This window comes from Pelmatolapia mariae, linkage group LG2, assembly GCF_036321145.2.
Source record: "Pelmatolapia mariae isolate MD_Pm_ZW linkage group LG2, Pm_UMD_F_2, whole genome shotgun sequence".
Lineage (NCBI taxonomy): Eukaryota > Metazoa > Chordata > Actinopteri > Cichliformes > Cichlidae > Pelmatolapia > Pelmatolapia mariae.
Window position 1 is genome coordinate 14,157,438 of NC_086228.1, and position 72,089 is coordinate 14,229,526.

General features: G+C 39.9%; 1 protein-coding gene across 1 annotated transcript; it reads left to right on the forward strand.

The window, feature by feature from the left end:
• Positions 1 to 10,399: 10,399 nt before the first annotated feature.
• On the forward strand, positions 10,400 to 47,113 carry ankrd50 (ankyrin repeat domain 50). Its single transcript, XM_063493428.1, has 5 exons — positions 10,400 to 10,616; positions 11,906 to 13,019; positions 26,858 to 27,090; positions 41,551 to 45,095; positions 45,385 to 47,113. Exons 2-4 carry the CDS (start codon positions 12,514 to 12,516, stop codon positions 45,090 to 45,092), a joined length of 4,281 nt encoding a protein of 1,426 aa, XP_063349498.1. The 5' UTR covers positions 10,400 to 10,616; positions 11,906 to 12,513; the 3' UTR covers positions 45,093 to 45,095; positions 45,385 to 47,113.
• Positions 47,114 to 72,089: the final 24,976 nt, after the last annotated feature.

The following is a 72,089-nucleotide window of genomic DNA, read 5'->3' on the forward strand; positions in this document are numbered from 1 at the left end:
ATACATTTTGCAGTAATTATTTTATCTAGTTTTTTTTTCTTATAAAAGCATATCCTTCTCATCGTTGTATGGCGTGAATATAAACTGAAGTTAAAAAGCTTTCAACAAAATGTCACAAAAATTTAATGCGAAGAAAAAGAAAGATTTTAAGAGCCAGGATGAGCTTAATAAATGTAAGATGGATGTTTCTGCAATGCAATCTGCAAGCCCTAAAGCATTACAACTGGAAAAGATTCAAAAGATGACATTTTAATTTCGTCCTCTTCTTCTTAGCAGACATACCGCAATTTCCACCTCAAAAAAATACCTAAGTATGCTACCAAGCTACTGGCATATTTATCACCATATCCCTCTGATCTGAGGAACGCTGTGCTGTGAAACACAACATAATTTTCCGCTTTCAAATGTCATGGAGCTCAGTAGCCTTGAAACTGCCATGTGTGCTCCCTCGTTTTCTGAGGGGTCACTCATCTGAATCATGCAGTTTGCCTGTCAGCTGTTTGTGTATAAGCCTGAGGACAGTGAGCATGGAAGACTTGTCCAATCTGACAGAGAAAAAAGAAAAACTATATTCACCCCAAAGAGCTTTGGGCTCTTCTTTTTGTAATGTACCATCTTCACCATGTTTGCAGCAACCAAAGCAAGACACATTCCTCGATGCACTGAAAAAAAGAACATGTTGGATTTACTTAATTCAATAGTGGACAGTGGTTGCACACAATTGTTTTGCTTTGGCAGAAAATTAAACAACTAAGTTAAATCAACACAACTTATTCATATTCAATAAACCTGTGCATTTTATGTCGATAAAACATGATTGAAACATGTTAAGATGAAGTAAGTTGAGCTCTTGGAATATTTTAGTCCTTCACGATTGTGTCATTTTAGTCCAACACTATTCAATAACTTTTACCCCAAAACTACTTGGTCACTTAAATACTACATGTTGTCTACATATTACATAATGTTCAACAAGTCTAGAGTCTGGTTAACATAAAAATTGAATGGATTTACAACAACTTCCATCCTTCTATCTTAATCTGGGTTGCTGGGGGGCTGGGGCATAACCAAGAAGTGATAGGGTAAGAAGCAGGGTACACCCTGGACAGCTCACCAGTCTATCACATAGAGACAAACAACCATTTACACTTATGGGTAATTTAGAATCACCAATTAACCTAACTTTAATAACTGCATGACTTTTAACTGTAGAAGGAAACCAGAGTACTCAGGGGGAACCCACTGCAAACTAGCCAGATTGTGGATTTGAACGCAGGACTTTGTTGCTGTGAGGCCACCAATCCAGGCTTAACGAAGGTAGGAGAGCTATGATTACAAGGCTGCAAAATTTTCTGTACATTTTTGTCCTTGACAGGTAAAACCACAATAAATAGCGATAGCATACACGTGGTGTGTGTGTAGTTGTCTGCCGCTTATAACTCCAGTGATTTTCCTACAGTTTGAAATCTCGTGTGATCGTGTGAATTTCGTGAGTCCAGGCAACTAACTACTCTTACTAGATCCTATCATGTCATCTCAACAAGAACAAATTAAGTTGTTGAATTTCATACAGATCCTACATGATTTAATTACGTTCACGATAGAAACGTGAAATTATTTTGTTCAAATTACAAGTTAGACTTTTGTAAATGTAACAACCACCCAATTTCTTTTTTTCAGTGTGAATCCATTATTTGAAAGCAAGAAAGTAGTCTGATAAAAACCTGTTTTGTGGAGGCTAAAAGCAGCAAAACTAAAAGATAAAAGAGTTATTACATCTTATGCATTTTCTGGAAACAATAAACATCAACAGTATCAGATTTGGTGCTAATGCATAAGCATATTTCCAGTCTGTGTTTGCTGTATCACTCAAGCTGCTAATTATCAACATCATTCAGACCTTACAAACGGATATCCATGTTAAGCTCTTCTGTACTAACGTTACCTGTCGGTGTCAGATTTCTTGTCTATTGTGAGATTATTCAGGGCCTTTCAGGGAAACTCACCTTTTGGATTTAATTCTTGCAAAGTGGATGTAGCAGCACACCTGTGCTGGTGGTTACTATTATTGTAATAACATTACATTTTTCAGTACTGCAGTAATGTTCTGTATTAAAGTCAGTTATTTCATTACAGTCACAGTTATGTTCTTAGTTAAATTACAGTGGTTCTTCAGTTATCGCGACACTGTGCAGATAGCTGTTTGTTTTCACTTTGTGTGCCAGGAAGAGGAAAATGGTGGCTTTGTACATCACTTCTGACGAGTGGAGATATGAACATTATTGATGTTTTTTTGTGCACAGACACACAGGAAGCCTAAAAATGTTTTCCGATTCTGTTCATAATTTTTATGGATAGAATTTCTGGGCGTAGCCAAGTGACGGAGTGGAAGAGTCTAAGTATCTCTGGGTCTTGTTCATGAGTAAGGGGAGAGGGGAGATCAACAGATGGATTGGTGCTGCTGCTGCAGTGATGCCGGACGTTGTGCCAGTCCGTTGTGGTGAAGAGAGAGCTAAACGTAAAACCACAGCTGTCGATTTACTGGTCGATCTATGTCCCTACACTCAGCTATTGTCACGAGTTTTTGGTAGTGAACGAAAGAACGAGATCGCGGGTACAAGCAAAAGAAATGAACTTTCTCCAAAGGGTGGCTGGTTTCTCCCTTATAGATAAGGTGAGGAGTTCGTCCATCCAGGACCAGCTCAGAGTAGAGCTGCTACTGCTCCACATTGCCAGTTGATGAGCCAGTTGATGTTGTTTGGGCATCTCACAAGAATGCCTGCACAGTGCCTCCTGGGTAAGGTGTCCGGGAATGTCTCACCCCCGGACAAGCTGGAGGAGGTGGCTGGGGAGAGGGAGGTCTGGGCTTCTCTGCTTAAGCTGCTGTCTCCATGACACAGCCCTAGATAAACGGAAGGAAAGGGATGGAATAATAATAATAATACCTCAATTGGCCAGGTGGATGAGTTAAACAAGCATCACATTCAGAGTTGTTATGAAGAGGGAAACTATCTATAGAGACCAAACCATTTTGTCACAGGGTTTATATATACTTTTTAATTACGTAGACTTGGTATTTTAACCCTTTCATCCATGAATTATGACAACCTAAATCTGTTTTTTTTTCTTAAGTGTTTTTATTCATCTTTAGCATAAAAAAAAACATTTGAACTTTTAAAACATGTACTTTTCAAAGAGTTTTTTACATGTCCACTTAGGTGGACAGCTGGCTGACCAGTGGGTGGCAGGGTATGGAGGGACACATCAGTGTCCAGTGTAGTGGTTTATGTGCAACACTGACACAAATACAAGAAAACAGCCTTTGAATAGTGTAGATGGTAACAGGCTGATATCAAATGCTGTTTGCTAGATGCTGCATCCGGTAGTTCAAGTGACTGAAATAAACCTCTCAACCCACTTGTGATGTTGGTACAGCATTTTTAATAACATTATTGGACAAATAACACAGGTTACTGTGCAGTTTTTCATTCTGACAACTGCATTTTGAAGAGTATAATTTGGTGTTTTAGCTTGGTGTAGTATTTTGTATCTGTAGCATTTTGCTTAGCGCTAACTATCAGGGACTTTGCTTGTCCCTGCTAGTTAGCGCTAGCAGTTTATCTGATAACTTTGGACTCCACCATCTTTTCCAAAGTTTGGTGTGTTTTGGATGAATTTTCAAGCAAATGAGTGATCTTCTCAAATTAAACAAGATATCAACAGGAATTGGCAAAACAATCCAGTGAAAACATGTTGAAACAACTTTTGAATGTAACACAACCCAGATGTAACACAATGCTGGAGCTTGGTGAAAAACAGAATCTGACATACAATAATTGCAAAAATGCATTTAAAACACATTTCAGTGAATGTATGATGAATTTGTATTTATCCTCCTTAAACAAACAGCCTGCTGAGCTGAGGTCAGTTAGGCAAGTCTATATTCAAAAACAATTCTAAAACCTTTTTACACCCACAGTCTTACACTTAATAGCCCTGTTAGTGTGTATGTATCTTAACTTATTTATTTGTACAAATTTATATTGTACTTCATATTAATTTAAGTCACATTTTTATGTTTTTATCTTTTAAGTTCAGCACATTCAGTTTACATGTAATGAAACCTACTATAGAAATAAAATTGCCACTGAGGACCGATACCAAAGACTGACAAAGGATTCTTTTTTTTTTTGTCAAAGTTGAGGCGAGCTGAGAATAATGCTGTTTCTTTTCTTCTTTTCACTCTTTATCAATAAGCCATTTTAGGGACTCGTATTACCAACAAAAATGGTTTAAGTTAGATTGATTTTTCCCACTGAATTTTCTTGTCTGGTGCTACACAAAGACGTATTGTATAAGAGGAAAGATGAACACTCTTTTATGAATCGAGTGTGTGCCACCACCAATCATTTAAATGAAATATTATTCTATAAATAAATGGACACACTAATTGGCTGCGAATGCTACCAAGGTACATGCCAGGTTTAATCTTTTCTCTTACAGCTTATTATCGCTCAAAGTAACAGAAATTGATCATGCATTCAAATTATTTCAGCACTTTGTGACTCATGTGCACTCACCACACACAAACGCACACACCCCGAATACTCTTGGAGTACCAGCCTTGCCCCATCCTGTGATTGCAAATTAGCGCTTACAGGCCTGTAGCTTAGGGTTCCATGATTGCCAATTATGTTTTACTCAGCCTCTATTCAGAGACTGAGTGGAGTGCTGTTGCATGAGTTATCACGGTCAGCATCCTCATTGTTCATTATTGCCACATTATCATTCTGGGTGGTGAATTATTGATTTTGCTTGTCATTGTGTAGAAATCATGGCCATAAATATTACACAGTATTTGTTCTGCAGGGACGTGTACGGGCATTTTGAGAGGTGGTGGCTGAAATTTTAAAAAGGCCCCCTTGCCCCAGTAGTAATTCTATTGTCCTCATTCTGATGTCAGTCATAATTCAGCAAACAAAATACCCTGCCAGGGCACACACATTTATCTCTCATATGTATGCACACACACATTCGCATTTTCTGCTGTAGTACTGGTGTATTTAAATATTTTCCACTGCAGACATTTTGTAATTGTGATGCTTACATTTTCAGGCACATCTGGTGGAGTTTTTCTCTCTGTTTAACATTGTTTAATATTTAAAGAATCATTAAATAGCCTTTAACCTGCCTGTTCCCTAGTATAGAATCTAATTGTGTGCATTCAGGGCTAGTGAGTGGTTAAACCAAAGAGAGCATTGCTATTTCCATTAGTGAGAACCCATTTGAATTGAACAATCTCCTGTTGTGTACCACATATGAGAAAGGACAGGTTCTGACAATATCTGGACCAGATTCTCCTGACATCCTCCCCCTGACACCATTTCGGTCAAACATGCAAAACACCACAATAACCAGAATTTATAGATAAGCTGTTTCTCCAGAGAGGAAAAGACACAAAACAGAAAATCAACGGACCACTCCAACTCAATTTTCTAAAGCAAAGCCAAGCCAAGCCCCAATCACCAAACATGCGTCATCGTGTTCTTAATAACAAGGTGGAGAATAATTGTGAATATACACAAAAGTGGGAACAATTATGGCAGCTCAAGTTGGTCTGGCCTCCTGAGGACCATGACTTGGACTGGTTGATATTTAGTTGACAGAAAGACAAAAAATAGCTGTAATTATCTGAATCTGGCAGATTGGGGAGTGTGGATAGGAACACAGTGTGAAAAAAAAAAAACTGAATAAACGGCATGCAGCTTTGCAGTTTTCCTAAGGGGAGGAGTGAGCTTGTAACTTGGCTCCTGCTGATACTGGAATGGCAGGCAGATTGGAGAGTACTAGTGTTTTGCACTCTCTTAGAACTACACACATTATCCTGACACTCACTGTGCATAAGAAAATATGTCTAAGCTACTTCAGGACTAAGGTTTACTTTTTAATATCTAAGGTGTGTTACTAAGATGTAACAAATTCTAGTGCCAGGTGACAATTTGCATTCCAAATTTTGACACAAACAAGTCTCCAGCTTTGAGGTACATCCTAAAGTTAGCATGCTAAAATATTCACAGTGACAATGTCCTGTTGATATTTAGTGCATAATGTTAACCATTGTCACTATCTAACATGATATTGTTGGCTTCATCATTCTGTCAAAGTATTAAAGGCTAAGATTGTGCACAATTGGCACCACAACTTTTGTGTTTTTCTCAAGGCATCAAGATGTTCATATACTTTATTCTTCCATACTGTGTTTTTTTTCTTTGTTTTTTCAGACTCTGTCCACTGTCACTCTCAAGCTGAGATGAATCAGATCTTCCAGTACGACATTACAGGAATTGATGTGGAACACGTCCCAGTCAGCCTGGCTTTATTTGCAGCTTTATAATCTACAGGGTGTTTCACAATATCCAGTTTACCTGCTTTTGCTGTACAATATTTTATACAAGAATCCATTGAATATATAAGAGACCTTAAAGAATATGACAAATGTTGCTTTAAAGCACTTTTGGTGCTTCAGTATACATAAATATAAGATATATCTTTGACCTACTTTAGTGTGTGTAATTAACCTTTTTATAATGATGCTAAACTGCTGATTATTGCCATGCAAGAGTTTTGCATGTACACTATAATGCAACCACATGCAGTGTTATTAAAACCGAAGCAGAGATTTACTGAGTGCTGTTTCTTTGTTTTGCTTTGCTTTTTTGGTCCATTAAATGATTTTTCCTTGGAATTAACAACTTAAAAGAAGTGGTGAACAAAAAGACTTAAAAGAAAAAGATAAATGGGCCAGAGTTCAGAAAAAATAGAGCCTTTCTGTTATGCAACAACAAAAAAGGTTTTTACTATGGATTATAGCCGTTGTGCTGAACAATTCTGATGAAATATTTATTTAATTACTGTGTTTGAAGTGACTACCTTTGAATTTTGGACAGTGATGAACAATTTTTTTTTCAAGAAAGTTGTTTATTGATTAATTGGAAAGCATCATTAGTTTCAGCCCTATAATCGCCCAAAGTAAGATGTAAAATGAAAAACCTGAGTCATTTATCTTCCTCCTGTCTTCTTCTTGTTTATTTGCTGAGGGGCAGCATTAGCAGACTGAGTATCATGTAAGGTAGATGAGTGTTTGTGATTACTCTTGAGGGGAGTTCAATATATGGATTTGCTTATCTCCTCTCTGCATCCACAGGGGGCACGTCCATGTTTCCTGCTCTGGGTGGTAACACCAACAACAGGCTATTTGAAAGAACAAAAAACTGAAGCAGCTGGTAGATGTAGAGAAAGTGTTTTGTTTCTCTAAAGATGGGATATTTCCTATGCTTGTCAAGTATTTTTTCCAAAACTGCCTTTATCTGGATGGAATAATCATTTTGTGTAAGAGATAAAGCTATGACAAAGATCATTTTCCAACAATATTCCAATGGATACAGCTAATGTATTTGTGGAACTTTGTGCTTTGTAGTTTTAGAGAACCTTTTCAGAGTTAGGCCTATTAATGTTTTTAGTTATTCTTTAATAGTATACCTTCTAAGATGCTATCCATATGGCATCATGATCTCATCACTCTGTTTGTGTGCAATGTAGTCTGTTGAGATTAATCATTAATTAATCTGATGAATTAATTATTAGTTAATCATTCACTTTTTTGGTTTTTGTTAGGAGAAAGCAATTGTTAAGACATTAAAGCCTTGAACCTGCGAAGCCCACCCGGTGTCACTGTGAGAATACCACAGGTATACTCAGTGGATTCACAATGTCATGCCTCCTGCATTCACTAGTGAGTACAGTATTTCCAGTAGTGACAACAGAATTATTACCTATTTTGCGCATCATTTGAAAACTGTCAAGTGTGAATAATGTCCTGACTTGATTGCCTCAACATGGTTTGGAGTTTCCCGTCATACTGAGTCTACAGTTTTGACATCATCACACCAATCATCAGTCCTCTTCTGCTTATCTGGTTCAGGGTTGCAGGGGCGCTGGAGCCTATGTTAGCTGCCACTGGGCAGTGCATACCTTAGACAGGTTGCCCTATGGCTAATTCACTAGAAGTCAGCCAAAATGCATGTCTTTGGACTGCAGGAGGAAACCAGCATTTCCGGAGAGAAACTGCACAGGAAGAACATGCTAACTCCACATAGGCAGATGGATTTAAACCCAGGAACTTCTTGCTGTGAGGTAACACTGGTAACCACCAGACCACTATGCTCCTGTGCCACCCACATCATCACAATTTGCATAATTAAATTATATTGAAGTGTGGTGCAGTTTAGAGGTTACACCTTTCAAACTTTTTCTATTATTGCATATCCTCAGACTTTTTCGTTTTTTACTTGTTTTGTGTCTGAATCTATATCATGTCTTGTTTTGCCTCCTAGCTCCTGTCTTTTTCTTCCTGTCTGTCTTGAACCCAGCCTTGAGCCTATCCCCAAGCAATCATTTCTGTAATACCTTACCATGAAGAAAAAGGCTGTTATGCGACTATAGAAAATTAGATCTGAAGTGGAACTTCACTTTAGCACAAGACTGAATTATCTTCATTTAAGCACAGTCAGCTTCAGCCGGCAACACACTGTCAGCTATTACAACCTACTGCAGCTACACCTCACAGTAAAAGTCCCTGAAGTAATTCTTCAGGGAGTGATAAATAAGTTGTGAGATCAGCAGCCTCCAGTTAGATCAAAAAGTATCAGTGTGAAAGCCCCGTGTGCATCCCTGCTGGAAGGAAGAAAAAAACTTTTGGGAAACTCATTTCTGCTGCATCTTGATCGCTTACGGATTTCATTTCTAAAGTGGCTTATGTAACAAACAGAATTTCTTTGTGCGGCTTTGGTCGAAACACACACAAATCAGCTGGTGTTGCTCATCAGTGAATTTCTCTTGAATTATAAAACACATGCAGCCATTTAGTTGGTTTGTTCACAAATCAAAAAATCACTCAGAGACTAAAATGGGGAAGGTCTGCACACAGGTGAACTACAATTTAATCATTGGAGAATTCAGTCATTAAATTATTTATTGTGTAGCCCTTTTCCATTTTGTCACATGCAGTGACTGAATATTTTGTCTTTGGTGTGAGCACACTCAGTCTTTTTTCCTGTCATTACTCTGGTGCTGCCAAATTTAGAAGCCTCATCAGAGTCAAAAGGAAGACCTAATTTTAAAGCACGCACCTGCCTTCTGCTCTCTAACAATGACAGCATCTGGTGTGTCATCCATGAAGCAGGAAATACATCACAGTTAATAGCTTTCTAATGAAAGGAAAAACCTGAGATTGATTATATATAGACGGTATAATGTAATTATAAAGACATTCTCATATACTCCCCAGATAAAGACCTTGGAGCCATAATTCAGCCAGGTATAAGGCATCGTTGATTTACTGTGGGTTCTTTCACAGCTCATCTTCTGCTCAACATCAGTGGCTGCACTTCATTCATAAAAAGTGTGCAAATGTTGCAGTGTCCTTAATTCAAAAGCCTTAGGCAGAATCAAAGCAGGGTCATTTTCTCATGTTATTTTTTAAGACAAATGGCTTTTATCACCACAATGAGATGCAAGTAATGAAATATTTTCAGACATCATCATGTGCATGTACAACTTTGCTGCTATCGGTTGCAATGGTGATAGTGTGAGTGAAAAGCAAACTATAAATCTTAGTCATTGTTATGTCATTCATGACAGTTCCTCCATTCCATCTATCTATCTATCTATCTATCAAATTCAGTTATTCTGTTTGTTCAAGTAAGGCGCATATTTTATCTCTTTATAATTCAAACAACCTGGTGATCAACACAGTTAAATAAAAGTACCACAGGCACTCGGTGAGGGCCTTATACAATGTGAGAGAATTTTTTTTAATATTATTACAACACTGATAAAAACAAATAAAAGTAAACACTGAAGTTAGTTAAAAACAGTAACAGACATTGTGTAAGAGATAAGTGCAGATTGCATGAACAAATAAGATATAAACTATAAATCAAAGAAAAACATTGGGATCTTAACCTGACAGGTGTGCTCACCTGAATAAAATGAAAGTGTTCACACCTGTCTAGTATAATTAGCATCTCCACAACAGTAGAACCAGTCGTTGTAATGACATTATTGGACCGGTTTGTACCGTTTGTTTAGGCCCCCGGGCCACATGTTTGACATCCTGGTTTTAAAGCGAAATAACTGTTCCATGAGAAAATAATTCATCTGCAGTTGTTATTCCGCTTTTATATTGAACCACCTGTTTGTACACAATGAATAGCGACCACAGGTTGAAAACTACAAGTCCCAAAAAGCTTTGCGCCACTCATTAGCGTGTGTTCTGCATGCAGTGGGGAGAAATGTAGAGTGTTAGGAGGCGGAGAGTCAGTCTGCTCACTGTGGAGCTGTGTAGGGGCAGCAGGAGGAGCCGACACCGACAGAAAGGAGCGATTCAAAGAAAGACGTGAACGTTGCTCAAATGCACAAAATTGGGCTTTGAATTACGCCGGGAGGAACGGTCGTGTGGTTTATTCGGAGCCTTTGGTTTGGACTGAAAGGGTGTAGACTACGGACACGGCAATCCCCTTTACCCTCCCTAAAACAGCGAGAGGAATCGGAAAGAGGTGAGAGGAAAACCGTTTGGGACTGTGAGACATTTAAAACTAGCGAAGACAGAGAAACGCTCCACAATTGGCTCAATTGAAGTTGAAGGAACAGTTCTGGTGGGCTGCAGGAACATGACCGGCTTCAGTTAGCCTTTATATGATTTTTTTCCTTCTTAATAAATGCAGTTGTTCCCCGGTCTAGTCATTTTTAAAAAGCCCCCATAGGTGTAAATTGTATCCCATTAGAAATGGGTGAGGTTTGTCTGCCGTACAAAAGACTTGCGCTTCCTTTCCAGTCAGCTGAAGTGAATTTATGTCGTTTTCTCTGATGGATGTATTTTTTTGTTTGGTTTTTTTTGGTCGCCTTCCGTCTTAAGACAGCTAAGGTTTGATGTATTGAACACTTATTTGGAAGGCTTTGTGTTGACGGCGGGGAGCGCCTTAGAAAAACAGAAATGTGGAAATGCATAGCAGCCCGTGTAAACCCTTGTTATTTGGCAGTGTTACAAAGTAACCAGCAAGACTACGTGTGCGCGCGCGCACGTGTGCGTGTAAGTCTCTGGGTGTGTGTAAGCGTGTGATTTCTTGGCTGGGGAGACTGGGGAATATTTGCATTTGCTCCAGTATAGAAACAACAGCGATGATAAACAACTAAATAGGAAGATGGTTAAAGTGCAGCTGGTCACCAAAGCGCCAGAATCTTCACGGTGAGAGCTTCAATGGGCCTTTTTGCCCTCTAAAGTTTAATCATTGCTGCAAAACCTTAGAAAAAAGCTGTTATGTTACATTTACGCCCATGTTAACGACCTTTGTACGTGCAGCAAAGGGGGTCCTGTTACTTGGACTTTATTCCCCCCACAGTTCAGGACGGATGTGGACTGTTTGGGATTTAAAGCCACATAGGAAGGAAGAGGGGATCAGTGGATAGACTAGAGAAACTGGACGAACCCCTGCCAAGAATTTAGTTGCAGGGCAGGCAGGCAGTGATGTGGGATGTGGAGGATGAAAGCACCGAAAAACCAGCTTGCCCACCTCTTGTAGCTCACTAAATAGAGTTCACTCTTCTTTGTAGGCTGGAAAATATCTGTAAAAGTACTGTGCATGATGATAAATGGTGTCAAACTGCTTCAGCTTATATGGAGACTCTTTAGGGCAGTAGATGTCTAAATAAATTACGCACTTGTGTTTTCCACTGTCTGCTTCTAGGAGAGTAAAATATGTCTCATCAACTGCCTACTTGACTAATTAGGACATATTGATGATTTTTTTTTTAATTTATGTCTTCTCATTTTGTTTCTGTTTTCCAGGGAAGGAGGCAGGCTTAGTGTGTTATTGGAGAAAGCCATTCAGCACTGGCAGTCTATTCCATGTTAATGTAATGGAAACACCCTTTTGGTCAGTAGCATCTGAAATGCATCAGTGGAAATATATCAGTAACTTCCATGGCTAATTCTATCAAGCAGCGGTGGCTTGAGTTTGCCAGTGGATGCACTCAAGAGCCGAGTGCCCTGCCATGCCCAGCGCCATGCTAAGGCAACACATTCATAATAACAAGGAGCATTTAGTTCAACCAGTGGGGAAGCTATGGAAAAAGTTGGTGGAAAATCTATGGTTTAAACCTCAATTTTAAACTTCCTTTTTTCATTTTGACCTACATTTTCTCTAACGCTCCATAGCTCAGTTGCTTTTCCTGCCATCCACAGCGACTCTGCTTTTTTCTCTACTTTTCACCCAGCTTGCCTTCACTCTCGCTGCTTCTTAAAACCAAGGACAGCTAAAGTGCATCCTTCTTTTGCACCTGACAAAATGGATGTTCGAATTTAAAGCCAGCCTTTGTTGGAGATGAAAATGTGAAGGGGCGTAATGAAGGGAACCTGAAGAGGAGGAATAGGTGGAACAGCAGCACTAGATCAAAATGGCCCAAACCAGTTTGCTGAAAGGGAAGCGCTTTTACTGCCGGGAGTGGGTGTTCCATAAGATCCAGCATTGCCTCCAGGAGAAAACCAACAACCTCAGTGGAGTAATCAGCACTCCCAGTAAACAGCCCCCGTTGGCACCTGGTGGTAGTGCGTCCAACCCTGGCACCCTCACAGCAGGATCTGCAAAGTCGGGTAGCTCCTGGGGTGTGTTGCTGGTGGGAGGGCCAGGGAGTGGGAAAACTGCACTGTGTACAGAGCTGTTATGGCCCACATCAGCCCAGGGAACCCACCGCGGTCTACACCAGCAAAGCCTGGCTTTCCACTTCTGCCGGGCAGATGACTCGGACACGCTGTGCGTAGGCGGTTTCATCCGAGGTCTGGTGGCTCAGATTTGCCGCAGCGGGCTATTGCCAGGATATGAGGAAAAGGTGCGCGATCCGGCTGTGCAGAACACTTTGCAGCCTGGAGAGTGCGAGAGGAACCCCACAGAGGCTTTCAAGAGGTAAAGACACACACACTCACACAGTTAAAGTATGACTGCAAGCAGATGATTTCACAGATTAGCACCTCTTTACAGTGAGACGGATAACTAATCCATGTCGACAGGACCTCATTCTTTGCTTAATCAATTAGTCAGCATCTAAAAGCAAATAGTTGCCGTTTGCAGCTTGCCTAATGTGACTATTATGTGTTTTTGTCAGTTTTTATCTCATTGTTTAATACTGGCTGATTAGACATACACACCACCATCCTGTTTTTCAGTCTCTATCAGTTTTTTCCTGTTGATTCATTAAAAAAAATAAACTGATGCAGTTATATATCTTATTGAAACAGCTACCTATTGCAGCCCTGCACAAAATTACCTGAATTATGATTCCTTTTTGGAAAATATAAATCTGCCTATTAAGTGTTTCTTCATATCTTCTTGCAACTTTAAGTTAAAAAAAAAAAAGAAATGGTAAAAAACGGTGTTTCAGGTAGTAACGGAAATCTAGGAATTTGGTTTGACTAGAAATGTAAAGTGCAGTCAGCCCATCCCCCCCCAAACCTACCCTCTCCACCTCCTGACCCTGATGCACCTCCCCCCGTATATATTTTTTTTTCCCTGCACACACTCATCACATAGCTCCGCCCCAGCAGCCTCTCCAGTTATTTCTTGTCATGGTTTTGTCTGTCCCCCCCCCCCCCAGTGCGACATGCTGGGTGGGACTGTCCCTGCTTGGCTTCGGATTCAGGAAAGGTCAGATATTTTTAAGTTGTAGCTTAGCTCATGAGGTGAGAGACTCATGAGAAAGAAGCTTTGAAGTACCACTGACTCACTGACCTGGGTGAACTGAACTGTGATTGTTAGGTTCACCTGGGTCAGTCCAACACTGTGCAAGATGATGAAGTGCACATGTAAGGCTGAAGTACAGTAGGCTTGTGGGATTCGAGCACCCTGCCCGGACATGTAACACGATCAAGATGGACTGTTATTGCAGACGGGGGCTTTAAACGGAGCTGCGTGTGTGCGTTACTTGCACGACTTGTCTACACAGTATAGGTCAGGCCGTCTATGCAACACAGGCTGGAATGCAGCACTGTACACACACGCTCACGTTTCTCATCTGGCCATCTGGTGATGCTTATTGCACCATCTCAGCATCACACACAAGAAGAAAAGTAGGTCAAATGTTCAGTAAGGTAAATCATTTTTCAATTACTCACCAGAGTCAAGATCCTAACCCACCTTTTGTTTTTCCTTTCTTTTTCTTTTTTTTTTTAAAACCCACTCATTCCTAAGGAAATGCTCGTCTTGTCATCGTCTCGTAATCACGAGGCTTCCACCAATGATTCAGACTTCAGTTTGCCCCTCTGAGGTAAAAGACAGGTTATCATAGGAACATTGAAAAATAGACTGAACCCAACAGGGACAGATTTTTCACTTCAGCTCTGCTCTGTGTCACTCTGAATGTTGAGGGCCTTTTGCGGACACTTGCACTTCACTGAACCCAGCCTCGTGAAGCAAATATTCTGTAACACTCGAGACCTCAGGCTTTAAATCTGCAGACAACAAAGACACAAGGCCTATTATCTCTGCCTGTTGTGTTAGTCAGCCACATAAATAGTTGAGTAATGCCTTATCGCCATCTCAGGTGTAAAAGCTTCCCAGGCACTGTTGTACACAAAAATCTGAACAGATCCCCTGCTGATCGAGATGCTATCTGGATTCAGGAAGTCAAGATTGCATCTGGCAGTGGCATTTAGAAAAGTACAAAACAAAGCAAGACGCGGAACAGTGTTATTCTATGAGTAGTAATTTACATCAGGACTAACGTTTACACAGGGATGCATGTTTTGTTTTGATTCAACTACCTCTGGGTTCACATTTATTGCAATAAAAGTCACACGAGTTTCATTTAGTTAAGGGTCTTGTTTAACACAGGTTTTTTTGAGGAGCTGTTGACCCCCTCCTCCTCCTCCCCTGCCTTCCAGCTGTGATTTTAAACATTACCTAGTGAGTGAGTGCAAGAGGCCCTGCAAAATTCTTTGGCCTAGCCAAAGACAAACAAGTCAGTTTGTTGGTAGTAATCACCAGCGCTGTGTTAATACAATGGGTTTACATGGGTTTACGTCCACTTACTTCCACTCTGATACCACAACTAACCAAAATTTGGACATTTTAATAAATCCCTGCACATTTTTTATGAACCTGAAGTTTCCCCCCATGTTGTAATCCTTAATTTCTGTGTTTTATTGCTGTCAGGTTACAAACAGATGTAGCATGAGCAGTGACTTTAATAATAAGAAGCAAATGTACTATTTAAATGAAGGATATCTTCAAAGTAGAGTTAATTTTTAAGTATGACTAGAACAATCTTGCATTTTAAGATGAGTCTTGTGGACATGATGATTAAATTAACAATAAATGGCAATCAAGTGAATAAATAGAATTAAAGCAAGTTCTTAAATTTTACCTGATTATCTACTGATTCATTGATTGGATACTTATCTGTCGGTCCAGTATCTCTGCTAAAGGACAGATCAGTTCAGTTTTGATGTTTACTAGATGAGATGTCAGCAGTGCATCCGTAAACCTGCGTGTGGAGCACGGAGAGTGCTAATGACAAAAGGTCAGGACTTTGGAGGCATTTCACGCTGGCTCACAACAAGTCGTGTTTATTTCTTTGCAGTTGTTTGTAACTTTACCGATTCAACAGCAAATGGTGATTCGACGATGATGGAAAGGAGCAGTCGATGGAGGTTTTCCTTGTTTCCCTCGCTCTTAACTCCAATTTGCTCAATCGGATGAATTTCCATCTTAACCTGTCTGTCAACTGCTCTGTAAAGTTTGCAAAGGAGCAACTGGTGAAACAGAGAGCAATGAAGGCAATACGGGAAAGGGGCACAGAAAAGCAATAATTCAGAAATTTACATGAGAATTTATGCTTTCAAGTTTCTCAAATCTGGCTTTTTTATTTTTTTATGTTGGATAGACAAAAACATCTGAAATGCTTTTTCTGAATTTTTTTGGCCTAAAATAATAGAAAGAGGAAATAACCCGAAGGTCAGTAAAAAAATAAAAATCTGTGGCCTTAATCGTAACATTAACAAAAAAATCCTTTAATAGATTGTGATCATGACTTTAGTTCTTTTAACCAGACTTTCTATAAAGTCTTTTTTAATTCATGCCTGCATCAAAAGGCAGTTTCACCTTTTAATTTGCCCTTTGTGTGCTTCAAGTCTGCCAGTGCCAGCGTGTGTCTTGTTCAGACAATAAACTTCATAAAATAAACTTTGGTACATTCACTGCTTGCCGTCAGAGCTATCTAAAGGCTTTGACACTTGAGTTGCAGTGTATCATCAAAGATTCGACTTCCAGACAAAGCCGAAGCACATTCCTCTGTCTTTATCGCTTCTTCTGTAGTCTGTCTTAGCGCTATCAAAGGCCACTGCCATGTTTTGACTGGAGTCCTCCCGTTTGAATCAGTTTGTGAATTTTAAACAACCAGTCAGCCTCCTGTCATCCAACATGCGTCACTTTCTCCCTTCAGGACAAAAGAGCTGGCTTCGAATAGGTGGAATTAACTCAGTCGCGTCGGTCAAATGACAGGCAACAGTTGCTTTTTGTGGGTTTTTTTTCCCCTGATGGGACAAAGCAGGCTTTTAGTGTAGGTGTGACTTATATGTGGATCTGTTGTAAGGCTATTCTCCAGTAAGCAGGAGTTAAGTTTGAATTGCAGCTGGACAAGTTTCTATTTTTATAGAAAGGGCACAGACTTCAGAAATGATGAATGACTGTGGCTTTAACTGGTGAAAAAGATTTGAACTTTCTTGGCAATGTTTTATTCCCTCAAGAATTGTCTGTGGAAGAAATTGATGATGCAGTTTTGAGATTTTCCTAAAAGATGGTTAGAAATGTTGATTTTCTGGCAGCTTCATCAGACGGTTCTTTGTAAAAAATTTTGCCTGTTGCTTTGTTCCAAACAACTGTTGATCCTCTGGAAAAATAGTCACATCAGTCAAAGCTAAAGAAAGATTAGATCAGCTGTTCTTACCTCCGGTGAGATCATGAATATTGTTAAACTTTTTTTTTTCCCTAGTCATTTTTCTAGACAGTATTGGCCCAATGGGATTTCCTTTTTAAGCGTCTTGACATGTGACCGATTATGCCAGAGAGACAAATGTAGTGACGTTTGCAAAGGCCTCTGATCTGATTGTTACCTAAACGAGAGAAAGCTTTAAATAATATAAAATTAACGTAAAACTGTGACCTCACCCATATTGGTTGCCTGAGTCTCAAGTAAAACTAACCAAGCGGGAGCTCCGTGGTGTTTTTTTCTCTTTGTGTTGACTTTTTGACTGTTGCACGTTGGGCGGCCGTGCTTATTGGGGTTAAGGGACCTTAAATGAAAGCAGCTCGCTGGCTTTCATGTGGTGCACGGCTGTGGAAAACTCGCTGCAGATTAGGCCCACATTTTAGAAACCAAAAAAAGACTCCCAGTGTGACGCATCAGCTCCAGTAGAGCAGATGAGGAGAAATGGCAGCACTGGTGTGGCTGCACCGATGACTCAGCAATCTAATGCCAACGTCTGTCTCCACACCACCGGCTATGTGTGTACTTTTTGTTAGAGCTTATTTGTTTGTGGATATGTCTGCCTACGTGCTGCATGTGGGCATACAAAACTGATTCATGTAATTGTTACCCTCACACACTCACAGTCAGCATTGCTGCAAGTTTATACTCATTCATGAAGTGAAGCTCCTTTCTCATTGTTCATTTAGTCTACAGAATATTGGATAATTGTGGAAAATGTAAATCATGTTTGTAGAACCCAAGATTAAATCTCCATATGATCTCACAGTCTAAATAAAAGTCTCTAATTTATTAGGACTTGGAACAGAGGAAAGCAGCAAATCCTAGCTTTTTGCAAAGCTAGACTTGCTGAATGTTTGCCTGACATATTACTTAAATGGTTAAAGCCCCTGAAAACTTAGTTGATGAATCAGTTACAATTTGAAACTTTCAAATTAAATACAAGCAAACTTCTAAGACTTTCTAGTGTTTGAATGGTTTAAAGAAAAAGGTTAAAAAAACTGGACTAGTCTTCTGTGGCTCATCCGGATTGTGTGGGTGTGTTTTAATCCCGTTTGATTGATAATGGTCTGGAAACCTAAGCAAACAACCCCACAACTGTCATCACATTTTGCTGCAGAACCTTGATTGGTAGAGATGAATATGAGATCACCTTTTTCCAGCAGAGTCCCACCCACTTGAATTCTAAGGAGCTTGGAAAGAAAAGCGTCTGGACTTCTTTAAGTCTCCTTGAAGACGTTTCACCTCTCATCCGAGAAGCTTCTTCAGTTCTAAGAGTAATTGGTGGAGAGTCCCAGATTTTAAGCCCTATTGGAGTGTCTTCAAGAAACTTAAAGAAGTCCAGATGCTTTTCTTTCCAAGCTCCTTAGCCTACAATGACCTGGATGACTGAGAACCTTCACGGACACACCCACTTGAACCCATCGAAACAACTAAGGACCAAAAACAAAGACAAATTTTGCTCATTGGAGCACTTCTCAGGGGCTTTAATCGAATATTGAGATTATTTTTAGAAAGCAGAAAGCTTCAGCATCACTCTGCTGCCCTTTGTTACCAGAAATCTGTGAATCCAGGTAAAACCTCTGCTTGAAGGTTTACCTGTCAGTGCTGAAATCCTTCCCAGTGTGTGTATTTGTGTGCTTAAGCTGCATGGACCCAGCTGTGGCTCTGTGTACATCTGTGTGTGAGGAGAGCAGGAGCACAGCAGAGTGCTGGATGAGGACAAGAGGGAGGGAGGGGGGCCCAAAAAGGATAAAATTTCAGATTCCTTTGACGGTATTGGATAGCTGGCCAGGAATGCACACCTCGTCTGGGTTGGGAAGAGCTCGGGGGGATTTGGAATAGTTATGGTATGAGGAGGTATGCATGGTAGCCATGAAAGAAGTGTGTTTACACTTTGTCAAATCATTAAACAGCATCATTATATAGATGCATAACGTTGAATGAGGAGATCCCGTTTTATTATAATTTACCAAGAAATTGGTCCATTTTGAACAACTACAATTGGAATTACTTTGGGTAATAAGTTGACTATAATACTCTCACACAGTGAACACACAATGTAGTCATTGTGTGTGATCAGTCTCGTGAGATGCTTTCAAATAAAAAATAAAAGTCATAAGACTCAAAGATTAGATTAACTAAAATTTATCACTTTAGCAATGGTCTATTAAGAAGATTCTTTTCGCACTTGCCTTTGAAAGCTGTAGCTGTTTTTGCATGAAAGCAACTTGGATCTCTTTTTATATGCCTCTCACTTCCCCCTGACCAAGCAGTCTCCAACACACCATTTCTCGGTCAAGGAGAAGGCATTTGTCTGCCGAGGGATTCAGCGCAGAATTGATCGTGCAAATCCATTAAGACGAGATCAGATTCTTGCATTGTCCAGCAGGTTTAAAGAACAGCTGAAGAAAACACTTTTTAAATACTTACAGGGCTTTTCTAAAATGATTTTTGTTACTTTTGTGTTATGTCAGATAATCTGCCTTCGATACAAGGTTTATACACCTGTTTTGATGCCACAGGCTAAAGCGTGGCCTGAAGTGGAGCGTGGCTGAGATGTCAGAGCCCTTTCCCCAAATCCTGGGATACTTAAGATGTCAATATAGAAATTAATTTTTCTACCTATGGCACAAGCAGGTGCAGCTTTTCACGCTGTATGCCCACATTATAGCCTGACATAAACCCCCACCTAATGCAAATGTGGTAAACACTATACAATATTAAAAAAAATAATGCTCTCTCAAATTACTCTAAATAAAAGAAGAAATACACCAGATCAGCTACAGTCTTAGTTGTCATTAAGCTGTCAAAAATGATACTCACATATTTTGTCATACTTTTTCTGTTATTGTTTTATGGTTGTCCATAAACTGCCTTTAAAAATTCATTTTTATAGGGAATCTTTTAAAAAGAAATATATAATTCAATTGAAAAATGAATAAATTAAAATGTAAAGGGTGGTGGTGGTGGATAAAAGTTCATCAAGAAGAGGAGTTGGGCCCTAACTAGGCTTTGTTTTGACTCTAAAGTCTGCCTCGCAAGGGCAGCCGCCGGTCGTTGGCAGTCTGCTTCCACCTGGGGATGTCTGCGGGGGCAGATGAGGCGAAGAGAGAGCCCCAGGCGGCAGTGGACTCAGATGCCTGCTTGAGACATGCTCAGCAGCCAGTGGGTGAATATTAGAGAGCTGATGCAGACAGCCAACTGAAAGTTGGATTGGGTAAGAGACCCTGAACAGTTTGGAGACACTAAGGAACCAATAACCCACCTACAGCTTTAACTGTGAAACCTTGAGAGATTTACGTCCTGTAGATGCATCTTGTTGATCGAAGGCTCTCCGTCATCCTGGCTGAAGCTGCTCTAAGCAGCAAGTGAGTTTAGGGTGGGTTTAAATTTCTCTGGTGTAAAGGAAAGGTGTGCGCTTGATTTGCTGGAAGTGCTTCATAGCAAAATTGAATGCAAGACAGTAATAATTTTATTTGCATTATTCCCACTTCCATAATCATTCAAAGCAGAACTGATACTTAAATTATTTGGTCACCCAGTCCCAGGTCCCCCTGCAGTTCTGGCAGTAGTCATATGTCTGTCTGGTTGTGGATGGAAATATTTGTCAGCAATTGATCCCTTTTATTTCTGATGGTTGGAGCCTTTGTGGATTGGGGTTTTCAGTTAAGATGCTAGTTACCCTTAGATTTAGACAAGGTCACGTTCCACAGTTAGTCCATTCCTCCTCCTGACAAAAATAATGGCTCTCTTCTGAAAGGCTGTTGAACTCTCACCTTTTTCCTTCTGAAAGTAACACTGGAAATTGAATGCTCACTAAGAATTTGTTGGGATGAGTGAATTCGCATGAATGCCAAGGTTTTCTAGCTGAATATTGGATTGTGAGGCGATAAGGTTGTTTGCTTTTCTTGACAGTGGTTTATTTGCTGTGGCTGATGAGTGTAAAATTTCAGTTTCTGTTATTTGATGTGGCATTTTTTCCATTTTAGATAAGTTAGTCCTGAACACATTGGTGATTTGTAAGAAATCTGTTTAATATATTTACAGGATGTAAACACAATCTTAGAGGCTTTAAAGTCAGGTATCTCTATTTAGATTACATGTTTACTGTTTTTTCTAAGAGATAACTCGAATGTCTTTTTGCTGATTAGGCAGCACTAAATGTACCATACTGGTGCACTTAGTACAACATACTGGCGGCTTTGTCAGGCTAGACATGAACAGAGTGGTGTGTTTTAAGCAAAATGTTTGTGTGGGTGTGCTAATGTGGTTCACGATGACATTATTTGAAAAGTCAAAGGATCACCGAAGTTAATAGCAGCCATCTTAGTTGGCTTTTTACTCCAAACGGGAAATGTCAACCTCAAAGTGGTGTTGGAGTAAAAGTGAAGGGATCACCGAAGTCAACAGGTTGTGTCCTTTGGAGACCTGGAATGGCAATCCATCAAGAAGTAATTTAAATACCCAAGTCAGGAGCAAAGTGGTGGGATAAATAATAAATTGTCATAATTTTTTTTATTTAAATTATAAATCTGTTATAATTCAGCCCTGTCCAGGAAACAACATACAGTCCTGCACAGAGTCTTGTGAAAACTAAATATATCCTTACTGATTCTATAGGAATTAAGAGAGGAAGTAGTAGCCTTGTGCTGATAATCAAATGGACTTGATTACTTGATCATCAGCGTGTGTGATGTTGTGCCATTTACAGGTCAGGAGAGTTCAGATGTGTCTTAACACAATGCCACAATCTTCCCAGGAGGGGATGTCCCCAACAAATTTACCTAAAGATTGGACTATGCAGTCCAAAACTTTAGGTAAACCCCAAAAGCATTGGGTCTCACAGACTACAGGCCTCAGTTGGCATATTAAATGTTGAAGTTCATCACGGCACAATTAGAAATTGAGTCAGCAAGGATGGCTTGCTTGTAAAGGTTGTCAAGAGAAGGCCTCTTTTCTCGAAAAACAGCATAGCAGCACAGTTAAGGCTTGGATCTGAACAAACTAATAGACCACTGTGTCCTTTGGAGAGATGAGACCAAAGTGGAGATGTCTGAATTTAAGGCAAAGCACCACTTTAGCAAAAACCAAACACTTATTGGCATAAACTTGTCATACCACCTGTCAAGCATGGTGGCCGAGTGGCGGCGAGATTGTTGATGGGCTTTTATTGCGGAGTTGATCATGAACTGTCTCGTAGCTAAAAAGAACTATGATTAAATGCCTGTGAACCTCAACGGACAGAAGTAATGTTTTAATGAGGAGGGGGCCAGAATTCCTCCACCACGACATAAGAGACTAATAAGTCATTCAGAAAATGAGGAGATTAAGTTATTGATGCGAAATGAGGTTCTACAAGCTATTGAATCGTGGGCCGTATTTACTTCTTACAAGCTCACATAGAGAACGAGAAGTTTGTGCAGAGTAGCTCTGTGTCAGGGGAGATGTTGATAAAATGGTGCCGTTAATCAGAAAAATGTCATGACATGTTTTAAGCTCATATTCCACTTCAACAAAATGCAGTTGTTTGAGTTTAATAGCGTTTTTTTTAACATCACCTAATTCTCCACGCAGTCATTTTGAACAAATGATTATCATGCCCATTTCAGTATTTTTGAAAAGCAACTAATTTTCTGCTGCAAGGTTGACATCCTCAGAGGATTATCTGTCTAATGAAAAGCTCTCAACTCAAATTAATGTAAATATGCCTGTCCAAAGCTTACATAAGTGCTGTTCTGCTCCTGTGTAACCACTCTGGATCAGACCATGTTTTTTTGTTTTTGTTAAAGCTTAAAAGTCCAGCTTTTTTTCAGTGCATAAATGTTTTCCCAAAGTCTGTAATAAACCTTTAGAATTGCAATTTATGGCCAATCAGATGAAACTGGAGTTGGATGATAACAGATTGAGCAGGAAACAAGACCATATGGTTGATATAATGGGAAGAATACAGTTAAAGTGTGTGAGCTTCTTTGTTCAAAACATTTTGCCCACAGCACCAGTCACTCTTATTGTTCTTGTCAGTGTGATTACTTTCGACGGGATGATTGCAGTAATATAATTCATAATGTACGAATCGCAAAGGAAACTGTGAGCAAACGATCTGCAAGATAGCCGTCCCTTTCAGTTTGGATGAGCCGGTGTATGAGTCAGCTGTTGTCATTGAGCTCTGTGGTATTAAATTGTCTTGACTTTGCAAAGATGCTGAGCAGGCTTCCTCCAAATTGACTCAATACTAAATGAAGAGAGAGAGAGGGTTTTTTTTTTTTTTTGCTTTGTTTTTTTAATGCAAAGGCCTCGCTTCAACTTTTGTGTCTTTTTAAGCCATTATGGAGGAAAGCTTTGTCGGTATCTCTCCGTGTTGTGATCTGTCTGAAGCTAAGAGCTAAACTCACCTGCTGGTTATTCTTCAATTAACAGAGCAGTGTCAAGGCCGATCTTATTTTCGCTGTTTTCTAATCATAGTTTTGGTGTGCATACAGTGTGTGGGTATGGGCTAGCTCTCTAAAATGAGCTGCGTAAATTTATAAGGCACTGGCTCGGTGCCCAGCGCTGCCTTGTCGCCCCAGACATCTTCACTGAACGTTTCACTGGAAGCTTCGCTTTGCCCATTGTGGTGGGAGTGACGGCTGCCGCGGTCGCGAATACAACATGACAGATGGTGACTGCGTTAGGTGCATTTCACATCCCCCTCTTCTACTTTTTCTTTTCCTTTTTGTTCTAGACTTAAATGGCAATTGGCATTGGGTTGGGCATATGTTAAGAATTTGAACAAGAACAAAAAGGTTGGTACAAAAGTCAAAGACCACCATGTGAAGCTTAAATACTTTTGGTTTTCTGGTCCAGGTATGCTGCAGGTTTGTCTGGCAAACTAAATCAGCTTTTCCTGAGCTCATTTTCTCTCCATGTCCCACATCCCGCTAAGTTTCCTTTGTCTGCAGTCCTTGTCTTTTGACTCTTTGACAGCCCAAAAGTAGCTGAATAGTGAGAGAAGAATGGCTCTTTGTTTCGACCGCTTGCTGTCACTGTGGATTTGATTGTCTCAGTAGGCAACATGGCCTCAAACATGACTATTCACACACTCACACACACAGTCACCCCTGTGGATGGACATTCCTTTTGGCAGGGCTCCCAGATGGCACTGCAGGTTCTGTGCGGGCTGCGACCATAAGAAGGAGTGATTGACTGTGTTTCTCAAAGGCCGAGCAGCAGCACACTGGAGTGTGAAGGTTATAAAACCATAACTCTGTTTTGGTTTTGGGTTTTTTTTGCTGCTGAGAGTTCAGATTTCTCTGTAAAGTCTTCAACAAAAGTTGAAGCTTCACAGAAACATGTATAACTATTGATTGTTGACTTTGGACAGGATTTCATCTGGTACTGAAATGACCAATTAAAAGAGAACAAACTTTTAATTCCAGCTTTTTAAGTATGATTGATTGCTACTTTTCCAATTATAACATCAGTAATTTGGAGGTTATGTCTGTTTAGAAAAAAAACATATTTTGAAGAGATTGCCTTAGGCTATTGAAACAACAATAGAATAGAATAGACATTGGATTTGCTTTTAATTTCCTGAATACTAGAAGTTAGGGTGTTATACGAGTCCCATATTGTCGGATTTCTGCATAACACAAAAGTCTTTCTTTTATTCTATCAGAGTTTTGGGCATTTTCTTTTATGTGGGAACATTTGGAGATTTAGTCAAAGTTCTTTCAGTATTCAAGAAGAATTAATTGTAGAAGTGGCTTCTTTTGTATTTTAGACTGAAATTGCATAACAAATAACATGGCTTTTCCTGCACCCATGTTCATTAGGGACAATAAACTTGAAGTAAAATTTAGGTCTTGAATGGTAGAACCTCAAAACGGGAATGTCTTTGGAGCCGCAGGGTTAGTGACAGGCTGTTGAACATCCAAAAAAACATCTTGTTAAAACTGCGTCTTAGTGTTTTATGACGACGCTTACAAGCAATGTCAGTTCCATTAAATAAGAGTGGTAGTTAAAGAGACCATCCCATCATCCGGAAGGTGACTGATTTTTATCTGCGCGGCAGCTACCCTAAAAGATCCTCAAATGCCCCGCAGCCACGTCTACTCTTGAGTCAAGTTTTTATGTTGAGTAATCGATTTATTCAACTTCCTTTAAATGTTTAATTAACCTAGACCCAGAGTAAAATGTCACTAATATGAAATCCTCAGATCCTTTATCACAGCCAGTTGAGCTGGAAGCAATTTTGTGAGTATTAGGAGATGACATTTTCCGCAGGCAGACATCTTATGGTGGATTCAAACTAGTTGCAGTCACAGTGGAACAGAAATCCTGCGAACAAAAATTAGTTCAGTGTACATTTACGTGTGATCTGCATATTAGCCTTGAAGCAGAATCATGCCTCACTTGCATTTGGACTTTCATAAACGGTTAATGTGGCATTTGCTTAAAATACACATTTGCTTTCGTACTGAATGCTACAGTTTGTTTTTTTAATAGATGTTCATGTTCAGGCATCAATTTTAATGTTATTGGGAGATCAGTTGAGACTTGAAGAAAATATCCATGTTTAGTTGTTCTGAAAGTTGCAAAACACTTTTCTCCTTCCACATCTTTGGCATAATCTCAAAGCTGAAAATCTAGCTGAGAGACGAATTATAGTGATTGTATCATCTGTAAATCTCTCTTTGAGCGCAGATCATCGGTAGCAGGCCTGTTAATGGATCCAATTTGAGCTGGACGGAGATGTACTTAAACACCTTTACTCTCCCTATTTAAACAGTTGAACTGAAATTGGTTGTGTCGTGACTCTTGTGTCCTTGTAGAGCCACTGTTTCACTGTATTAGACCAACTGTTTGTATTCATCTTGAAGCGAAGCCCCTGTTGTGCAGAGAATGTCAATAGAATGTTTATGACTATTACTAACAGTTTTTATTTCATAAGCATGAATATCTGAGCTCTTTAGAAGGGGAAATAAAAGCATGTATCACTTTCTGGGTAAATAAGAGTGAATATAGAATTTAGCTAGCTACCACCAACATAAAAAATAAAAGTGACAGTGCACTGACCTATCAAGGTGAACTTGTGTGAAATGTACTTTTTTTTTTTTTTTTTTTTACTCTTTATGTCAAGATAGGTTGACAGATGATGTCAGGACGGAGTCTACATGGATTAGGATGTTTGTAGATGACCCTGATCTGCAGTCAGAGTAGGGAGCAGGTGGAAGATGGCCTAAAGTGTTAGAGCTATGCTCTAGTGAGAAGTGGAATGAAAGCCAGTGGAGGCAAGACAGAATATGTGTGTATGAATGAGAGGGAGACAGTAACAGGGAAGATGCAAAGAGTGGAGGTAGTGAAGGTAGATGACTTTAAATACATGCTACAAAAAGACAGGAGGCCGAGCTGGAGGTGGCAGAACTGAAGATTTTAAGATTTTCACTGGGAGTGGCCAACAGCATTACATTAGTGTACATCAGAGGGACAGCACAGGTGGAGCTGGTAAAGAAGCAAGCTTAACATGGTTTGGACATATGTAGAGTACCAAGGCTGTTTGATATGGAGCTGCTAGGCAGGAGAAGAAGCAGAAAATTAGAAGATTCATGGAAGTAGTGAAAGGGAACATGCGGATGAGTATGCTAGACACCAGGATCTGCTGTGGCAACCCCTGAAAGAAGATGATTTATGTCATCAATTAAACAAAATCAAAAAGATGAAAACATTGTAACAGTTTTTTTTTTTTTCCTTTCTCCTTCCGTGTCTCATCCTTTTTCGTCAGGTGTGTACTCTTGCCTCTCTTGAGTGTGAAGCCTCCTCAGCAGGCGCTCTTCCTGCTTGTGGACTCCATTGATGAAGGCTGTCAGCTGGGTGAGGGGGAACAGAGGTCCTCCCCGGGTTCTCCCAGGACCATTGCAGAGCTCCTGGCCAGTCACCACGAGTTTCTGCCTCCTTGGCTGCTGCTCATCTGCTCCGCACGACGGCAGAACAAAGCCATTACCAAACTATTCACAGGTAAATGGTTCAACTTTTCTCGTTGCTCAGTTAAGATAACTGTTCTCCAAGTGTAGAGGCAATTTTCCAAAAGCTTTAGGGTGTTACATGTAGTTTTTTAAAAATCAATACATCATTGTCAAAATCACTGTGATACCATTATTACAACTGAGCTGAGCTGTTGAAAAGAGACAGTTTGATGTATGAGAAAGTACTTGCAGTTGTCAGTACTGCTGTATGCTTGTTCCGCTTGATGGCAACCATTTTTCAGATTTAATAATATACATTTTGCCAAAAAAATACAGCAGTTACAAACAAAGCCTGCAGCATCATTCTTTTTTTTTTTTTTTGGTCACTGCTTCGAATGCTTTCTAACATTATGACATGCCTGAAGGGATTAGTCACCACTGCAGACTTCTGTAAGAGATGCAGCTTTTCCTTGTCTTGTGACACTGTACCATACCCACTGCTATTATCTCCTTGTCAGGCCAGCAGCCTACTCTGTGGCGATGAGCTGGCATAACATTAATCAAAAACCTAACTGTGTGGGAGGAAGTTGCCTCTGCAGACTCACATTGCTGCGTGTCCCCCATCTACCTTTCCAAAGCCATTGAATGTGGGAGCTTCTAGTGCCCTCACCTTACCTTTTTTACTGTTACACAACATCCCAGCAGTCTGAATAGTTGTGCTGCTCCCTCCTCAGGAGGTCCTTGCAGTCAGGTTAGGGGATGAACAAGATACATGCGTTCTTCCTTTTGTTCCTGCATAAATTATGAAATGCCTATGTTTGTGTGATCTAATTCTCCAAAAGCAGTTCTATTTGTAGTGCTGATATTACTATTATTCTTATATTGGAATCCTGGACGGTCTACAAAAACATGTCCGATTCTGTGTGCTCCAGCTTTTAAATCCCGCATTGGTTCTGTTATTTCTTCATGATGAGCTCTGACAATCGGATATGATCACGATTAGGTCTCTGTGTATAGTATGTAGAGAAATGCATGGTAACAATATAATGTGCACCTAAAAGCCTATAAAATTAATAGGACAGGTAACAAGCATCCTTCTTTAACATCTAGCCCCAGCAGCGAATTAATTTGCTTGGCAGTCTGTTCATGTTCTGGCTTGTCTTCAGTGGATTATGTTGCTTGCCTCTTTATCATTTTAGATAATACAAATAGTATTCCTGTATATATTCCAAATTAAATGCAACAGTGTAATTAGAATTAAGAGGTCACGCTCAAAGTTGTTTTCAGGACTCTTAAAATATGCTTTCCATATATACAGCAGGTAAAGTAAATATTGAACACGTCACCAGTTTTCTAAGTAACTATATTTCTAAAGGTGCTATTGAGATGAAATTTTCAACAGATGTTGGTAAGCCCTCAATCCAATCCACACATGCAAAGTAATAAAACTATAACTGTCCATATTTTAAGTTGTTTGTAATAATGAGACATGACACAGGGAAAAGCTGTTGAACACATGAAGAAAGGCAGGTGCAAAAAGACCTAGAAAGTCATGACAGCAGCTGAAATCTATCAGTAATTAGAAAGCAATCCTGCCACTTAATGCTAATGAATAACAGCTGGTTCAGTCCCTATAAAAAGGTATCTCATTACCAAAGTGTCACACAAGAAACAACCCACGATGGATAAACCCAGTGAGCTCTTGCAAGACCTTGCAACCTTATTGTTGCAACAGATACTGATGGCATTGGTTGCAGAAGAATTTCAAAACCACTTGAAGATTCCAGTGAGCGCTGTTGGAGCCATAATCCAGGAGTGGAAAGAATATCATTTCACCATAAACTGGCCACGACCAGGTTCTCCCAGCAAGATTTCAGACAGAGGAGTGAAAAGAATTATCAGACGAGCTTTCCAGGAGCCAAGGACCACTTGTGGAGAGCTACACAAAGAGTTGGAATCGGCAGGAACAATTGTTTCAAAGAAAACAATAAGAAATGCAGTCAACCACCATGGCCTGTATGCACGCTCACTACACAAGACTTTGTTGCTAAAGAAGCAGCATGTTGGAGCAAGTTTGCTGAGAAGCTCAAAAGGCACTGCATAACATCCCAAAAGTAAATATGTTTGGAGGTGGGACCATCATGGTGGAAGGATAAATGGAAAAACATGTACAGAGACATTCTTGATAGAAAACTGCTGCCATCAGGATGATGAAGACGAAACAAGGATGGATGTTTCACCAAAACAATGATCCAAACACATTAAAGAAACTCTGTTGGTTTCAGAGAAAGACAATAAAGCTGCTAGAATGGCCCAGTCAATCACCTGCTCTCAATCCAATTGAAAATCTATGGAAAGAACAAAAGTTCAAAGTTCATAGAAGGGGCTCAAGGAAACCTTCAGGTATGTGTGTAAGAATGGGCCAAAATCACCCCTGAGCAATGCATGTGAAGAATTTCTCTATACAGGAGGCATCACCAAAGGCTTCTGTACAAAGTATTAAATACATTTCAGTAAGTGTGTTCAATACTGTGTCATTTCTCATTATTACACTTAATTTTATGGGCATCTATGGTTTGATTTCTTTGCTTGTGTGGATTGAATGGGACATCTGGTGAGAATTTCATCTCAATAGCACATTTTGTATTAACTTAGAAAATTGGTAACACACTTAGTACTTATTTAACCCACTGTAGGTCTCCTGCAAGAACATGAATTGTCAGCTATTTTGATCATTATTTCCGTGCAAAAGTGCCAGCCACTCCTTGGGTCTAGTTTCTCCATTGTGAGTTTGTTTCTTAGTCATTGTTGATATAAGAGTGGAAACAGGAATTCAGGACACTAGAGTCTCACTTTGAGTCGTTCGTGGGCATCGTGCGTGTAATTCAACAAACCAACTGTGATGCAGGCTGCCCACTTCATAATTTCAAAGACACGCCCACCCACGCTTTCCTCTAACTTAAAAGGTTCTGTGTAGGAACCCGTGTGGATTGGTATCAGTTTAGTTTAAAGCGTTTTCCAAAACTTTGTGTCCACAGACAACACAGATGGAAGAAGTTTTCTATTTGATTTTCTTTCGGCAGCAATTTGCATTAAATCACATTTTCTGCTGTCCTGTGTGTGTTGTGTCTGGCCCAAATCATTAATTTCAATAGTGAGATTTTATCTGGTGTGCACTTCATGTTCAGAGCGGACTCAGCAGGGGAACATAGTCTCTTATGTACCACAGACGCAAATGGGTTTTTTTGTTGTTTTTTTTGAACATGTTAGTTCTGTTTCTGCTTGTTGCGCCTCTTTTGTTTGTACTTGATGAGCTGTCTGTTGTTTTTTGTTTTGTTTTTTTTGTTATATGGTTTGTTCCACGATGAAACTCCCTTCAATCTGATAAGTGGCAGTTATCTTCTTTTTCTCCATTTTTGAACCAGCTCATTCCCTCTTTACTGCCTCTTTGATGATGGCCAAGCTTTTGTTGAGCTCTTACTCCAATTGCCGAGCAATTGGTTCTAAAAAATTTATCTACTTTTGAAAAGAGTGCCAGCCTCACATATGAGATGTGATGCCCCTACTTGAAGGGAGTGAAGGACATATTTGGTTTTGTTTTTCCTTTCCGTTTAGACTTGCTGATGTCTTTTTATTTCTATGAACGTATTCCACAGTTAATACCTTTTATTTCAGTTCTTTATCTAGTCTATGCACTGAAATCCTCCTGCAGAACTACAGTAAGCCTTGACCTATCCATTTTGCTAATGCTTTTAGCAGTGTCTTTGTTTTGTCTGGATCCAGTCTTCCGCTTTTAGTCCAGTGCTGGAAATTCTTCTACAAGACTGACTTTTTCTTTTTTTCCCATCACACATAGACGGATGTGGACTTGCACACACGCGCACACACACACACTCCCTCACTCACTCACAGTGTATTCTATTGCCTTTTGTACCTTATTATTAATATGGCACTATGAATGCTCCTTATTCATGCAGCAGTGGACTGAAAATAGACCAAAGAACTTCAGAGTATCAGACACAGGCCAAGTGTCCCCTAAAAATATCTTGCATATTGTTTACAATTTAGAGATGGCAGTGACCTGCCAAAAGCGTCCACTTTCATGCTCGCTGCAAAGCAAACTACTATTTTATATGAGCGTCCGTTTTAGTCGCGGTGGAGGTTGTCAGTTTCCCAGTATACTCTGGTTTGTGGTAATGCGAACTTTGTGGTTTTGTAAATACAGTGCTGATAAAGTTTGAGGAATGACCTTTAACCACAAGGTTTTGAAGGGAGCTCACTGGACCTGTACTTCTGAAATGGCTAAAAGAATTCAGACTCCTTTTATGTGAGCAACTCAAAGCTTTGTTACCTTTTGATTTTTGCAAAATTTACTTCAGTCTGACTTACAGCAAGTGCGTTCAGCTGGAATTTCTCATTTAATTTTTTTAAGGAGATGACTTTATTCCCCAGGAGCAAAACTCAGAGTTCCTTGTCTCTTGCTCAACTGTTATTCCTTGTGTCTATCTCTGAGTGGAATGTGCTTTGGGAAGTTTTCAGCACCTCAGAGACCGAGCAGGAAGGAGGCATACTGACTTCTGCTGCAGAATGCCTCACTCACATCCGCTTGGCTAATACCTCACAAACAAAGAGTGGTCAGTTTGTGAGGAGTACAAGAATTTTGCACAGTATCCCTCTGGCAGACCCGTGTTATGTGATCATTCCGATTTGAATAAGCTTCGGACTTCCACTGTTACCTTTGACTTGGACTAAAATTTCACTCTCGAGATGCAAATTGTAGCCAAAAAAATCCTGCTTTTTCTGACTTTACCTTTTCTTTGAGCTATGCTACTGTAAGGGCATTGTAGCGGTAGCGCAGTGGAAACACTTAGGCAGCGATTTTGGTTGGGAGCCGGGTAGAATCTGTGCCAATTTATCAAGGCCTCCAGCAGAAGGTGGAGCAGGGACAGAGAAAAGAGGGCTGTATGAAGGTGCGAGGTGGGGGTTGGGTGTTTAAATAAAAACAGCCCCCCACGTGTGTGTGAGTGTGTGTATTTTTATTTTTTCAGCTCAAACCTCAGTCTCTTGCCATCTTTTTTTTCTTTTTTCTTCCCACTTTGCTATTGGTCTCATTGAAATACTTACAGCCCATTTTTAAATCATAGTTCCAACATAGCATTTGAATCAGACTCGTGATCTTTTCATCTGTCACATGAAGCATCACTGGACTGTAAGGGCTCCTGTCTGAACAATACTGTTTGATTCATACTTGTTAAAGTCACTGTTTCTCAACAGGCATGTATGTGTGGTGGCTTGAGAGAGTACTGCACGGACTACATGAAGGTTTTTTATAAGGGGATGGCTCATATTGACATTTACTTCTGGAAAAGCAAGGCTTCATTTTTCATTTCTTTAATACCTGCTTAAGTAAAAATGGCCTCCTTTCCCAGTCAGAAAGTGTGACATCCAGCCAACAAGTCATCTAAGGTCACAGCTGTAGCACGGTGATGACATTCCTGACAGTGACACAAAAATGCAGACAGGGTCGACTCATCAGATCCAAGTGTAAATCCAGTCTGGTGCTATAAATAAAAAAAAAAAAAACAAAAAAACAAAAAAAAAAAACATATACAACTGGACTAAGGTAATAATCACTGCCATCTCTTACTTGTAAAGGATATGGGGGTATTTTTAGCAGACACTTGGCCTCGGTCTGATAATCTAAAGTCTTTTGGTTTGTTCTCTAGTTACAAAGTGCTTAAAATTATGTTTTATAATTTATCAGAAATGAACTGCATCATTAACTTTTTGCTAATAACTTTAAAAAATGTAGATAAAACATTTTTGGTTAAGAACCAAACAAAATTTTAAGATTAACAGGCCACAGCGTCTCAGATACATGTGTATCTGGGTCCTGTATACTGTCACTTAACTTCACTCTGTTTACCTTTCTTTTGCCAACCTTGGCACAAACATATATGGGCAGTACTTGTGGATGGACGTCTTGCTGTCCTGCAAGACTTCCACTGGAACAGTGAGGGAAACCTCTCCACCAATTAGCATCCAGAAAGGGCTGTGCAATGTTCGAGCTGTACGCTGAATATTTCATTTGCTGATGATTACTGCTGAAGCTCCTGCACTCAGAAATCATAACTCCTACCTAATGTCCATATTTTAGCTTATTTTTTTATTTAATTCAAGTATTACTGGCTAACAGCCAACCTTATAGAGAGCTCAAGGCATGTGTTTTTAAGATCTGAGATAATCAGAGTGAGGAGAGAATTGCTACCGAAATCTCTTCTTCTGTCTGCAAGCATCTCCTGACTAATCCTCGAGTACAGGAGGAGGAAGATAACCGTGATAGAGCCTGTTTTAAAGGAAACACAAAACAAAACCTCGTGCAAGCTGTATTTAGGATTTTAAGTGAAAAGCCAACATGAGCGAGGGATGAGGAAGGATGGAGAAGGCATGGAGTGCCAGTAGTTATAATAATATAGTATCAGTGTGCTCCTGAAGCTGTGAAACATAATGACTCCCCTTAAACAAGCACATTCCTGCTCAGGAGTGTTACAGCAACTTCAATTAGATTGATTTCCACTGTAATAAAATACATAATTATTTTAACTCCTTTCCCGATTTTACTTCTTCTTCAAGTGGGTGAAAAGGAGCAACGTTGCCAGCGTTAAGGGGGGCCTACCAGTCAAAACTTGGAAAGTAGCCACCACAAAACCTCACATAAAAGCTTGTCTTGGTTATGAATCACAGCTTTAATTAATACGGTTATACCCCAGCTTAGTCTTAGGAATGTTACAGGAGTGTGTGGCTGCTTTAAAAAGACACTCATCCTTTGAGACATTTTGATGGTGGGTTTACTCATTTCCTTCCCAACGTGACATATTTGCTCATGCTCGTGAGGATTTTTTTGTTTTAAAAAAAAACCAAGAGTAATCTGCAGGACTGCTTGCATATAGATAAGTCATTAGATTTCACAGCTATTGTGTAGTAAAAGCTACACTTTCAGGAAATTGTGCTACTCTGGGGTGGGTCTGTGTTTCTGTTTCCTGTATTTGTGTCTTTTTCGGGTGAGGGTAGACCACCCTAGCAAGGGCTTGAACCACATCTTCCACCTTCGTTCTGTCCACCATGAATGGAGCTTTCTTAACCCAACATGCCAAGAAGCTGAACTAATTTACCACTAGTGACCACAAAAGAAAAGAGCAGCTCTGTTTTAAAGTGTGCGCACTTCTGCAAGAAGCCCTTTGTCCGGAGGCCTATGGTTGAATCCAACACAGGGGAAGACGGTCCCTTCACAGAAAGGTCAGCAAAACTCTTAACATCGCACTACATGTGTGTGTTTTTTGGTTTCTTTTTGGTCAAATGTAAGACCTCTCTGGAGGGACCGCAAGATCTACTGGCCAACTGACAAGACAAACACAGTCATAAAGCAGCGAGGACAGTTTATTTCTTTTCTGCTGTGGAATGCTCCCCAAAGAGAGGCAAAGGCGGCTTTGCTTACTGACTCCACAGTAAAATGCCATTTTGTGGCAGAGTTTGGACAACTGGATATATGGTTGCACAAACAGATGAATTTGGAGCTTAACAATGCCAAGACTTTTCAGCAGTGAAAGAAGAAGCAGCTCCAAGGCACTTCCACAGTTAATAGTCAAAAGAATTTAATAATTGATTCCAACATATTTTGGTCATGCTGCGGCCTTCACCAAAGAGACTAAATTGCTCAACACTAAACCAAAATCACGTTCAACAAATGCCTCCTGCTATTAAAACACAAAGTTCACTCTGTTCTCTTTTAGTTTTCATTATAGATTCTGTGTCACCATGGCTAACAAAAGCAAGCAAGACGCTATTAATAATCTTACCCCTCGTTTTTTTTTTTTCTACTTCAGTTGGCTTACACGGACAAACTGATTTATGTCCATATTCATGTATAAGTTGTCGTCTGTGAGGCTGCATGTTGAGCCTCACTTTGGATGAGCTGGAGACCATAATCCCTGTTGAATACTGTAATTTTACCACCATGCCGTCTGACAGCAGGGCAAATTACAGGTCTACCATGTCTGTATCTATAACACCTTGGGTGCTGCAGTGCAGTCACATGACTGTGAGCACGGCGAACAAAACTGGCTGGCCTCTTCCTTCCTGAGGTGATGCCCTTTGGTATGTGGCATGCCTCTGCCAGATTTTAATGAACCTGTGATTTTATTTTATTTTTTCAAATTACTTTTGGTGGCACAGAGCAAGACTTGTTGGTTTTTGACTTAATTGAAGGGTTTTTACATTAAGCCTTAATTAAAATACCCTTCAAGAATTCCTGGGATGGTTTTCAGTTGGTTGCTGCAACTAAAGACATATTTTATCTTTTAAATATACCACACTGTCTCTTCATTTGTGTGCCAAGAATGACTTTGCAAGTGCCTGATTCCGCAGCAAGCCGTCAAAGCTTTCCTCATGCTGAATCTGTAATCTGTACATGCGAAGTCTTCCCAAAATGCTTCCAGGCCTACCTGGCAACACTTGTTGATCGTAGATAATGGATTATTTGACTTAATTGCTGTCAAGCTAGTCTGAGCAGTTTTTTATGCAGGTGAATGGAAACATGTGGCGGTAGAGCCAAATGAGGTTACTCATAGGTCAACCCGTGTAATGATGAACAAAAACATGGTCAGAAGGTGTGTTGCAGAAGCTTACCACTACTGCAAAGCTACAACGTTGTATCTTCAGAAAGAATCAGTTATATTTGATGATTCAGTGACAGTTAGTCTGAAATAAATTCCATGGGAATTCCAGTCTAAAACATATCCACTTCCAAACATGGCCCCCAACCTAAATAAGGACTAAGGTGTATTCATAACCGCCAATGTATATTTGGCAACTTAGTTTAGCATTTTTAAATATTTTAATAAATTAAATGACATCCAAAACTGGTAAACTAGTAAAGAATTCCCACAGTTAGTTTACACCTCGTTCATACTGTCTGATGTGCTCCGATAATCACCCTATTCCCTACAACTTGAAAACACCAGCATTTGACTCACAGAGGACACTGTGACAGAGAAGGTTTAATGGACTAATGGATAAATGTGCACTTGGAACAAATGTCATGCTACTTTTTATGATTTGTGTCTGTTGTTTGGGGTTTCTGTTAGAATCTTTGACATGAATGAAATTTGCAGCCATCTGTGCAGCTGCAAGGAGCTAGCTGTAATAGCAGTGACAAGTCTCTTAGAGTAGATATCTCATATGTGGGTAGACAGGTGCTCTGCTTTGACTCAGCCTCTTGTCACCATCTTAATGAGCTTCTGCCATTCAAAATAATAACTAAGCTCTTTGTGGGTTAGAGGAAAAAAACCTAGTATTTCTACTGTGTTTTGCATAGATTTTTATATGATTGATGTAGTATTCTTTGCACAGGTGGCCTTGTTGTGAATATGTTCCTGTTAACCCAACCCCCAACACATCAGCTCTCATCAGCTGCCCTACAACAGGTTTGACTGGAAACTCTTTCACATCCCGTTTGAAAGTCAGCAGAGGCATGTTTGGGCGGGAGTGTTTTCATGTGCCGCGCCTCAAGCAAACCTAAATTAATTGTTAAGTGTAATCATTTCTGCGTCTCGCCTGGTGGTCGCGTAGCATGGCAACTGTTTGCATCTTTGCGCTGTTAAATCAGCTCCAGATTTGAGCCGAAACCTCTCAGATCTCAGCTCCTCAGTCTGTTCTCACTTGTGAATAAGCCACATTTATCCAAAATAAAACAGAAAGAGTTGTTGCCTTTTGACTATTAAACTCCAAATTGGAGTCTGTAAACAATCAAACAAAGAATTCAGCAGTATTTTTCAAAGATTGAAGAGTAGCACACTTGCACAGGACTTTAGTTTGCAGACCGTTGGAGCTCACTCTCTTCCACATACTTGTGTTTAGGAGGTTGGCTCTCTCGTGTTTTTTGGAGCTGGGAACGCTGCAGCTGTCGAACAGACGTTTGGTTGAGCGCGGGTTTACTGGAGAGCCTGAGGAGAGGGCAGTGAGGCTTGGGTTTCTGTTTTCTTTATGGATCCAGTGACTTAAGATGGTGTCTCGCGAAAGATCGTGCTGAATCTGAGAAGCTGCCATTCCACAGTCCCAGTTGATGAGCTTAGACCTCAAGTTTTTTTGACAGACATGCGCGCACACACGCTGGCTCATTCGTCATTTGAAAAATTAATCTAGAAAGCAAACAGTCACTCTTTTGTACGCGAGACCCTGTCTCTTGTGGCTGGTATCCAGCTCTGTAACGAGCAGCAGCTGGCTCAGAGGCCTGCACTCAGGAGCTGCATCCCTCACCCTGATGAATGTGTCATTTGTTGCTTGTTTAGCAGTCGCTTTTGTTCTGGGTCTGAACCATCCACACACACACACACACACACACACACACACACACACACACACAATGCTCAGCTACAGTTTGTGTAACCTACTTAAAATGGTGCAAAATCTAGGCCTTCATGACTGCTGGGTTTTGGAAAGAAAGAAAATGGTTCTTGGAAGGCGACTGGGTATTTGTAGCCAATGAGAGTTCATGCATTCTTGTGTAGTACTTAATAGTAGTTCCTGTTACACCGCAGTCATCAAATGCAGGTTGGATGACATTCCCGCTGCGGTTGTTTTATTGCTTTATCGGCAGGAGTAGGGCAATAATATTGCCATGACTTCACAGTTGATATCCAGTGAAGTGATGTCTGCTGATGACTTAAGTGGAAACTGTAGGCTATCTTTCAGTATGTGACTGAAGGGAGATGTAATTTTGGTGAGCAAAGGCACTTAAGTAGGTCTATTGTTTTATTTCTTATTGTAGTTTTTTTTTGTCTTATCTGAGCAAGTGCTTTATTTCATGGTGGCTGCAGTCAAATTTCGATCTCCTCCTCCAGCTTTCCTATTCACTGTATCTTCATAATTGGTGTGTCAGCGACCGTGGAATGTAGAAGAAACAGTTTGTCATAAACTACGGCACAGAAGCATTTTTCTTCTGTTCCCCAGAGAAAATATTCATGATAGAGCAGCATCTCCAGAATTGGACTGTAATGCATACCGAATGTTTTTCTTAGTCCCACTGTGAATAGAAGAAATCATCACATGACAAAATATTAGTTGTCATACTTTGCTAAAATCAGTGGCTGGGTGGAGGGGAGGAAAAAAAATTATATATTTAATATAAAAAAATAAATGCATTTTATGGTCTCTTAAAGCATGGTCATCTTAAAGCCTTTTTTGTCCTTACTTTTCCCTTTCATGGCCTCTTTCCCCCTTCCAAGCTAGTGGGTTTCCTGTTCCAGCTGGAGCAAACCCAGAATGCCCAAAGAAGGATTTGGTCCAGAAGAAGTAGGAGGACCCATCACTGACATCCGAGCATCAGAAAGTCGCACCAGACATAAGCTCTCTGTCGTTAGCGAGAGAGACAGAGAGACTGTAAATGTAAATTTGAAACTGTGTGCTTGTGTCAAGTGGAGCACTTGTGATTGTGCACTGGCCTGCAAAGCAGAACAGTAGAAGAGAAAGGAAGCATGTACACCAGTTAGATTAGCTTTCAAGCTGAGGGAAAAAAGGAAAAAGAAAACAAACCCCCCCACACACACTGGACGCCTGACATGAAACAAGAGGCTAGACAAAATGAGATAAGGATGAGTGAGAGATCCTCTGATGATAACATGATGGGCTGAAACTTGATCTTTACTGCTTGAAGTTTCAGCCAGGGGAGTTGTGAGCACACAGAGAACAGGAATGCGAATTAGGATCGTGTTGTGCCTTCAATCAAGTCTGTGTCTTTTTGATATAAACCCTGAAGTAACCCCAGAGTCATGATAACGAAGTGCTTTTTGCTGGATGCTTTTTAAATGAGTACTTAGCCAGGGTTTGTAAACAAAGAATGAAATAAAGAAATCACAACGGCTCTAAGTACTCAGAAACGGAAGTGATTTTTACATGGCTACATCACATGCTTGCCATGAATTTGGCTCTTGTAATGTCAGTGACTCCTCCAGGACTGAAGTAGTGGGAGTTGATACGGGAGGTCATGGAGCTGGAGAGAAGAGGCTGAAGGGAGTGTGGAAAATGTGCACAGTTACTGAAAACAGTGGCATACTAGAAGTGGGTTAGGGCCTTTCAGTGGCTATAATGATGGGGAATATTACTTTAAAGCTTGTTAAAGTGTAAAGAATTCCCACAACCGCCCCATACATAAACCTGTGTTTATATGTTCATATTTAATATTTTCATAATATTTATTATTTTCTTTTATATGAGAGTTTATAGTTTTTTCCTTACTCAGGTTTTCATTCTGTCTCAGATTGTAGATTTAATACTATATAATGCTATATGCAGACAGATGTGGGGAGTGCACGAACTGTGATTGGCTGTTGAGTCTCTGAGATATATATATTTTTTGTTGTAGTTAAAAGGCATCCTTAGTCTCCTTTTTCATTTAGATCTACCACAGGCCACGACATCACTAAAGAAATAAAACAATACAGACAAATGTAAAGAACGATGGAACGTGATTTTGTATAATAGATCTCTGGGTGAAATCTTACATAAATCCTATTTCATCCTGTCCTATGTTAATCCCAGTAACTGTTCACTCCTTAGCATCTCAGTCATAAGATGTTTCATGACACGTAATTAGTGCCTTTTAAAAAGTAAATACAAAGTAAATATTTGTCTTGTATCACAGATTACATTCTTTCATTCAGTTTTATTTATACAGTACTGATTAAAACATTCTTCTCAGTGGGCTGTAGGTTGTAAAGTAAAGACCTTACAATAAAGTGTAACCATTACCCGAAGCGTGAGTGCTTTAATTTCACCAAGTAACCAGTTTTTCACAGGCTGAAATGTGACGAAGGGCCTCAAGGACAGAGTAAAAGGGAATTATTGTGAGATACTGTTTGAAGGAACCTGCTTATCTTAAACAAACACAGAAGCCAGCGATAAAGGGAACCTGTTGCTCCTTCTGTTTACCAGGATCTGTTGTCCAAACTGTCAGTGCCTGCTTGGGAATTCTTGTTAAAGTCATCAGGTTTGCTATTTGGCCTGGAAGTGTGTGGTTACCGCTGGGCCTATGTGGAATAAGATTTCACTGTCTTTTCTACCCACACAATAGCAGTCGGATGAACAGAGGACTGCTCCAGGCCTGGTGACAGAATCTGATTCATACTGGGGAGAGATGTTATATAACCAAAGCAATCGCATTTCACTATGGAGAATAAAAGTTTTGAACTTTTTAGTAAACCTTTCTAAATGCTCTCTTCTTTTAAGCTGTTTTATCTGAAGGTAAAATATCTTTATTTTAATGAATTGATGCTCAGGCTGGCAAAGAAGCACATCAGTTTAGGGAGCAAACGTGCCAGATAGTTGTCCCCATAGTAGGAGGCTTGTTAGATGTTGGGGAAAAAACAGTATGTCAACAACACTGAGTGAGCCTCTGGTGACTTTTTTTTCCTGTCCTAGTAACCCTGAGAAGCATGGGAACTGTAAATAAAAGTATGCAAAAATGCTCCTACTGCCCTCAAGGCTGCAGACTACACAGACCATGAACAGATTGTTTAAGCATGGAGGAAAGTTCACTTTATGCACATTAGCAGAGGCCATTATGGAGCCATTTTTCCACGTCTCAGAGAGGATTTCCCATTAAAGATCATTCATTAAGACCCACTGTGATTATTTTTTTCCCCCCAGTAGGATTTCTAAAGGTCAATGTGGGAGCATGTTGCATGATAAGTAAGGCATTGGAGAAATGTTTTACAGACCATTGATGTGTTACAGTCATGCAAATAACGTGTCCCTTGCTCTCTTCCATTTTACAGCAGATATGCTTTAGCTGATTAGTCTCTGCAATTAATGAATGGGCTGAATCACCAATGTAGTGGATTCCAGTGTTGAAATAAATTGTTTTCTCTCAGGGTGTGAGATTTGTTTCTTAAATGGTTATCTGCATTGTTACTTTAAGGCTTTCTAGCTTGTTTTGTTTTTTTATTACGCTGTATTCATTGTTTCAGCCATGTTTATACTTAAATTATTATACATTTTTCCCTAATGCTGGCACTCTCTAAGCTGAAATAGCTGTTTTAGCCAATACACTAAAGCCACTAATTGACATGATTTTGTTTTCGTTGGTATTTTATGGGCTAAGCTGAGAGTGGACACCCACTGATTGTGTCTGTTTCCAGCAGTTAGAGGGGTTATGCTCTCAATTCCTCTGAAAGGATTTTCTTTAACAACCTGGCTTTACTATTAATTATCTTAAGAACCTTGGGAAATAAGATTGGCTTAACCTAATTATCCAAAGGTACATGATCAGTGACTAAGTACAGGGCAGGATCTCAAGGTCAGACATGACCAGTGTGGGGAGAGTAACTCTACTCATCATTAGCAAATTATGCAGCAAAGGTCATTCTTGAATTAATCTTTTGGATCTTTTAATATACTGAGTAAGTTATTAGCTCAATTTGCCATCAGTCTCATCTTATGTCCTTCCCTTCTGTTTCAGGATTCCGCAAAATCAGCCTTGATGATCTGCGTAAGGCCTACATCGTCAAGGACGTGCAACAGTACATCCTTCACAGGCTGGATCAGGAGGAGGCCCTGAGGCAGCATCTAACCAAGGAGACAGCTGAGATGCTTAACCAACTTCACATCAAGAGCAGTGGTTGTTTCCTTTACCTGGAACGTGTCCTGGATGGTGTGGTGGAAAACTTTATCATGCTTCGTGAGATCCGCGACATCCCGGGCACTCTTAATGGCCTCTACCTGTGGCTCTGCCAGAGACTGTTTGTCAGAAAACAGTTTGCCAAAGTACAACCAATTCTTAATGTAATCCTTGCAACTTGTAGGCCACTCACAGTCAAAGAACTGTACCATGCAGTCTGGACCAAAAACATGACACTGACCATGGAAGAGTTTCAGAAAAAGATGGACATTCTCTCCAAATTATTGGTCGATGGCCTTGGGAGCACTAAAATCCTCTTTCACTACAGTTTTGCAGAGTGGCTGCTAGATGTTAAGCACTGCACCCAAAAGTACTTGTGCAATGCAGCAGAGGGACATAGGATGTTGGCAATGAGTTATACTTGCCGGGCAAAGCAGCTCAAGCCGCTTGAGGTGCAGGAATTTGCATTGCATCTTGTGAACTCCAATCTACAGATTGAAGCATTTAATCTGGCTCTTTGGATGGTTTGGAATGGAACTCCTGCTAAAGACTCTTTGAGCACCTCCATACCAAGGGAACAGGAGGTTCTGCAGCTACTGGTCAAAGCTGGTGCACACGTAAACAATGAGGATGATCATGCTTCATGTATTGTACAACAGGCCCTAGAAAGAGAGGATTCGATAAGGACACTACTTGACAATGGGGCATCTGTAAACCAGTGTGACTCCGGTGGAAAAACTCTGCTGAGTAATGCTGCATACAGTGGAAACCTTGATGTTGTCAACTTGCTTATATCTAGAGGGGCAAACATGGAGCTAGAAGATAACAATGGACAGACGGCACTTACCCTTGCTGCAAGGCAGGGCCATACTAAAGTGGTCAACTGCCTTATTGGCTGTGAGGCCAACATAAACCATACAGATCACGATGGGTGGACTGCTCTCCGTTCAGCAGCATGGGGTGGACATTCAGAAGTCGTGTCTGCTCTGCTTTATGCTGGTGCCAAAGTGGACTGTGCTGATGCCGATGGCAGAACTGCTTTAAGAGCTGCTGCTTGGGGAGGTCATGAAGACATTGTGTTGAACCTTCTTCAACATGGGGCCGAGGTCAACAAAGCAGACAATGAAGGAAGAACGGCTCTTATTGCTGCAGCCTATATGGGACACAGAGAAATTGTCGAGCACCTGTTGGACCATGGAGCCGAAGTTAATCATGAAGACGTTGATGGAAGGACTGCCCTTTCAGTCGCTGCTCTCTGTGTTCCTGCAAGTAAAGGCCATGCATCGGTTGTGAGCCTTTTGATCGACAGGGGTGCAGAGGTCGACCACTGTGACAAAGACTGCATGACTCCTCTCCTCGTGGCTGGCTATGAAGGACATGTAGATGTAGTTGACTTGCTTTTAGAAGGTGGGGCTGATGTGGATCATACAGACAACAATGGCCGCACCCCTCTTCTGGCTGCTGCATCAATGGGCCATGCATCTGTAGTCAACACACTACTTTTTTGGGGGGCTGCTGTTGATAGTATTGACAGTGAGGGAAGGACTGTGCTGAGCATTGCATCTGCTCAGGGTAATGTGGAGGTGGTCAGAACTCTGCTGGACAGAGGTCTTGATGAGAATCACAGGGATGATGCAGGCTGGACCCCGCTACACATGGCTTCATTTGAGGGCCACCGGCAAGTTTGTGATGCCCTTATTGAACAAGGTGCTCGTTGCACAGAGGTAGATAATGATGGTCGAATACCGCTGATATTAGCTGCACAAGAGGGACATTATGACTGTGTGCAAATTCTTCTGGAACACAAGTCATGTATTGACCAGAGGGGATATGATGGGAGGAATGCTCTCAGGGTAGCTGCACTAGAAGGTCACAGGGAGATTGTTGAACTGCTGCTGAGCCACGGTGCTGATATAGATTACAAAGATGCAGACGGACGCCCGACGCTTTACATACTAGCACTTGAAAATCAGCTGGCCATGACAGAATATTTCCTTGAAAATGGCGCAAATGTGGAAGCTTGTGACACTGAGGGCAGAACGGCCCTGCATGTATCCTGCTGGCAAGGGCATATTGAAATGGTGAGGCTGCTGATTAACTATCATGCTGATGTGAATGCCTGTGACAATGAAAAAAGATCTGCCCTCCAGTCTGCTGCATGGCAAGGCCATACAAAAGTCGTGCAGTTTTTGATAGAGAATGGCACACATGTAGATCACACATGCAATCAGGGAGCAACGGCACTAGGCATAGCTGCCCAGGAGGGTCACATCGATGTTGTACAAATACTTCTTGAAAACAGTGCTGACCCCAACCACGCTGATCAGTTTGGAAGAACGGCAATGAGAGTAGCAGCAAAAGGTGGCCATTCAATGATTATAAAACTTCTAGAAAAATATGGAGCTACAACTCTAAATGGCTGCAACCCCTCCCCAGTGCATACCATGGAAGAAAAAACACCATTGGCAGTGACTGGTAAAATGCAGTCCCTCACCATCAAATCAAGTAGTTCTGGCAGCACTGGGGCAGGAGATGTGCAGTCATCTGGTCGAGGTCTACAGAACGGGCCTGTTCATGCTTTCAGTTCACCGTCAGAGTCTCCTGATTCCACTGTAGATAGACAGAAATCCTCCCTGTCAAATAATTCTCTCAAGAGTTCAAAAAACTCCTCTTTGAGAACCACATCATCTACAGCCACAGCGCAGACAGTGCCCATTGACAGTTTTCACGGAATGACATTTACAGAACAGATTCAGCAGCACTCACTGCCCCGCAGCCGGAGCAGACAGTCTATTGTATCTCCGTCCTCTACGACAAAGTCCATTAGTCAGCAGCCATCATCTCCATCCAGTGACTTTGACTGGTCTCAGCTGAAATCCGGTCTTAAATCAACAAAGGGAACTAAAACTGGAAATAGCACAGCAAACAGCAAAACAACACTGGGAGACAAGAAGAAAATCAAGAACAGTGGCTCAACTCAAGGTCAGGTTCTGGAGTATGAGATGACCCAGTTTGACAAGAGAATTGCCATTAATAAATCGGTAGCTAACATTGCAGTGAAAGATCCTCATTGTAAGATCATGATTGGTGGTTCAGTTCAGCAGGAAAGGGGACAGTGCCAGGATCAGTTTTTCATACAGCAGCAAAGCTGTTCTGAGAAGAAGAGGAATGGGATAATGACAAACCCCAACTATCATCTACAGGGTAATCAGGTTTTCTTGGGTAGAGTATCAGTTCCACGGACTGTTCAAAACAGGGGCCACCAGGATGTTCTAGAGAACTATCCCATAGGGGAAACGGAGCTAAGCCTTAAACAAGCCCTGAAACTGCAGATTGAAGGATCAGACCATGGGTTTAACTACAAAAAGGAGACTCCATTATAGCTGGTAAGAGGGAGTTGTTTTTTGTTTTGTTTTTTTAAATATTCCAGCATGTGATTTTAATGTAATACAGCAACCATGTGTTTATATGTTGAAATCAAGAAAAGGCAAGGGCACATGGCAAACAACACATGCTTTTGGCTTGTCTAAGGACTAATAAAGGAGCAAAAAATGGGCGCATAGATGATACTGGAATGCACTGAATAGAACCACCATTAGTTGGATTTAATCAGACTTGCATGAAGAAAGCCTCCCAAGCAAAACATTAACCCAAATCATTCCTGTGCCATTTCAGATGTCTAGAATGCCATTCGTCATGCAGACGGCGGAGGGAATGTGCCAAAGCAACTGTTTTCATCTGCATTTTTAAAAAAAACAACTTTTTTTTTTTTACTTTTCATCAGTGGGAGACCTCAAAATGTTACCTAGGGAAGATTGTTTTCTGCCTAAGGCTTATGTGAACTGATACTTCAATGTGCCTACATCTGTTACAGCCTTCTCCATGTATCCATGCAAACTATCATCTTAATTTAATGTAATGCTATTTAATAAACAGTGTATGCACTTTTAAGAGTAAAATGACAGACATGCATTTGTTCTAGTCACTCGTATCCCATCCATGTTTTATCTAAGTAACTGTTTGAGAAAACGTACCAATGCTTTTTCCTGTTATTTTATATTAATGTTTGTTCTACTTTTTAAACACTGACAACAATGTACTGCTGAGTACAATGTAACAAACCAGAGGACATAACAGTAACTGATGCTGATGAAGTAAGCGCATTGATAGTCTGCCTTTCTAGAGACCCCAAATAATCTGTGTTAACTTTGAGCAGCGTGTTAAACTTACTTTGTGTGTGATATGTCAGTAGCTATTTTCATCACAAGTATATAAAAGTGTATTTATTTTTTGGGGGAAAAAAAGCCACTTTTTGTTTTTGCATTACATTCTATCATGGTGCTGTGTTTTCAGACGTTGCCTGCAGTCATTTTGAACTCCCAATTTGTTGGCTATGTAAGTTTGTGCATTATTAAAATATCTAAGAAAGAGGGAGGTTCATTGAAAATGTAAACAAAATAATAATTTTGTCCCTATGGGATTTTTTTTCTTTCTTTTTCTTTGTTTGTTGTTGTTGTTGTGCGTCCTGTTTTGTGTGCATTAAAAAATATTTAAATAATCCATTTTGGTGCTAAAAGCAGCAATTTCAAGTGATTAAAAAATACATTTGTCAGCACAGTTACATGTATAACCTACTGCATCGCAAAAAACAAAATCCAAGCTTTGTTTCCGTATCGTCATGTGGTTCATTTTCAGTTAATTCCTGGCTGGATTTTTCAGGGGCATGACACACAAACTCAGAAAGGCTTCAGCCATTAAGACAACTACTAGCTGTTAGTGACATTGTCTGTAATGCAAAGTTGTAAAGCCAAAGTTGAATGGGTATATTCTAACCCGCCTTCTCCCTGTGAGAGACACTGAGGATCAGTTGGACAGGACTTACCCCTGTGGGAGACTGAGAGGAGGAGGTGCTCAGCTGTGACACTGAGGGAACTGAAACATCTGTTTCTTATGAATTCTGTGGAGCTGCGTTAGCGTTTACAGGCTGTGTCATATTTTTTTTGCAGGCTTTTCATAATGTTAACAGTGAGCTATATATTGCCAAGAACTGGGATCGAGGAGTAGAAGCCTATCGCATGCACGAACACTTACAAGCCCTAGTGAAAGCTCTCAGCTCTTCAGTACTACAGTAGCTCAAATGTATGCCATGAAGGGACGGTAGAAGGATTCTAAGCAGGACCGGGTTTAGAAACAGTGTTGGAAAAACATACTGTATAGTCTTATTAAGCAGTTATCTTGTTTGTCTTGGCTGTGTTTTGTCTGCCATATTTGATTTGACTGTCAGTGATTGGATTGTAAATAGCTTACCATGTACATTCAACTTTCATTTAAAAAGAATTCCTGTATTATATGAAGTGGAATTTTCTGATGTATATTAAAGTGCTTAATAAACATATTTGCTTTACTGCTGAAACAGACATTTTTGCTTGCTTATTTCATTTCACATCCTTTTATAGTAAAAGTGCCAGATAGTTGAGGCCAGTATGCTGACAGAAATGATTGTGTTGGCCGTTAATGGTGCAAAACAAGATGGATAATAAAAAGGCCACCAAAGGAAAGAGATTTGATTCATGGGGATGTACCAAAAACTGAAAAATCTGCACCATGCTTATATTTTCGTACTTGTATTCTTTTGACAGCTTTTTCCTCTCTCTCTTTCTCTCTCTCTGCTGTGAAACCACAGCATGTGCTGTTAATACCTACTTCACTGTTGGTCATTTGATATAGAGGGCCAAACCAGGACACTGCAGGCATCGCAACACATGGATCACGCTGAAGTGGAGCAGACAAGTGTGCCAAGTGCTATCGCGGCCTCCCCCTCTCCTGCATTTCACTCCGTTCATTCGAGTTAAAAGCAAACTGAAAGAGAGCTCTAACAGAAGTAGCTGAAAGATTTAATTTAATAGCGTTTTTATTTAATCTTATGCAATTGCACAATAAAGAAACTGGGTGCTTTTACTGGATTCGTTGGCTGTGATTATGAATTATCTCCTATTCAAATTCCAAATCGATGCAAAGTATACAGTGAAAACATTCATCTGTGTTTCAAAAAGATTTAACTTTGAACCAAAGAGTTAAATCTGAACAAAGTGGTTCTATTGACTAATTAGGTTTAACTGCCACCACCCAAAATGTCATGAAAAAATGCACCAAATAGCCGTTCAAGTGCCATTTAGACTTTTGGACCTTCAGCACAGGCTTCTCTGTATGTTTTGAGAGGGTGGGTGTTAATGAATAAACCATCTGGTACTGATGTCATGCAGTGTGCACTGTCCAAGCTTGGAGGATCTCCTCATGAACCCTCTGCCAGTGGCCACATCTGGTTGCTCTCCACCCATGCCCTTGTTTTGGATACAGCGCTAACAAGTTCCCTCACAATATACACAACATGGAGACAGTTGTGGCTGGCTTGTTCCAGAGGTATTTTAAACCCAATGGCCTTCAACTAGTGCATGCCTTTGAGAGCCACGTGTGTGCTGAATTCACATTTAAGCAAATGTGATCTCTGTTTAGCACTTTAGCTACAAGCTTTCTTGTTTGGCTTCACAGAAACCTGCGTGTACTTCGATCTAAGCTGGCTCAAGGTGACTGTCGAATCACAAAATGCTGTTAATTCTCGTGTCCTTGTGGGGAACATATTTCCCAGCTTGTCTTGAGATCAGCAATCCTCACAAGAATGCAAACACTGAAAAGATTTCTTTTTGGCAGGTGTGTGTGTGTGGCTGGTGTCTTACTTCCAAGTTTCTCTGTGATCACATATGTTGAGCTTTAATCTGTGTATTTTCCAACTTCTGCATACAATTTTCAAAAATATACACTTTGAAGAGGGTTTTTGAGATAAAGCCTTTTCAGTTGATCGAAGCTTAGTGAGACAAAACGAATAAAAGTTGGATTTTTAGATGTATTCTCGATTATGAGACTTTAGCCAGAGCAAAGCTTTGTTGGAAAAGAAAATACTGTATGCATTCAACAAATCCTCTTTTTGTGCAGAGATGAATGAGTATGTGCCAGATTTTGCTTTGTGGATTACATTACTAATTACATGCAATTTGTAAACATCACCACACAGTCATTCTTACTAATCAATCAACTTGAGTAAACACATCGAAGAATTTGTGTTGACTCTTGGACAGAATGTGTAAGTTCAAACCTATATTTGAACAATTTAAATCAGACTTCAAGCATGACTCTACATCATGTCAGACCAGTTTTATTCTCCAAATGTTAACTGTTGTTCTGGGAAACTGGCATCTGTACAAGTATAAATAGTCAGCGTCTTGGGATGAGTGCCAGAAATGATTTGGTGAAGAAGCAGCCAAGTGGCAGACTTGTGGAGAAATTTTACAATGGGGTATTTAAATATGCCCGTCCAGTTTTATAATGACACAAGTGCAGCCATGCAGAGCCCTTCATCTCAGTGGCGTTCAAATTAGATTGACTGGAACTACAGGCCTGGGAGCCTTGTTAAAACTGTGACCTGAAATAAAGGTGAATTTCTCCAAACTCATAGCAAAGAGGAAATGGCTGCAATTTGGTTAGAGAGAGACTTTAAATCCATTAACTGCTACATTTATGTGTTATGTTGTTCTGAAGAAGTTTGTGTAGATCTTGTTCTTTACATATAGTATGTTTAATTTTTAGAAATTTAGGGAAAGATTTTTATTAATTATTAATTAATAATTAACTGATTAATAATAATAATAATTATTATTTATTTTTACAAAATCCTGCTTTAAAACGATTTTTTGTTTGTTTGTTTAAAAAAAGAATTTGCCCTGAAAGTGACACTATACAAAGAAAAAATGTGTTATAATTGACTCGTCAATAAAACACTCAGAGTGTTCTATTGTTAACTAATTTTTTTTAGCTGCATACACACAGGAAGTAATTTGCTCTATGAATTGCTTTGAAGTTGACCTCTGATCGCTAGTCTAGATAACCCCTAATAGATTTACTTTCCTGCCATATGTTAGTCACCGGTATCACTCGTTATCCTGCGCTATCATTGGTTGTCACTTCAATCGCTTGCCTCTAAAGTGAGTTCATCTCAGGACCTGCCCACTTCCTGTCACCAACTATTTTATTGCAGGTGATTGCAGATGTTTCTATGTGAATTTTGTTTTAATATTATGCGTAATATTCTTACTCATATTGGTAAACAGGCTGCAATCAACAGGATTTGCTAATAAAATAAACAAATGACCAATTTTGCAAGAAACGTCATGACTGCATTATTGTACCTACACTGTGCTCTACATTATAATCATGTGACATAGCAACAGTGCATGAAATTTAATTTACAAAAAAAAGTTTCCTTTTGGTCAGTTGCAGACCAAAGAATAGCAACATACACATAGGCAGTAGATAATGAAACCCTTGTGCAAACGTGAGCGTTAGCTCCCTTTGTGGCTGAAATTACACATATAAACTGAGTTAGACAGATCAAATGGGTATCTTTTTTTTTGGCAGGGAAACATTAGCTCTAATCCCACAATTTATCACATGAACAAACCTACATGTTATTGCCAGCAGTGGCTATGGAAACAAAAATAGGGAATGTCATGATAAATAGACCATAACTTTGGAAAGCAGATTCTTCTTGATTTAATATTTGAACTCAAACAAGTCTCATACTTCTTTGTGGGTCAGAGCCAGTCTGCAGAGGTCAAATTATCCCAGGAATACTCAACTTGTATACACTGCATATTATAAAAATGGCATATTACTACTGTGCTACAAACACCTAAAACACATCCGAACCCATCCTTTAATGGATAGTCGCTGGCAGCTATGTATGCAATGGAAACTCAACAACAGGCTGTGTAAGCCCATTTCACACTCCTCTTTCCTACAAACATCACGTGATCAGCCATAATTCATAGAAGCACGCTTAAATTTGCAAGATTTTTAGCTCCAACAACCCCACAAGTGGGTTTGAAAGACAGACATCTCTAAACCCCTGAAAGTAGTATTTGAGCCAGAGATATGGATCTAAAATCCCATCATCCTCCTGCACGTACATTATGATCATACTGTGCACTACTATGTTAGTATAATATCTCACTCATACTCCCACAAAGCTAACAAACAGTAATCGCAAAGCTGGTTTCGGACGCTGTTGTGACAAGGAAGCCTGCTGAATTTCATACTGTTTACTGGCAACAGTTCAATCGTGAAGAGTTTCAGTTAAAAAAAGACCATTCCAGTTTGGATTTGTGTCAGCACAGTCCAGCAGCAGGTGGGCAACGGATACATTCATCAAGCTTTCACAACTGAGGCATTTAAAACGTGCATACAGTATACAGCACTCAGATCCAGCAAAGCACTAAATGCATTTTTTATGAATGCACGTCTTATACAAGGTACAATTTCAAAATGGTTTTATTTGAAAAAAATAAGTGTTCTCCTTTATGTGTCACAGCGCAGTATCAACCGAAAAGTTGAATTCATATTTTAGATAAAAGCCTGCGCTTAAAAACAGGCAGCTTTCAAAGCAGCCTCCGCTCAACAACAATGCAGCAACTCATGGCCAACAAAGCTGCAGAATGAGAGATTACTGACATACTGTATTCCTCTTTGTTGCCTGTTTACATAATCCCCACAGTCTCTCATCAAGGATCGTGGATGAAAAGCTTTCATCAACTCTCGCCGGAAAACCTGTTTTCTTCTTTGAAACTCAACCCACTGGTCCAGCGTGCACACAGGTGTTCCACTTTCACTAAACACTGAACAGGATAAGTAACACACCTGATGGTACAATCTAAAGTTGAAATGTCTGCGAGGACACAAAAACCCTAAAGAACCTGTCTTTTGAGCTTGGGTGAGTTTACAATAGTGCACCACCATACTAAGCATCATTAATCATTATGGCTGAAGCCAAGGACAATAAATGGACCCAAGCTCTACATAATAAAAAGACTAAAGCTTCACAGACTGAGATACTCAGGTATGAGACAAAAGCAGCTGTCTGTTAAGCAGAGAGCTCAGGATTTCACAGCTCTGTGGTCTCTTTCCATCATAGTCACTTTCAGATGCAAACTGTGTATCTCCAAAATGTCAGCTTTTGAGGAAGTAAGAAAAATGACATTGTTTACATCATGAAGACGAGACATTTTTGAGAACAGTTGGTGCTTTTGTGAGGGTTTCATAAACCCAGGAGGTCGGTGAACTTTCCCAGGCCACGCGGGGCATGTAATGTTACAATTCATCCTTATTGGAGTTAAGAGGTTTGCATCAGGCAGTGGTGATATGTGGGAACGTGGAATCTGTCAGAAACAGCTGGGAATTGTAAGACCAAAATATCTACCCAGTGACACAGTGAAACAATATATAAAACAATATTTAGTAAAACAAGGCGTCGTTATGAGAGCTACAAAAAAATTTACAAAGTAAATAGTGAATACAGTATAAATGTTAAACAATCAAAAGGAAAAGTTGAAACTAAAGCAGGGATTTAAACATGTATTCAGCCACATTTAGCTTGAGGCTGTGTTTCATTAGTCGAGACAAACTGTGAGAAACCAAGTTTGCCAAGTTCAACAGTTTGCTGATTGTTATTCCATTTCTAAGGGACAAAGTAACTAAAGGCTTATTTTCCAAGGGCAGAGTGTGCAGTGCTAAGCAGAATTACATTTGATTTTTAGAACAAGGTACAGTAAATAGGTTTTTCTTAGGAATATGTATAAAGATTGCAACAAGAAATATGAATTTTTTTAACATATGTTAACAGCAAGATTTTCTACAAAAGGCAGTGCCAATGAACTGATGCATCATCGCTGTCTACAATTGTTTCAAATTTTCCACAGTTTATAGTACCCATAACATGAACCCTAACAACTATGGTGATCCTCTTACTTTTTTTCCCTATTTCTTAAGGAAATGAACATTTTTGCTGTTACGTTAGTTACACTAGAGAAAACAGGGTTTGGAGGCTGCAGCATGAACAAAACTTTTTGCAACCCTCTTCTTGTTGTGTCTGTCAGTTGCTGTCTTCAATGCAACTTTGGTATTTCAAGATAACAATAAAATGGGATTCAGTCTGCCATCAGTTTGCATTTGAATGGGGTCAAGTTGACATTTACATGCTATCTAGTTATAATGTGATGATGGTAATCAGGGCTGGACTATTAATCTGGGATACTGGGCATTTCCCAGGTGGGCCGACACACTTTTGGGCTGATGGGTGAATAGAAGGGCCGCTGTGCACCGGCCCATTTTCATGACATCCACTATTGCCCAATCAAATCTCTTTAACACAACCGTGTCTTCCCCTATGTTTGATGTGCACTCATGCACCTCGTAGAACAGAGTTTAGTGTGGAAGAAGTGGTGAAAAGGTGGAGCTGCAAAGCTGAGACAGAAAAAGAAGCTAGAAATAAATGCAGCAGATGTGTCAAATTAACTGATATGTTAGCTGTTTGGGCTGCTGCTGCACCGTCACCTGAAGTATCAGCAACAACTAGTAACAAGCCCTCTGAGTCACAGGAGGCTGCTGGTAGCGTCAGCCGTGGAGAAGCGCAGGAGGAAGGACCGCAGTCCCAACAAGAGAGCGAGGAAGAGACACAGGAAGGTGTAATTACCATGTTAAGAAAAAAGAGGGACACAATTAGGAAGAGAGAGAGTCAAGGATTAAAGTAAAATAAATGGCTGCTTTGATCACGGGTCACTCCTAACAGCTAAAGTGTAATTTGTCACACGCTGTAGTGCAGTGCAACTAAGAACTAACCTAACAACAATTGTACCAACCTGATTAAAAAGAAAAACCGTTTCAATATCAATATTCAAACAAAATGAAACATATACATAATGCATGTATGCATGATATTGGCCAGGGTTGTTTTGTTGTCCCAGTCCAGTCCTGATGATGCCAATGTTCCCTCTAAGCTGCGCACGTGCGCAATTGCGCACTGCTGGCACGGTCTCTGCGCACAGAAAATCTGCATTGCGCACAAAAAAAATCTAACCTGAATTGAAATTAAAATTAAAACTTTAACAATTCTGTTTTGCAGTGTTAGTCAGTAAGTGACTGGCTGCTCCCGTATGGGATTAGAACGATGCCACCTTATCCCATAGTCCAGCCAATAATGCGATTCACATTCGTAGCTAATCAACGTCGTTGACAGGCTCTGACAGCGTCCTTATGTGCCGACACCGGTGTTTTAGCTAGCAAAGCGGCGTGGCTGATGTGGAGTGAAGCCACGTTAATGACAACGTGTACAACCATTGGAGATGTGAGCAGGACAGACGGAACAATTGAGGGGAAAAGTGTGGACTTTATACCAGTTTTTAAATTGTGTTGATAGGCCACGTAAAACCAGAGTTGTGATAAAAATATATACAATGTTTGGTTTTCTTCCTGAATACTATCGTTGTTCATATTTACTGCGGGAAGAAACGGTAAAAACGCCGTTTTATAAGGAAAACGCTCGAAAGCACTCTCCACCTGTGAGCAAAAAAGGCTCGAAAGCCTGTGAGCAAAAACAAACTCCACCCACCTCTCCCTTTCCCATTCGTCCAAAAAAGTACCATGCCGACCAATCAAAAAATGATATGGCAACGTGGCATCTAGTTGTTAAGAAACGGGGGGAAGTTTTAGGAGTGACGGCGGTGTTTGAGATGTGAGAGATTTGAGGCGTTTAGCGCAAATCTTGTGTAGTTAGTGTGTAGTGTAGTCAATAGTTTTGTTGTGTGTGTCAGAACAATGAGGCGACTGCTGAATGTTACAGGTGTTACAGGAGTGATACATCTCCTGCTGTCAGGCCTGCAGGTATCAGGCTGTTGTTCTCCTTTATCTCATAGTGGACAGAAATTATTTTTTGGAGTGGCACAAATAATTTGTGTGGCATCAGATTTGATGTAGAACACCTGATTGTTCTGTAAATAGTTTGAAATGTTTGTTTAAAAAAAAAAAACACCTTGGCTGCATTTTTAGGTAAACAGCTGCAAAAAACTTTATTGTTTGCAAAACTCAGTTACTTTTTTGAAGAAGTAACTATATAATTAATTGCCCAGCATTGGTCATTATATACTATATTTTGCAGACAGAGAGTTTCAGGACTCTCTCCCAGACCACAGACTCATACTCATAATATAAGTCAGAGCTTAATAATAAATAAATAAATAAATAAATAAAGTTGTGTTTTCAAAATTGGAGTTCAAGTTATTTTTACTTCCAATAGTGTTAACATACTACACAGGTCATGAACAAGATTTGTTTTAATTTTTATTGTAAGTGGGCTAAAGCAGTTAATTAAAAGTAGTCTAACATAAATGTAAATGCTGTAATTTGATTATTTTAATAAACCATGTAACTTGGATGGATTAGATGCCGGTGCGACCACAGTGCACACGTCTGATGTTGCTCACAGTGGTCCAAGGGACCGCTCAGGGAGTTTGTGTGTTCGCTCAGACACGTGAAAAATTAGAGGGAACATTGGTCACCAAGCAAACTCTGATTTTTCCCAGTTACAAGCAGGATCCGGTCCTATCTTTACTCTAAGCCTCTACTGAGCCTGCAGCTGTTGGACAAGTCGTTCAGAAAAAACTTGATGTCTTGATAACTTTTTATGTCCTGCCACCAGTAAGTCAAAATTTCTATTTCCATTAAGCAGGTGCAGTGTCACAATACTGTGCACATACATCAGTGCTTTCCAGTCAGTTCACTGCTGTCTTAATGCCACTGGTGATCATCTGCCTCATTTAGGCTAACCACAAAGTAAAACTATTTATAGATTTTAATGTCTCAACAATTATGGGAAAACACTGAAAATTAGTACACGTTCATGCTGATCTCAAAAATGATTACTATCATTTCATCTGACTCCATCATTAGCTAATAGCTATGGTTTGTTTTCCAATTATGTTAGCTTGCTAGCATGCTAAACTAAGATGATACCTATTATACTTGCCAAACATTAGCATGTCACTGTATGCATGTCTAGCTATCCCCTCTAATTACAACAAAAGTGAGATCTGTAAGAATCTCAAAAAGGTGTTTTATCCAGTTCATATACAGAAAGATTTACATACATGAAAAAACAAAAAATGAGCATCCATAAATGATAATGGTAATGGAATAAAAGTAGGAGATTTAGAGTTGCTGACATTAAAAAGTACCACATAAATTTATGTTAAAAGTCCATTCTAACTAGCATCTCAGTATCCTACCATATCAAGTACGCAGGCCAATAAACGCAGCACGACAATGTTAATCTTTATCTACTCTACAAAAATCACTGACACCATGTGACCCTAAACGAAAGCGCCTTTTTCTTCAGTTTTACAGCAGCTGAACATTACGAGCATAGCACGAATAGAACAATGAGAAGCAGATTTGCTTGAAACACAGCATTTGTCCGTCAAGCTGAGAAAAGTGAGCACCACCTGGGTGTTTTATTGGTACTGAGCTGCTAAATCGGCTTATTATGCAGGGCTATTATCGCCAGGAGTTGAGGAAATTTCACAGTTGGCAAGGGTTCTCTCTTTCTCTCCCTCTGGGTACCTGGCTCTCTCTTCTTTGGCTCTGTTTCCTTTATTTTATTAATTTTTTTAAAATTTATTTTGTTGCTGTTTTTGATTCCTTGCTCATTTGCTTTCAGTTTGAATTTTCTTCTGCCATTCTCTCCCAGAACACTGTATTTCCCCCCATCCTTTTGTTTAGCTTTATCTTTCTTAGTCTTGGCCATTCTCCTTTGAGATTTTTCATGTCTTTGCTTGCAATATTCCCTTTGTCTTGCCTGTCCCTATCTGTATTTTCTTCTTCCTCCTGTCTTTGCCCCATTGCTTTTTCTCATTTTCCTGTCTTGTTTTTGTGCCTACATACAATTTTTCCATTGTTCTTCTTTTTCGTGGCTCACTCTCTCCCCTCGTGTCACTCACTCACGTGCTGTTTATTCTGTTTTTGGTTTTTCTGTCTTTGGCTCTCGTAGACTTTTCTTCTCTCTCTTATTTGTCATGTCCGCCTTCTGTGTCGCTCTTCTTTTCTTTCAGGCAGATTTTTACCCTCCCCTATCTTTTGCTCTCCCTCCCTCTGTCTCCTCCCTCCGTCCCTCCCTCTCTCTGTTTCTTCCCTCCGTCAGCAGCAGCAGCCCTCACCACGGCTGCTGCAGAGTTCAACTCAGGACAAAAAACCCCGCTCTGCTGCTGCTGCACATACACACCGTTTGTCGACTGAATCAAAGTCTTGGGTGTAACGGGGCCCGGGGACAGATGGAGAACAGTGACGGTAAAACAAAGACATTCTCTGGGTTTCACTGGCGTATAGGAGAGAAATATTGAAATGACAACATGGGCTAAGACTCTAATGCCACATGATTTCAAAAATGGTTCCTGCTCAAAAATGTTTTGCACATGAACACATGAAAAAAAAACTGGCACAGCCGTGGACTCATGGCTTCAATTTTACGATCAGTTTGCTCCCTCTCGCTTTTGCCAGGATTTACATTTGTTTTGTGAAGAGTGCTAGGGAGATTTGACCTGATTTGACTTTTGCTGCAGATGTTAATCAGCTGTCTCAAGACTTTGATGGATAGTGTTTTTCGCGGTGTACACAGCAAAACAAAGGTGAAAAATTAGGAAAGTGATTTTCTTGTTGGCATCTTTGGGACAAACACATCAATGGTGTGTTTCTGTCATGGCAATAATGCAACAAAATGAATAGAAGTCACTCCGTAGTGGGGATATCTGTTTCTAGAATGGCTATTGTTCTTTGGCTCCAAATGGTAAAACCAGCGATTAGCTATACCAGATCTGTTTCTCTTGGGACAGTAATGAGAGCCAATTTATCGTTTTCCTCAAATTATGATGGAAGTACCTCAATGTCTAGGGATGCATTTACATGAAATATTTTGGAGTAAAGTAGTGAACAATGAATGTCAAGGATTTTGTTACTAATGATCCACCTATGCAATCTCCCCTCAGAGTTGATAGGAGTCAAAATAGAGGTAAGAAGAAGAAGAAGTAGGTTCATTAGACTTAATGGATCCAGTGTTCATATGAGAAGTGTTGGTTTCCAATGCATTTTAAACATCATCTTTGTTTACACTCCAAACACATTGTTTATGTATGTGTCTAAAGGCTTATTAGTCGATAGCACTGCGACTTGAGCAGATTCAAAATGGAAACCAGAAAGCTTTGGGTACCAAAGCTGTTGTCTGCTGCCTAAACATTCTTCACAAAAATCTCCATAGATTTAAAAAAAAAAAAATTACAAAAAGAAAGATTATTTCAAGTCTCCTTTAATGCAACATTTAAACTGGCTATCTTAGCACTGACACTACTGTCTAAGCTTGCCTAATGTTTTGTGGCTAGCTCAAGTTACCAGACGCCTTTACAGCTGTTTACTGTGACAGTGAGATTAAAAACATCATCCAACAGTTAGAGTATTATAGGAAAGTACGTCTTGTATCAATAAGCAGTATCAGTACTGACATCAATATTTAAATAATATTCACAATACCCATTCCTGGTGAAAAGGATCCAAAAATAGCAACATGTTCTCAAGATTTTTTATGATTTGACTTGTGGTGTGTGAAAAGCATGGTTGTTGACTCTTAGTCTTGCATTTATCTCAGATTCATATCGCTACAGTAAAGTGCCTGCAAACTCTCTGCATCCAAAAGAGTGTTATGGCTAAATAGCATATGCTTCTGTGCACACACAAACTCTGCATTTTGTTGTATCTGCGTAGATTCTTCTAGAGAGACACTGTAATACCTGCACTACAAGAGCACCAGCTGGGCATGTTTCCTCCAATCAGACTTGAACATAATATAATAAAAACTACTTGTTCTTGGTGTTCACAGCAGCCTGTGTGTGCAGTACAGTCCAAGCTTTAGTTGTGGTAGCTGCTAGGGTTCTTCCCCTTAGACATTCACTTACCGCCTTCAAATCACTGGCCAAGCTTTTGTGTGTGACACCAGACCTTGAAAGCAACTGCTATTCAGCACAACCAGTGCATGACATTTCAAATCAGGACTGACCTGGCAACCCTGAACTTCCCCTCACATTTCTCTGCCGCTCTCTCCCTCTCCTCATTAGCACGAACCCTATTCAAGGTCATTACCTATGGCACAGAAAGCACACCGTGTCAGATATACATAGTTACATAAATTCTTTATCCCAGGGTTTCTCTGCTACAAAACAAAAACACACACAAAAGGCTTTCTACTTGCTTTCTCTCCCATACACCCTCACATAATGGCACACATATTGCTGATCAGGGCAGATGAGCAGGCAGGAGTCTGACCTCATTAGGAACCATGGCAGTTCGCCAAGAGAGAGTCTGTCGATGAATGACCAAGAAGAACTGGTGCGAGTGCAGGATGGACTCATTTATAGAGCAACAGGAAGAGATCTAAGAGTTTCTCCAGTAAAGCTAATGATAATCCCATATTTCTAAGAATTCTTTCCCAAAAAATTACAGGATGCACAAGGGATTATGTTATATTTTTTCATTTGTACTGCACATATGCCATTTATGTATTCCTTAAAACATATGCAATTTACCAAAAGCTGATGATGTGATGCATGTTAAAGTGATGAGATGCATGATCCAGTAAAACATCTCAGCTAAAGGATCAGTTTAGTGCAAATGTTCCTAGAAGAGTTTTTAAAATGGCATTCAAGAGTCACTGACTTTTTATCAAGTATGTCAAAATTTCTGTTTGTCTTATGAAATTTCATCATCTACTATAGATGATTAAATTTAAGTCAGCCAATGACTTCCATCAGATGGTAAGATAATTACACTAAAAAAAATTTATAGAACTTGGAGTCATTTTATAGGTTCAGGTATAACTGGAAAAACTACCATAATTTTAAACACCTGAATAAAAATCCTTTGCAGTCACTGACTGCCTGAAGTCTAAAACCCATGGACATCATGATATGCTATGTTTTCTCCCTCAAGATGCTCTGCTAGGGCTTTACTGCAGTCACCTTCACTTGCTTCTTTTTGTGGGTCTCAACATTCAGATTTATATTTAATAACTTAAAAGCCTTCTGTTGGATTGAGATCAGATGACTGCCATCGCCATTGAAGAATATCCCATTTCTCTGACATGGGAAGCTCTTGGGTTGCTTTTGCAGTATGTTTTGGATCATTTGCACTGTGAAGTGCAGTCCAATAGGTTTTGCAGCATTTGGTTGAATCTAAGTAGAGCGTACAGCACTGTACACTTTGTCCTGCTACTTCTATCAGCAGTCACAAAATCAGAAAACATCAGTGATTTGGTACTATTGCCCGCACCACAACACTGTCTCCAGATGACAGATGTGTCATGTGTAGATGTGTACTTTTCTCTTCTGATCATTTTAGTACATGTTCATCTTAGTTTGATGTAAAAAGATATTTTTTCAGACCGACTGAGTCCTATTTAAATCTTTTCTGCCAAAGTCTAATCTAACCTTTCTCTTGAGTGTAGCCAATGGTTTGCACTTTGTTGTAAATCTTCTCTATTTCCTTTAACAAGGTGTCTCTAGGCTTTTGACAATGGTACATCCATCTCCCAAAAAGTGATACTGACTTTGTTAGAAGTTGTGAAGTTGTTTTTCTTAACCATGAAAATAATTCTGCGATCATGCACGTTAGGACTTTGGTGTTGCTGAATTAGCCATTCAATTCATTCTTATCAGACTGTTGATTTGGCCACCCCTAAAGTTTGTTTTTTTAGCCAAAATAATGGTTTTGTTTAATTGCACGAACCCTTCTGTGTGTCTCATATTTAAAATTACAGTGAAAAATTACAAAATACAAATTTAAAACTTTAAATTGACTTTAGATTTGGGGTTTGCCTCATTTGTCAAGAAATCACAAGGGAACAGGCCTCACCTGGCCTAACTGCTAATCTGTCGATTTTCTTTTTTGTTAATTCATTGTTAATTTTGAGCTTCTATTTATAAAAATGGCTAATGGCTTAAAGATAAAAGTCTGAACTTACTCAAAGTTATGGATCTAACTGTATGTATCAATGCAATGCATCAAAGAGTTCAGCGACTAAAAAGTAAAACCATATCTCAATTAATTTAGCCATTCAAAGTATTCATATTTATAACAAAACACCTCTCCCAGCACTAATCACTTGGATTGTTACCTAGAAGGACTGTTATGTAGGTTTATCAAGCATTACCTTTGATGTACAGCAATACTGCAAAAATCCTAACACGTTAAAATTATAATGCTACAGTGTCCACCATAAATTATATCACACGTCAGACAGATTCTACCTTTGTTCCAGATGAGACTTTCTTTCTTTTTTTTTCTTAATATGCAACCTTTTCAAAGAGTGACCAGCTCAATCCAAAGCCTTTATTTTTCCCATCAGACAATAGCTTCCATCCATCATATGACTACTTCCATGACTTTCAACAGGCATGTGTTTGCATTAGTGGCTATGAAAAATCGTTCCTCGTTCCTGCCTACAGTTGGCACTTATGGTTTTCAATGGGAATGAATGGAAAGAAAGTGTTGTGAATTATACATAGTCAAACTCTTACTTTTTCTTTTGGATTTATGACAAAAGGTAACCTCAGCTTCCCTTACTGTTCAATATTCAACTAACAATTTATTGCTAGTGGAACAGTTATGGAGAGTGGAAGGCGGACATGCAGCCAAACCTCACAAATGATAGATTGCTTCTGCACTACAAGGATGTATAGGCTTTCCACTGCTGTCAGAATATGTCCAGCTGAATACATTACCAAACGTTATGCTGGAATCACTCAAATCCCAACCAAGGTCCACAGATAGATTAACATATAAATGAAACTACAGGCAAGATCCTGCCCTTCATTTCCTATCTGTTTATGGGAATGATGTGCAGCAAAAGAGTCTTGGAGCAGATAAGTCAGGTGGATGTCAAACCTCTGTATCATTAATAGTAGAAAACATTGCCCTAAAACCAGGGAATCAACCAAATAGATGGCCTGAAATGTTTCCACTTGTAAACTCATGATAGTTGAAATTGCAAAGCACATCAGTAACACAAATAATTCTGTTCCTCACTCATTATTTCTTGTTTTTACTCCAAGTCCAGAAGAAGAAGAATCTATTTCGCTGCTTTTGCCAAATTATTAAACAGTACCTCTGAGCTTTTCTTGAGAGAAAAAAATACCTAGAATTAATGCTGTGCATGGCTTCACCAAATAGCTTGAGGAATAATTTCTCAATATACTCTACAAGCTGACACTGTTGGCGTATTTACTTTATTAAATTCAGTTTTGGCATTCGAGATATTATGCAAGACAAGGAGATAAATTTGCACTGTCTCAAAAAAGTGTCCCATCCACAAAGTTATTTAATAAGTTATTAAATATTAAAATCTATATCTCCTCTTTATGGAAAAAATGTCTTCTTTCCAAATTGATTTTCTCAGGGCCCAGAAATAGACAGAAAAAAAATCAGAAAAAAATGGATGATTGGTATATTGCTCATTTTAAAAAACATTTTCAACAACTTTTAGATTAAATAAGGGACTGACAATTAACAATGCAAATCAACCCTGATGTGTTTTCCTCCATAGCAGCTTTCAGACTAATAAACCTTTATTCTTCTACAAAAAGCGTATCTTTAACTGGTTTGCTGCAAAGCCTTGCCAAGCCCTCTGTTTGTTGTAGCCTTCAAACATGCAGTGCAGTAAACAACCAGCATATCCAAGAAAATCTCTGTATAATTGCATGTTACACTAAAAGAGCTGTTGCTATTTTCATCAGTATACTTGTGTAAGTAAACAGTGTTTAGCAGATCTGCACAGTGCAACAGTGTTGTGTTATGTGTTAAGTAAAATACGGGGTATTCAGCTGATTCTATTCTAATCCACAATCAGGATCACATTATTTACAAAATGTAATAAATACACACTTGTCGGTCTTGTTTGCCTTGCTGCAGACACTGATCAGCATAAGTGATGGTGACAGAAAAAGCACTTAACTGAGTTGAAGGACAGTGTGACCTCACATAAAGGCAGGGCAATGAAACACACAGGACAGACAATGTAATATAAAATGTGCATTCTAACAAGTATGCACAAAGTTGCAAGTGCAGACAGCTTAACCCCTTTATTGACAAACCCTTTATAATTACCTGTAAACTGGGCCCGCCGATGGGTCAATAAACTTAAAATGTCTTAAAACGTCAAATTTGTGCACATAAGAGAGTTTCTATTGGGCTGCAAATTAAGTGCCTAAAGCAGCTTGAATACAACTTCACAATGAGGTGTGTGTCTGTTAATCCGTTACAACTTAAATCACAGGAATGTGCCTTTTAAGGTAGTTACACCATCAGTTAAACTGAGCAGCCAGGAAACGTCAAAAACATATAGTTCTAAATCCAGACTAGGAGAAAGCAGTGACGTATAATCACTGAAAACAACTGTAATGTTTTGTTAAAACCTTGTTGACTGTTGAAATGTCAGTTTATACAAGTGCTGAAACAAGACGAAAAGTCAGTTGATAAGTAAGCGCCGAAGCAGCCGTTTGGAGCAGTGGAATGGGCTGTGTTTATGCCTCCTGACAAGAAACCTCTTGTGGCCATGTGAATAATGACAGCACTCTGGATTTGGAAACAGCACGAGGATTGTCACATAGTTTGAGTTTGAGAGGAGAAGCCAACCTAAGCCAACACCAAAAGTGTTGGCTTAGGTTTGTCTTACCTCCCACAAACACAAATGTGGAAATACCAAACGTTCATGTGACATGAACCATGTAAGCATTTCAAATTTGCCTGCGGCACAAAGACACCTGACTTTGGACAAAGTCTTGTCTGGAAGTATTTTTACATTTTTACTAGATTTTTTCTTCCCTTTTCACTCAGTGTTTGGTTAGGTTTAGGCGCCAAAACCACTTGATTACCGTTAAAATGGACCCTTTTACAAAGTTAACCATAGGTTATAAAGCTTAATTTTCTTGGTTCCCAGCATGCCAAGTTCACCCCAATCTGAAGGTGACAACACCAGCAAACATTTTATGTGCATTTATTTGTATGGCAGCTACATTGTTTTGCGGTGAAGGACAACCTCAGGAATACTAACGCAATTTACTTCACCTTCCGCAAATCCATGATTTGGTCCTGTTATAGCCTCAAGTTTAGTATGATGGCCATCATAATCTTAACTTTTGTAGCCCAGAAGTCATAATATTTGAATTGAAGGAGTGAGCACCAACTTATTAGATAAAGTTGTGAAACTTTGTAACAAGTTGCATTGATACAGTGCTGTGAAAAAAGTCTTTTTTACTGGTTTGCATATTTCAGATAATCGATCAAATTTTAATACTAGACATGTAACCTGAGCAAATACAAAATGCAGTTTTTTAATTAATGGTCAGACTTGTTAAACAAACTATTAATGCAATTAACCATGCAGTAAGCTATGCTATTTGTTTGATGGGTTCGATAAAGTGTTCCAAAAGGCACCAGCAACACAAGTACAGCTGACAGATAATACTTTTATTTTTACAGTTGTAGTTATAGACACACTGGCTACAACAGAAGGTGAGTAAATAAAACACCTTCACCCTCCTGGCCTTCTAGCGAAGTGCTCTTATATTAAATGCCGATAACCACAAAGAAAACCACGTCTTACAGATTTAAAAATCAGGTATAATGCTTCTCCAAAACAGTACAAGACCATTTATGGATAAAAGCAATCCTGGCCTATTGTTAATGAGGACTTTTCAGGTCATGATAATAGGTACAGAAAGGACACTGAAAGCCCATTTTGGAATTGTACAGCATGTTTCAATGCCATGCAAATCAAGCAAAGAGCAGAATGACTGAACTGAATGACTCATTACAGCAAGGTAAGGGGCTGCAGAAGGCCCTCAGAGTGCAGACCACCCACTCATATCCCCCATTAAGACAGCCAGCTCTTCTTGCACATTAACACCCCTGCAGAAATTTACTGCTTGGCCTGCACTGGGGGTGAAAAATGGTGAAAGACGAGGATTTTTAATGAGACATGGGTCAATGAAATGTCAGAACTGGACAAAGCACTGGGAAAATGCTTTAGAATGCAACCAAAATACTACTACTGGTAATACTATAACGACACTCTGGCACCTAAAGAAACGACAGATAGATAAATTATCTAGTATTTCAACTGCTAAACAAGCGTACTTCAAAAACAGAAAAATGGTACAAAAAAAGCAATTCATCTGCATCTGTATGAAGCATGTAAGAAACTTTTAGCTGTCCACAGAAAACCCACTGGACCAGGATCGCTCATTCACTCATCTCATTTATTCAACTCAGGGAACTGTGCAGGAGCTTCATGTCTGCCACACAATGTGTCCTTGTGTGATTCATTGCACCTTTACCGCCGCATGTCCTCCTGCCATATGGGTCACAATGTACACAGAGATGAGCAGGTTATACTACATCCTTTGAGACACCAAAGACATCCAGCAGGCCTTGTGATACCACAGGAAGTCTTTACTGGACACCCCTGTCTTCAGTGTAGGAGCATCATGCGATCATACAACATGACTTGTGTGTGCTACTGTTGTTTTTCTTGTGTTCGAATTTTTAAAAAAAAGAAGAAATACACTCACTTAAATGCTAACTGAATTAGTTGTGCACAAGTTTTATTAGAGGAGCTTTAGTTATTTAATTTCATTTTGTTTACTTGCCTTTAGCTTGTTTTGCAAAATGGAATTCAAAGTTCTTCACAAGTGATTAACAAATCAGAAATTACTGCAGACTAATGACATGGGAGTAACGTAAAATGACAAAAGGATAAAGAATCAGCCCAAAAATTAAATAAAAACTGGTGAAATAACCTCAAAATAACCTTTAAAACAACAACAACAAAACCAAAACTATCCATCCGTCCACGTTTATCAGGATCCTGCTTGCAGGGGCAGCAGTTTCCCTCTCTCCAGCTGCCACCTCTAGCTCTCCCAGAGAGATACTGAGACATTTCCAAGTCAGCTGAGAGACATAATCTCTCCAGCGTATCCTAAGTCTGCCCCTGGCATCTTCTCCCACTTTGAAATGCCTGAATTCTCTCACCTAGGAGGCATCCAGCAATCACCATAGACCGATAACTGAACCGCCTCAACTGGCTATTTTGTTATGAAGGAGCAGTGACACCTTCCAAATGAGTCCTGAGCTCCTCACCTTATCTTTAAAGTGCTTCATGAGCCTTAAAATACTAACCATTTTTTTAATTGGGTTGCATCACACACTGAGGAGAATTCTCCGTTTTTCTTGCAGATCTCAAACATGCACACAGTAAAACCTTAAAAAACGACAACAAAGCACACTAAATATTATCATTAAGGTCATCATCACAGATGGAGAAAAGCACCTCCTTGCATATTATCATAGAGGTGAAGGTGTTTCAAATTAAAAGTGCAGTGAAACAAATTTCCTTAATGTTAGCGATACCTGCACTGAGAAAAAACAAAAGCAGTTGACATCCACTGTCTATTTTTTGGTGAGAACTATAGGTAAGATCTTAATTGTTAGTAATATCTGTTAAACATCTGTTCACCATTTCTTAGCAACATCATTATCTGCTGACACCTTTGCAAATTTGAACGTCAAACTGCCACCTAGGCTGTCCCAGTACCAAGTGCACTTTTGAACACATACATGTCCATGGGCAAACTGTAGTGGGCACAGAAGTCCAATAATAGAACACAACTCCGGTTGAGACTCTGGGGACTCCAGCAAGGCCAGGTACTCTAGATTGATGTTCAGTGCATAAGTTCAAATGATGGTCAGGATTACTTCCTGAACTAAAGGTACTCAGATACCAACTTTTCATCTACTGGGGAAAACCCCAAGATACAGGCAGTGGGCCAGGGGGACAAAAGTAAACCTACCCCTGCCTGCTGCCTCTGACTGAAGGCAACTCCAGAGTGGAGTAGAGTCTGGTTACAGAACCTGAGCTGTGCTTTGAGGTGAGCCTGACTATATTTAACTGGTACCTCTCAACTTCATGCATTAGAGAGATTGCTCCTCCCTCACCTCTCTGGTGGGGAAGGACACTGTCCCTCCTGTGGGTGGTAGTCCATGTCTCCATGGCCTAAATGGGCTAAGGATCAGCCACCAGGTGCTCGCCCTTGAGCCTCTCTCTCAGTCTTGGCTCCAGGGTAGGGCCCCCTTGCTTTTGTAATCTTTATAGCAGTGTCCAGAATTGTTCTTAGTCTGGTCCTGCATCCAGGACCTATTAGCCTTGGGGGACAATGAGCAAACATAGTCCCTGGTATCACTCAGGCACACAAGCCCCTATGACATTATAAAATGGCAATACAGCATGTACAATGATTAAAAAAATGACAAAAAAGACCTAAAGGTCAACTTTTAAGCCAGTAATTGGAAGTGTTTGCTCCATTGCTCCGAAGCTAGACATATAAAAACAAAGGAGGTAACGATTTAAATAATATGTAAGCATTCATTTTTCTTCAGCTCATAGATATTACACCACATAATAACTGCAGGCTACATGTACTTGCTGATGAAACTTTGAAGGAAACTGATGTCTAATAACTTCAAAACATTTGTCATCAAAAAGTCACGATTTGTATGCAGGCATCAAACTTCTAATAAGTTTTACTTCACAGCTGAGGAATTGAAATGAGAGGAATGGATGCACTTGGTGATGGCCTCTAATCTCCAGAATACTAATAAACAGAAAACAGAGCAATCTGAAGCCTGTAATCAGTTTGCAATCAGGCGGGACTATGAAGTGTGCAAGAACATCTGAAAGCCTCACTCAGAAAATCAGGGGATCAGTTTGCTCTCCGCACAACCAACTGGTACAATGTAACAGATGGTTCAACAGGGAGTTGGAATTGGGACTTACATATTGATTGATGCTGTAATGGATTAACTAGGCACGATCCCAGATGAGTCAAAACCCATATTTTTATTTAATTTAATATTTTTTTAAGAAGGGTACTATAGTGGAGTCAAAAATCTTTGCCAGTCTTTTACTAAAAGCAATGTAAAAAGTTGTTGACTAGTGTGACAAGATTTTTAATAACCCATGTTTACACTTCTTGTGCACATAAATTAGCAATCTGTACTATCTGACTACTTATTTAATTGTGTTTATTAAATAATTCCTACACACCATTCACAGAGCAGAACAAAACAGTCTGTTAGCCAAACATCTACATGTGTGTGATTCTAAGTGTCATGATCTGGGGTGTCTGTGATGTGAGGATGCTGTTGTTTCCCGCTGTTGTTTCCCGTCTGGAGTCTTCATCCCACCTTGAAGCGGAGTTCTCAAGTTTCTCCAGTTCCCTGCTCTTCGGGTGGATTCGTCATCTAACTCTGTGCCTAGTTGGATTTCCTTGTTTACTGTGTTTCGGGACTCCGTTTCCCCCTCACCGGAGCCATTTCCAGTGAGGTGGGACACTGTGAGGAGGTTCTTCTGCAATGTTCGCTAATTTTCGGCCATTCTGTACGCTCCTTCCCCAATGATGCCTTCTAAGCTCTCTGTTATGGTGAGTTTACTGAGGAGAAGAGTACTGGCATGGGCTAAGGCTTTTTAAAAATTTTGACCTTTTGCAGCCTGCCCATATGATGCATTTGTGGCAGAGCTGAAAAAGACATTTGCTCACCAAGTGTCTAAAGGGGGAGCAGGAGCTCGCAGTGCTCTTGGCCTAACACCACCTTGAAAGTTGACAGCAGATTTGGACCCAGACTAGGTAAGCCCTGCTCAAGACAGCCGCTCAAAATAAAAGGTATGCCGATCATCATCGTCTTCCTGCACCCAATTACTCACTTGGACAAAAGGTATGGTTGGCAGCAAAGGACATTCCCTTAAAGTCTGTGAAACTTGCACCTTGCTACATTGGACCTTATAAAATAGATACTGTGCTCAGTCATACAGCAGTCAGGTTCAAACTGCCTCCCTCTCTGCACATCCCTCCAACATTCCATGTCTCCCAGATTAGGCCTGTGCACTCAAGACTGTTGTTTTGCCGCGTGAATATGAGAAATGAGAAGATACAATGTTGAAAGTTTTGTATTGACTGGTCAAGAAATATTTTGACAGGTCATTTAAGGAATGGAGATGTTCCAGGAAGACTACAGAGCAGATTCATGGATGTAGTGAAGGAGAACATGCAAAGCATTGGCATGACAGAGCAGGATCCTAGGGACAGAATGAAATGGGGGCAGTATGACAACCCCAAAGGGAGCACTTGAAAGAAGCTGCATAGCAAGAGAGGAATACTTATGATTTATTTTGCTTATCCATTAAATATATAAAAATAAAAACACTACTTTTAGGCACTGCAAAGCTTCCATACTTACTGAAAATTACACTGAAAAGACAAATATGTCACTGGAAACTGACTGGGATGGACAAGACAGCCCTCACATTCAACAAAAAAAAAAGAATAAACTCAAACAAAATAACAGCTCAATCTGATTGTGATGATTTTAATGATAAAACACTATATTATGATTAATACCAATGGGCTACTGACACAGATATCCCATAAGGTACACTTTATAAACCACTGATCTAAGGAGTAGCTTTTTGTTTGTTTGTTTATTTTTTCTAACAAAAGAATTGGATGAATAGCAATCCTCTATTTCTCCATATTTTTTCTATTTGATAAATGTTGAGACATTAAGAATTGTTAGGGCTGTTATTTACACTGGTGATTAATTATGCATGAACCTTTAAAATAAAGTCCTGTGGTACAGCAACAGCTTCTTTTGAGTCCTGGGGGTTTAATCATTGTCAAACCAATCAATATCCACTCAGCAGCTATCCAAACAGGTTTTACTGGTTTCCTTTGTAATCACCCCCATCATCCCCCACACCCCCACATAAAAAAACCTTTCAATGTGAAATGGAAATTGTGTAGTTCTATTGAATTTCCTCTTTAAAGAACAAGGAAATACTGCTTTTCATACCGAACAGTGATAAAAAAATATATATATCAGATCATACTGAGAGGTTTTGAGTTACAGAAATGGAGGACTGTGAATATGAACAGGTCACACCCACAGGGAAAAAAATCTGACCTACAAAAATGTATTATTGACATTACCAGCTATCTTAAGGTCCAAATTTGGAACAGTAGTGTGGGCGCGACCTGTATTTTTGAGAGTAATGGCTAAAAAGACACACAGTGTTAGTGCAGCACACACATGGCAGGTTAAAGCTGTGTTTGTCATTTAGAATGAAAAAAAGAAACATATGACAACCATAACTACAGTAAAGTGACAGATATGAATATTTGTTGATTCTGAGGCAGTGCGTTATTTGCAGCTGTAGTGCCTTTTAGTTTTTTTGTTTGTTCTTTTGTTTCTTTATTCTTTTGGATGAGCACTATTGAATTTCCCTCAGGATGATATCTGGCATTGCATCATGCGCTGAGGCCGACTCTGAAAGGAGGAACTGATATGCACACTCCACTGATTATTGATTTCTGTTCTGCTGAGTCTTTCCTCAATAGTCCAAGACTTTAGTGTTTTTGCACAGGGAGATTGTCTCCTTCGTTTAGCAGAAGGACAGTGAAATAATCTATAACTTTACACTGAAATGTCAATACTGCATGTCACTGTGCCCAAACGTATGGATGTATTGTTAAAAGGGAGACATTTAGCACTCAAGTTTATTAGGCTCTAAATCTTTTATTGCTTTATCTGTATTTTTAATGATGCTGCAAATTTTTAACATTTATATTGGTTAATCTCAGTTTAAGTCCCCAAATCTCTAGCTTTAATTACTTTGTCCAAGAACTGCCAACAGTAAGAAATTGCTCTAGGGTGAAAAATGTAATCTAATGGCTTACATGTTTGTGAGAAGAAACTGTTCCATATGACTCTTTCCCAGTGTCATTTCCTCACAGAGTGTGACTGAGGCTGCTGATAACAGGTTCTCCAAAAGGGAACAGCAATCCATTCAGGAAGAAAAGTGTTGCTACAGAGGTAGACTGACAGTTTAATTTTTGCAGTATTGATTGTGTTGTCATGCACATGATAGTATACTTAATATTTACTCTCCTGCAAATATTTGCTAAAGTGCAGCCTGACTACATGAAAGAAGCCCAAGAGTACGCTAATGACAAAATGGTAACACTGACAGCAAATTACTCTGGCTGTGACTGAGCTTCTGGGTGCGCCTCGCTCAATTCATCTTTCCCTTTCTATCATTGTCTCGAACTGAAATTCATTAAAAATGGGGGTGGGGATGATGCAAAACAAGGTGGGGGTGAGGATGGGGAACTGGGAACTGAGTGGGGGTTGGGTTCACAGGTGCAGCCAAATTGGGAGGTGCCATTGATAATGGCGTCCTCACATCAATTATGGCCCGGCTGAGTCATGGTGTCCATACATATTTCATGACTATCAGCGGATGCGAGTCAGGCTGCTTAAATCTCTCAACTTCCACCCTTCTATGCGTCTTTCCCCCACCAATCTCCTCCCCCAGGGCTCAGATAAAAGGAAGGCTTGACTTGTTAGCACCCTGCACCAGTTATTTCTGGACATGAAGGTGGGGTGCCACAGCAGGGGGGGCAGACCAGCTTCACCCTGAGCTGCAGGAAGCTCCTACCTTTATTTGTCTTTGTCTGCCAACCGGTCCCCTGTCTGCAGGGGGATGGAATATGTTAAGATCTGTCTATGAGAAGATCTACCTGTAATCATCTCAGCCTTTTGTCTATTTTGCCATATATGTGAATACAGTTTTGATTTTTAAAATTCACCTGCCGTTTTTTGCTTTTCCCCCATCTCACAGTGATAACTGTTGTTTCTATTATTGTTTCTATTTCTTTTCCTTTCATTTCTTCCTAATTATTTCCATGCTTATACAACTGAAACCCTCTCATGTAAACAGCACTGCTGTGGATGGAAGCCATTTTGGTTGAAGGGTGCAAGGACCCTGCAATTATGGTAGTGGGGGTTGGGGGAGTGGAGTGGGTGCTAGAGGCTGTTGGCTAGGAGCCGAATGGTAACGCTTTGTAGTCTGTTTCCAACCAACCATGTGCTGTTCCAGAGACATGAGAGATTCTACCTACTGAGGTGAACAGTAGACACAGCAAAAAATATGTCAAGGAAAATAAACTATTTTTAATCATATTTAATGCTCTAACCATGAGTATCTATTGTAAAAAAGCAACTGCTCTCTTCATGAAATTTTCATTGTAGCAGTTTAACAGACTGGGTTGCATTTCAGTCGTCAACCCTAATGGCCAGATGTTTCTCTGATTCTATAACAAAGCACAGATTAAATTGCATGTGGCAGTGCTGGACACACTGGAGTTGTCATTATTTTAGAAAAGAAAAGTGTTGATGATATTTAACGTGGCTTGAAGCATGTACTTGCAACACCACTCGTTATAGTTTGTAACAGATTCCAGTTGGTGCACACGCAAAAGAATCTCTTGCCTTTAAAATGCTAAGCTCAGAGTGTG

Coding starts and splice junctions, on each gene's coding strand:
- ankrd50 (XM_063493428.1), top strand. CDS start 12,514: ATGGCCCAAACCAGTTTGCTGAAAGGGAAGCGCTTTTACTGCCGGGAG. Junction 13,020..26,857: donor CCCACAGAGGCTTTCAAGAG/GTAAAGACACAC, acceptor CTTTTTCGTCAG/GTGTGTACTCTTGCCTCTCT. Junction 27,091..41,550: donor CATTACCAAACTATTCACAG/GTAAATGGTTCA, acceptor CTTCTGTTTCAG/GATTCCGCAAAATCAGCCTT.